This window comes from Pyrus communis, chromosome 1, assembly GCF_963583255.1.
Source record: "Pyrus communis chromosome 1, drPyrComm1.1, whole genome shotgun sequence".
In the NCBI taxonomy this organism is placed as follows: Eukaryota; Viridiplantae; Streptophyta; class Magnoliopsida; order Rosales; family Rosaceae; genus Pyrus; species Pyrus communis.
Genome location: NC_084803.1, coordinates 18,873,388 through 18,943,932, shown reverse-complemented (window position 1 = coordinate 18,943,932; position 70,545 = coordinate 18,873,388). Strand labels below are relative to the sequence as shown.

Below are 70,545 nucleotides of genomic sequence, written 5' to 3'. Positions count from 1 at the left end.
TGTGTACGTTTTTCAAAAACACTAAAAAAAAAAAAAAAAAAGATATTAGGCTTAATAACATAATTAAATTTCTTCCATTAAACTTGACAGTGATTCATTCTTAAGTTAATGAAATAGAATGTACCCATATAAGTTAAAAAAATGGATTAGAAAAAATTTGAGTGGATTTTATATATAAAAAAAAAAGGGTACATTTTATATTAAAAAAAAAGTTACATTTTACATTAACAAATTGGTATATTTAACAATGAGTACATGTAGCCACTTAATACTATGGTCTAGTGGTATTCCTCTTCACTTGTAAGTGAGAGGTCTTAGGTTCGATTATCGTCAAAGGTGAATTTGAACCACATTATTGCTAGCTAATTATGAGGCTAAACCTACCCCATCTTCCCCTTAATATGAATTGGGGTTTTTTTTTTTGGTGTGGGAGGGGGGGTACATTATGATATAAAAAAAAAGTTGAAAATCTTTTTTTTTTTTTTTTTAATGTTTTAAATTGAAAATTAATTAGGAGTTTAATAACTCTAAATTAATTGCTAATTTTTATTTGAAAAAATTATGAAACTAACATGTAAATTCATTAAATACTAGGGGACTTCGATCAAAATCTAAAAGATGATAAGATTGCAATCAATGAATATTAGTAACTAGAAAAAAAAACGCATATTAGAATCATACCCATTGGGAAACTTTACAGACGATACAAACTTTAAAAACTTTTTTTTGTCATTCGGTTTCATGAAAAAAAATGCAAGATCCCTTATGGCTTTATCATTGTCCCTATTCATCCATGAAACCCTCCGTATGCCCACTCTTTCCAAATCAAGATAAGCTTTGATCATGTCATTTGTCTTGCCCTCGATATCTAAAATGGTGCCCACCAATATGTCAAAGACATTTTTCTCAACATGCATAACATTGAGGTTGTGTCTCAATTTTAGTTTTGACCAATACAGGAGCTCAAAAAACATAAGCTTGTGCGCCCAGTTCATATGTGTAGAAGGTTCGGCCAAACTCACTGTTTTCCCGAACGGAGCAAAATTCAAACGGTTAAGCTGTTCCAAAATCTGATCATCGGACCATTCTTTAGGTCTGAGGCGATGCTCTGTGTTCCCGTCAAACTCTTTATCATTTTCATGCCACTCATGGTTCCATGGCAACCATCTCCGATGACCAAGGTAACAAACTTTTCCGGTGTGCCAACCATATGTTACATTATCCTTGCATACAGGGCATGCCATATAACCCTTAGTGCTTCACCCAGAAACTATAGCATATGCAGGAAAATCGTTCATAGTCCACATAACTGCTGCCTGCAAAGTGAACATTTTCCTAGTGGACTTATCGTACGTGCGCACACTGTTTGTCCATAAATCCCTTAGCTCATCAACCAATGACCTTAAGTAAACATCGATTGATCTGCCAGGATCCTCAGTTATGAAAAGATTCATCATCATGTATTCTTTTTTCATGCATTTCCAAGGCGGCAAATTATATGAGAATATGAAAATTGGCCAAAGTGTTGTGGTGTTGGTTTAGAACCCCGAACGGATTGAATCCGTCAGTGGCAAGTCCCAATCTAACATTTCAGGGATCAATAGAAAACTCGAGGAACGTTTGATCGAACTATTTCCATGCCTCCCCATCTGCAGGATGCCTCATCACTCCGTCGTCTACCCGTTTTTCCTCATGCCATCTCATATATGTGGCAGTATGTGTCGACATATACAATTACTGCAACCTAGGTTTCAGGGGCAGATAACGCATGACTTTTTGTGGGATCTTAGTCGTTCTATTATGAGATTATGAGATGTCATTTTGAACCTCAACTCATTGCATACATGGCATTTATCCAATGCTTTATTCTCTTTGTAGAATAAAATACAATTGTTTTTGCAAGCGTGAATTTTTTCATAACCCAATCTAAGACCATTCAACACCTTTTGCACATGTCTATAGTCTTTCGGCAAACAATTGTCCTTCGGAAGCATTCTCTTGAAAACCCCCAAAAAGTAATCGAAACATTGGTTTGACATACGATACTTTATTTTTTCCGTGCATTAGTTCCACAATGGCCTTGAGAATGGAAAAGCTCTCGCACCCCGGGTATAACTCTTGGTTGGCATTTTTTAATAGTTTTTCATATTGTTCGAACACTGCACTGTCCATTGGTGTAGGCACGTCATCTGCCCCTTCCTGATTGGTATTTGTCGATGCAAATGGAAAAGCATAATTTATAATATCCATGACTTGTTTATTAGGATCCACAATAGGTTCAACATTGTCTACTCTTGTGGCGTTTGAAGACGAAGCATTAATTGTCTAATTGTTCACCATGATGGTTCCAAGTATTATATATCTCAATCATTCCATTCCTTACTAAATGAAATCGAACATTTTCAATGGTCTCCCTTAACGTATCGTTACACATCTGACAAGGACATCGGATTCTAGTTGCAACAATGTTGTGTGTACATGCAAAGTCAATAAAATCCTCGATTCCATCCGAGTATTCATTCGCGCATCTATTCGGATTCTGTATCCACGTCCTGTCCATAATTCCTAGAACCACAATAAAAATACAACAATCACAACAACTTCATACAAATGATAATGTCACCTTATGCCTCTGATAAGAGCTTTATCCCATTCGGGAATGCATAGTCATGTCACGTAATTTACGGCTACATCATATTAGATTTTGACGTGGATGAACCGAAACCTAATCCTTCAACCATAAACTACGCACCATAATTGTGCATTCCCAAACTGTCCAAATAATGGGACAATTCAAGAATTAATTGGACCGTAGTCATGCTTTCGCATCCATGCGCGAAATCGAATCAATCATCGAACAGGAAACTAAGTTTTACTAAAAATAAAAAACAAGTACGAAGTTAATTTCAATTAACTCCGTACATCACTACACATATTTCTACGTCACGTACAAATTTAACAACATAATATAAATATAATTTCACCTAATCACACACAATATCCTTACAGACAACGAAATTAATGGCGTTAGTATGAATTTACATTAATACTTTTACCCTAACAAAAAAAAAAAAAACGCTTACCAAACATACCAAGATAGCTTGATCAACCTAGAGAATAAGATGGAGGGAATATTAGATGATAAAATTGAGAGAAAATGGAAATAACGGATGCCAGCTTGAGCAAAACCGAAGGGGATGAGTGCAAAGATTAAATCTGCAATTTTTGTGCAGTTTGCCTCTGCTTAACCTGAATCCAGATTATAAAGTTACTTTTGGATGAATGATTTTGCGTGACGAACAAGGTCTTCATTGCGCAAATGCCCTTTGCGCAACTAACATAGTCTTCGTTGTGCAAATAACATTTGCGCGACAAAAAAAAAAAAAAAAAGTATTCGTCGCTCAAGTTTACCATTTTTTAATTTTATTTCCTTTACATTATAATTTATTCTTTTCAACAAATTGCGCGACAAAAACAAGTATCATCGCGCAATGCATATATATATATATATATATATATATATTTTTTTTTTCCATTTTATTTGTATGTATTGTAAATTTTTCTTTTATTATAAATAAAAAATTTAAACCTAATTAAACATTAAATTAATTAACAAAATTAATTTACCATCCCAAATAAAAATTATAATTAATGTAAATATTAATAGTCATCCACATAACATAAATTTATTATTAAATTAAAAATAAAGTCCATAAAATCTTATTTTTAAAAAAAATAAAGTAACCCTACTCAACTTCATTCCTCTCTTGCCCGCAACACATCAAACTTCCACCGCCAGAAACTCTGCTTGAAAAGCCCATCCACATAAATCTGCTGCTTTTCCTCGGTTTTATCAACATCCTAATGAGCCTACATTAATGCCAATAACAATAAATTAGTAATTTAAAAATATTACATTTTAACAAAAATGATTGTTCATTGTTTACTACAAACTTACCGATAACTCCCCTAGCATGGAATTCTTCAACTCCTCAAGGACCTTTTTCCAAGACTCAAACTCGGTAGAACAATCCCTCCGCATCAAATTTCCTATGTCATACACAAATTTGGCGTACGCCTCAGCCATATTTTTGCCTCCAAAGTACGGCACTTGCTTCCGTCGATACCTCTCTGATTGCACTACAAGTTTCTTTTTGCCAGAACCTTCTCCAGAATCAACCATTCTTTTTGAAACAATTTTTTTTTTTTTTTTGAAAACCAGGGTTCTGAAATTGTGTTTATATAACACTAGGATACCTTTGCGCAACGAAATCATTTGTCGCACAAATCTCCACGTTCGTTGTGCAAAACGTGTCATATATGCGCAATAAATGGGAAGGTTTGAATGCAATCTGACCATGCTTTGCATGACAAACACCTAATATTCGTCGCACAAAGATATCTTATGTGACGAAAGTGGCGTCGCACAAAATATGTAGCGACGAATAGAATGATTGTAATTATTAAGTTTACGTAAATATATATATCTATGTTTAAGTAAATTTTATAATTACAAACAAATATTCAGTTAAAAATATTTAATACCTTAAATATTTATTCTAAAAATAATTAATACTTTAAATATTTATTCTATAAATAATTAATACCTAAGATATTTATTCTATAAATAATTTATACCTTAAATATTATTCTATAAATAATTAATGCCTTAATCCATACAATTATTTTGAGCATAAGTATGAAGATTAAAAACACATACAAACCGAGGATAAGGTGCTTATATTAGGCCTCAATAAAAAACCAAATAGGATTTAAAACCTAATTAAGTCCAAATACATAACTTATAAAAAAAACCTTAAATTTAAATATTGTCATACAAAACATAAATTTAAAACTACTATTTCGATGGTCCTGGTCCATTCCGCAGGACTTCATAACGCCACCGATTGTAACCTCCTTCCAATGCATCGTCCATCAACTTCATCAATTGTTCGTTCGTATCATCGTCAAGAGTATACTTACACTGTTACACATATATGCAAATAATTAATTCCAACATATAACTAAAAATTTCACAAACTTAATTATTGATCCATCAACAATATGCTTACTAATAGTTCATCCATCACAGCCTTCTTCACATTCCTAGGCACATCTTACCAAGAACGCCACTCAGCCGTAGGACAATTGTTCCCCATGGCTACATCAATCGCATGTGCGAACTGAAAATGCTACCTCAAATCATTTGGGTCGGCGTCGATCACGCTCTGGTCCTTGTTTTTATCCTCCATCTCACCACAAACAAAATTGTGATGAATAAGGAGAATAGAATTGTGAAGAATAAGGACAGCAGGAACGCATATTTATAGGAAGGTTAAGGCCTTTGCGCGACGAAGGCTTTGTCGCGCAAACATCTGTAATGAATGTGGTATTGATTCCTCTAATTCACCTAGATTGAATGGTCAAAGCTGATAGGAACTTGCGCGATGAATCCTTGGTCGAACAAATGTCCCCTTTTCGTCACTCAAGTTTTTTCGCTCCAAGAAAAATTACCTCGTGTTTTCTTGCTGACTTTACGAGATGACAACAAATATTCGTCGCGCAAATTTTTTTTCCTACCCTGTCTATTTTGCACGACGAAATATTTTTTCCGTCAAGCAAGTATGTCTTGTGCGACGAAATATTGTTCGTCGCGCAAGTTGTTTTTTCTACTAGTGTACCTACATCGTTGATTTATTTGTTAAATTTAGATGATTAAACGATATCTGATTTGAATGATTTTTTGTAGGGTGATCTTCAAATGAAGATTAAGAGATCGAATGGATTTGATTATAAAACTTCTACAGTGAAGATACATTATTTACAAATGGAGAAATGAATTCATCCCCTAAAGGGAAATGCAAGTATTATCCTTGCAATTTATTCTAAAAATAAACTACGTGATAAAAGGAGAAAGAGAAAGAGAAATAAAGGTTGGAAATATCATTGAAGAGTCCAAATTTTATTTTTTATAAAAAAAACATAAAAGCATATGAAAAATTGAAACGGTGGATTAGAGAAGTGAATGAAACGGCTGCGGTTTATAATTATATAAGTTTAAACATAGGAGGAATTGTTGAATATTTTAAGAATATATTCATATATTTGCTGGTTGAAAAGTTAGGTATTTGCCTAACCGTTGCTTCTTTTGGAGTGAAGTATTGCAGCATATATATATATATATATATATATATATATGTGCTGCATTGTGCAGCATGTGTAAGCGAAAATGATGGTACCAAAGGGTTGGATTTAATTCAACCTTGTATCTTTTGGTTGAACTACAACTTTTGGTTAAAAGACATGATACTTATTCAAGTTGTATGAGTAGAATTAAAAGATATAAATACTCAATATTTATTTTCTGAAAATTCTAATTAGAAGACATATCTTTTGGGTCAACACTATTAAGAAGGGTTGTATATCTTCAACTAAAATGAAAGGACCCGATGAACGGGTGCTTTAATGCCTATAAATATCTATTGCGGCATAATGTTTCACACACAATTTTTTAGAAATTTGTTTCTACATTCCTTGCTCTCTTTTCTCCATCACATTCATACAATTTCTTTCTAGTTATTTCTAAGGGAATACAATTCGGTTTTGCTAATCGAATATTCCATACTTTGTTGTATCTTGGAAGTGACTTTCTAAGAACCCTTTAGCAAACTCATTCAAGTGGGGGTAAATAACACTTTAAGGAAACGATTCAAGTCGTACCTCATAGTCATCATTCAGATTATTCTCTATATTTCTACATTTTACTTTAACAGGAATGGTTTCTTCTTCCTCACCAAATTGAACAGTGACTTCAGTAACGCTCTTTACAGAACACTCACTCACAAATCGGCGAGAGTGAAGATATTTAAACATTGGCTGCACACATCCATGGAGGTCTCCACCTCCACCTGCCAAATGGTTGGGGGGCCCACCCAATGTAAGAATTATTATGGGTATTAATAACTTGTTAATTACATCATTTGATTCAGGTGATCTTGCAGCTTTAGTATGGCTAGAATAATAGAGTCTGAAGTCTGATTGACCTATAACGTATTCTCTATTTGGTAAAACTTGTTATGGTGGAATATAAAATATGTAATTGTGATTATGAAAATGAATCTCTCATTTAAAAATAATGAGAGATATCCTAGCAACTATTTAAAGATTGGCCTTGCTCTCACAATACACACGTTCTATTATTTATTGGATCGATTCATTATATCGGTGATCGTAATGTCTTATTATTGTGCTTTTCAGAATATGTCTTATACTAGGTCCCTATGTGGATCTGCCTCTGGCTAGTCCACAACAAAAACCAGTCATGACTGAGAGGAAAGGTGACTATTTTGTCTATAAGGACATGGAAATCGAATTTTTTGGACAGAAACAACACGTAAAATTTTAGTATGGTATTTCGTTGAACAGTTAATGGGCTATAATCATTTGTCTAGTTATACTACGTGGTTATCGACGAATGCCAACAACTTCCAAATGAATTTGTCAACAGATGTCTATATACGCAAAAAATATGTTGATAAATGCTAACAACAATGTACAAAGGCGATACCAGGTCTCACTCAAGCATTTGTCGAACAATTTATACGTGTGAAGTGGCTACTACCCAAACAACCAAAAAGTCACCGAAGGCACTTCCCTACAATTTTTCAGACCGCCAGGGGTCAAGGGACCCCGTTGACCCCAATGTGAACCCGCCAGTGACATTAATAATTCTTGTTTTATCTGTTGTGTCCCGACTCCCAATGCCATATCTCACTTTAGTTTGAGAACTATATTGCCTTTTTATATTATTCTCAATTTGATTAATGGTTAACTAGATTGATAATAAGAGTTAAGACTATAAGAGAATATGACATGTAAGAATGTTTGATAAGAATTTACATATATATATATATATATATATGGACAAAGATTGTCCGCCCTCCCGTGCCCTACTGTTTTGTGTGGTCACGGTTAAGCCACATTAACATTTTATATTATTTTTTATAGAGATAATAAGACAAAAATGAATAAGAATATAAAATGTTGACATGACTTAACCGTGACCACACAAACAGGAGGGCACGGGAGGGCACCAGAAGTGAGAGGGCAGACAATCCTTGTCCTATATATATATATATGTATATGTATATGTATATTATAAAATTATAAATATCAATTGAGAACCCAAAAAATTATGAGCAGGAGTGTATCTTATTCTATATCAAGTTCCTACGACATGAGTTGGGATTTCAGCAAATCAAGTTTTCAATTCTCTCTCATATTAGTTCATGTGCTTGGCACCGTGACTTGATCTAACGATAATAAGGATGGCAACTGACTTAGGTGATAAATTTGCACTAAATATAAAGTTTAGGTGGCATATTGCCAAAATAAAAGGTTTGGGTATAATTGCGCATACACCTACTAATTCAGGTGGTATTTGTGCAAAATCTACTTATTGTAAGAGCGACCTTCTTACCTTTAGGGGTCCATTCTATTAAAAAATTCCGACTTCCGAGTAATTAATTTGTAAATTCCAACCTCCGAGTAATTAATTTATAGATAGTTAGAAGGGGTCCATTCCATTCAAAAATTCCTAAAACTGCAATGGTGTGAGATGCTGGTATTTGATGATTGCAATATGTAATGGAGCCAAGGAGGTGTAACATCCAATCTTTGGTAAAATTTCAGTTCATCCAATCTTTGAACTAATTAAGGTCATTCCCGATAAGTTACATCAAAAGTTGAGGGGTGGTTTTAATAATCATTTCGTTTTTTTTTTAAGTTTTTGGTTTTCACTTTTTATTTTTATTTTTAAAAATATTTGAAATCTTGCTTAGTAACCACTTTCAGTTTCCAATTATAAAAAATGAAAACCGAAAACTTAAAAGTGAAAACACAAGGCTAAAGTTTATAAACTCAAGAAAGTAGTTTTAAGTTTTCACTTTTGAAAGCAAAAAACTGAAAATAGTTGCTAAACAAGATTTCAGTTCTAAAAAAAGTGAAAAATGAAAACGAGATGGTTATCAAATTGCCCCTTAGTTAGTTGTAGTTCGTGACATTCATTTAATTCATTATCAGTAAATTTAATGACATCAAATGTCTTTAGGTCATGTTTCCTTACAAGGAATAGATTTGCAAGGAATGAGCATCATTCATATTCATGTGTTTAACAACCAATGATTTGAAAGGAGTGAGTATGATTTTCATTCGTATGTTTACTGGCAACCAAGGAATGAAAAAATAATAATTGAATCCATGTTTCCTATATTTTCTCATACCTAAAAAATTAAGGTACGAGTTTACTAATTGGAGTTGTTTATCTTCTACCAAATCCTTCATATCCTCATTCCTTCGTTCATGCCCTTAATTATGTTTTTAGATTTGTGAGAACATATTGCGTTTTAAGTACCTAATCCATCGTATCCTTATTCCTTCTCATGGTAAGTAAACATATTATTATTAAAGTAAACTTGGAGTAATGATATTAATTTTTGAGCTTATCACTCTATAATAAAGTAATTAAGAGCTAGCTAAACTTACATGTAGCACTTGAATAAAAGAGAATGCTTCTTTCATTGCACAACTAATTAATCTCTTTTGAAGATCACATCTAATTATCTATTCGATGTTGACATGTTGTTACCGTCGCAAACACAAAAAATGGATAAAATGGAAAAGTGAAAGACACCCATAATTGAAAATGACATCTAATTATCTTTTTCTTTTGGATGTTGGTGCCATTTAATCGATTTTTAATTTAATCCCAACATTGACAAGGACCAACTTTCATGGTACAATTTTATAAGATAAAGAACCAGGAAGGCAAGAGTATTTTACAGTTGACTGGGCGCTCCCACTCCTTGCATGCATCGATCATTGTATTAAATTTGGTTACTGTATATGAATAAAGCATAACTGTGGAAATCCTTTGAATCTATGGAATGAAGGAATTTTCAATGTTATCGTGGAGAGAGATAGAGGGGTGATGGAATGGATATTGGTAAATAGGAGAAATGCTAAGAAGATTCTAAAAAGTGAGGTTTTTCATGGACTCTTTAACACTTGATATTTTTAGTACAATATTTCATAATATTGCCACGAGAATTAACGTTAAACTGTGAAGTAACAGAGAATTTTTAGAAAGTTTCAGTTTGAGAGAGTCTCCTTAGCGTTTTTCGGGTAAGTAGATAGGTAGGGCAAAAGATTGGTTTACTGAATGTTTGAGGTTGGTTTGTTTAAATTAAGGGTAATGCTAGGAAGATCAAATTTGGAGACTAAATTTACAAACTAAATGATGTGTCAACAATAAGAATGAGTACATTTATCAATGTGTAAGTAATAAACCAATCATCAACTTTCATATTTTTTAGTTTTAAAAAATTTATTTACAAATTTAATCTTCCTAATATTACTCTTAAATTAAAGAGAAAATAAGTACCTAACATCGTGACCATTAAATCATAACAAGGGAAAAACATAAAGTAAGATTCCTTATCAAGTGAGAGAATAAAAAAGGGAAAAAATAATATAGACATTATAGACAAGGTCACATGGATTATGGTGAACAGTGAGCACTCAAAACTGGGACATATTTTGCCCTTCTACGCTTCTACTACCAAAATTAGGGCGCCAAATCATATACAGTGGCTCAGCGGCTCAGCCCCTCTATCCCTAAAACTAAGATTAATTGAACAAAATCAAACCCTAATTAAACGTAATTAAAGTGCTTTTTATAAAAGGTAAATGAATGATTCATTAGGCTCACCTCACCCTTGTTAATTTCCCTAGCTAATTAAACTCTTTTTGATTAATGTTCTTTTGTTGACAAAAGGTCTTTTGATTACTTGAGAGTATGAGTCTATGACAAAAGTTTCTCAATGCAAATTAATTCACATCTTTAGGGCTCTAGATAATCTTTCTTATTATACTCAGTCTAGTGTTTCATCAGTACAAAACTCCAACAACTTCCTCATTAAGTACATTTTCTTAGATTTGAATGCATGCTTACATGGGCTAAGTAATTTCCGGTATTTTTTATCTCTTAGTGTTTGAACCAAGGGTATCCTAGTTTACGGATCACGCCATTTGTAACCACGCAATAATTAATTTTTCATTTACTACTAATATTGGCATATATAACTAACTTGTAAGGTAATCACTAAGAATTATAACATAGTTAGGTTTAATGTTCGACTCCCTCTAATCAAATTAAACATTAACGAGTATTCAAAGATCATGACTCATCACACGTTGTGAATGGTTTTTCACGTACTCTTAATTATTTGGCCCTCACCATCATTACCAACATATGAATCATTGATGATAGTGAAGTTCAGGTTAAAACTTAAAACTAATTATATGGTTTGGTGGATCCGAGGAATAACTTTTAATTCTGCTGGGGCAGATAATTTTTCAAAAGAAAAGGCTGGAAAAGTGAGATATACAGAACTTCAAAATTCAAATTGTGACAGTGTGTGCATAGATCACGGTTACAAGCCAAAAGCCAAAAGCGATGAGTAGAGAACTTTAAGCAGTGTAAAGAATAATGACCAGTTTTGCTAAAAGAAATGGAATAGAAAGAGAAATAAAGAGAGCGAGAAAAAGAAGGAAAGCATAAAAGCAAATAATTATGATGAGGAATCTCAAGGTGTGTACAATTGATGTTAAATGCCGAAATGAAATGACGACATGCGAGCTTTCCAAGGGAAATCCATTCATGTCCGCAACATGTCGTTGCTGAGTTGATGGTGCTCAAATGCATGGTCCTTTCGTTTTCTAAGAGCATCTCTTTAATTTCCTTTCCCGAGTCAGGGTTACGGTACAAATTCTGCCATTAGGATCCTCTCCGGATCCTTTTGGTAAGGATCTTAGGAATTTATAATTTGTGTCTGTTTATCGTACATTCTGTGGTTAATTTTTATCCAGTACTATTTGTATTTAATTTTAAATAAAAATATTTAAAATAATTTCTAACCGTACGATGTACGATGAATGAATATGATTCCCTAATCCTCAAGATCCTCACAAAGAGGATCCGGCGAGAATCCGGATTCCAAATTCTGGACCCTCCCTCTCTGATCAGTCTGCTTTCAAAAGTGATGAGGATGATAAACTTTTGTGGCTTATGTCTTTTGTGTCTTCTTTTCAAAGTGACTTCGTGGCCAACGTATAATGGTGCTATCGGGGACGAAGCCAGAAATTTAACTAAGAGGGGGCATCTTAAAAATTTTGAGCTCCTCTTTTGGACAAATAAAGCTAGTTATTTTACAAATGCTGAAAAAATTAATTTCCAAATGCCTAATTTTATTACTCTATTGTCTAATTTTGTCTTTAATTGTTGACAATCTAATGCTCATTTGTACTAATTAACCCAATACATGCAACTCAACAATGTTTAGACATTAGTGCTTGAGAAAAATATACAGGACGAATGCGTATTTAAAAACTAAAGGAGGATTTTCACTATTTTAATATGATTAATTGAATAATCTGCAAAGCGAAAAAAATGGGAATGATTGATTGAATAATTTGTAATGCAAAAAAAATGGGATGAGAGGGGGCATGTGCCCCCACTGGGCCTTGCCTCCCTCCGTTCATGCCTAATATGTGTGTGTTATAATTTGAGTGAATTCGAGTAATAAATCAAATGTTAGTATGTCATGTGATATTAGACATGATATTGTCACACTAAGTAATTTTTGTTTGTGTCAGTGAATTGAGGGGCAAGTGCTTGGATTTACACTTAATTGGTATGAGCTAGGACTAGACAAAGTGCACCACACATTTTTTTTAACAACTGAAATAAATTACAAAGAAGATCTTGAACGGATCTTAAAACCACACATGTCAAAAATTAATCTAGGAATGATAAAACTAGGTAAACTGTCCGACTAGATACAAGACTAATTAAGGATAATAATGACGTAGCAAATTCGTTGGCTGCCATATTTGCTTCCCTATATATATGTGTGTGTAATAATCATATAAGTTCTATTAAGTTATGATATGAAAAATATTAGTTTCTATCATATGGTCATCTGTTAAAAAGAAGAACTTTAGTGTATTTATATTTGGTAACCCAAGGTCTAGGGTTTTTGAAGATAATGTTAGAAAAGTTTTCCCCCTCAAATTCAAACCTTACCAAATTCTGGCCAAAAGAACACATCATTAAACTTAGGCAATTTTAGATGCATAAAAAACTAGGGAATTGTTATTAGTACTTCAAAAAACTCATTCTACACTCCAAACTTTCTATATTAGGAAAGAAAAATGCACTTATGAAGAGTGTAGAATGATAATTTTGAAGTGACAATAACACTTCCAAAAAACTATGGGAATAAAAATTGGGAATAACAATGATTCAAGTTATCTTTTTAATAAAAAGAAACACACTTTCAATATCATCCGTTTGGGAGGCTCCATAAAACCTTAACCATTCAAACAAAATAGGATTTTGTGTCCTAGTGGTACCCATAAAAGGATCCCAGAGCTCAGTGCATATATGAAAAAGCTGAATGTGACTAAAGTATATGCAGTGGCATTTTATTATTACGTTGTGCATGCAAAAGGCCTTAGATCATCTCCAAGAGAAAATTTTATATTTCTGTTAAACTAACAAGTAAACATTGTTAAAAAATTATTTTAATTATTCAGAATTTTTCATCTTCGACAATACTTTCTATTTTAACAAATTTTGAATATTTTATTATTAACATTCAAACCCAACTCACTCATTTTCTAAGAGTTAGTTTAGGATTGTTGTGCTTTTTCAAAACTACTTCTCCTATGTTGTGAGAATAGACAATTGTGAAAGAAAAAACAAGGTAAGTGTTTGGTAAACTATAATGCTAAAAATGCATTTAGCAAAAAAAATGGGAGTTGTGAAAGAAAAAACAAGGTAAGTGTTTGGTAAACTATAATGCTAAAAATGCATTTAGCAAAAAAAATGGGAGTCGTAGGATTGGCAATATGAAAGTTCCAGCTGTTTTGGACCCATAATTTTTTTTTTTCCATTTATCAAACATAATTAAGGCCACCAACTTACATGGAACAGTCCACCATCACGTGGCGTCTCGTATCTAATAACACATTGTCATGTGCAAGTTTTTCTCCATATGACAATATATTATTAGGTTTGGATGTCACGTGGCGGTCAATTGATTCCAAGTAAGTTGCTCTTATTTTATAGTCTGTTAGATGTGCTTTTTTAAATTTGGCTCTTTAAAATAGAATATTGGTTGTTTACAGGATCTCTTAGAGATCGATGCTCTTAAGTTGCAACTAGTTAACTTTTACGATTGTTGTAAGTGAGATGCTAGTTCAATCAAGGTTAATTTCTATGCCTCAAGCGCCGAGAACTTTACATCTTTATTTGTTGTATGCTCAAACTAAAGAGAATAGAATTAAATATAATTTCATTGATAAGGGGTAGGCGTACAAATCTTAAAATAAAAGATAAAAGACTGAAATCTAATACAAATTTTTAATGAAAATAAGAAACGTACGTAAAGTTGAAATGAAAGGGTTAATTAAAAGAAAAAAAAGGCAAGATCAAGCCACATGAGGCTAACTCCACGAATTCTTACGCCATGACAATTGAGCGATGGTACAAGAACGCGTCGCACAAAGTACTCTTTTGGGGAGATCAAAGCACTTGTCTTTGCTTTGGCCGGGGCTAAAAATTTATATTTTTATTTCTATCACCTATACCATAACCAGTTTTTGTGCCATTTTTAAATCAGCCAAATTGCTCATTCAGATTCGACTTCAAGATCTTTTATGTTATCGTTTTGATAATGTTGGTAGTGTGTTATAGTTTAATTTCAATTTAATTAGTGTGAGTTTTTCGTCGACCAGTTACTTCACTATGAAATGAATTTTAAATCCGCTTCTCTGTACTAAAATCTCAAGTCACACTCTCCTTGCTCTCTCCGATGCCGATTTGTACTCAGAATATAGCTTTCATGAATTGGTGAACTATGCGAATCATTAGAGCTAGCTAATGTTCTCCGCAGAAAGTTAATAAATCAAGGTGGTGGATGTTGCTGCATATATTTTTCAAGTTTGTGTTTTGGTTTCACTTACAGATTTAGTTAAATCTTGTGACAATACAAGAACAAAAATTCATAATAATTCATTACCTTTTTAGGGTTAACTAACATGAGTTTATATACTTACAATTATCTTTAATTAGAAAACCAAAAAGAACACCAAGAGTAGGAGAAATTTTTCATTGTGATCGGAATATGAATGGTACACCACGTGTTTTTATATAAGTTGAATTACAAGAGGCTGCGACCACCATGGCCTATAAATATGTATACGATCGATAAGATGAGGAAACACGAAAACTCTAGGCCAGAAAAAATCCACAATATTGCAGCGTACGTGGGTTTGAGTGTTACAACTGCATGCATGCAATCCGAGCCCTTGATGCATACGAGGTTCCTGCCTCTACTCTAGCATTATCTTCAACCATTTTCTTTCACTTTCACTTCCGACGAATCGAGTTTTTATCCTTTTTATGAAATAATTAGTTACAGCCAAAGTTCATATGATATGTAGAGATAAACATTGCCTTATAAGGGTGCATGCTGAACCTCAATTCAACTACAATAAACATATTTTAATATTTGTTTTGTCAAAATGGTCGATTTTTAGTAATGACATTAAGCATATACTTATGACACAACTATGACATAGTAACACAATAATAATATAAAAACGATTTAAACACTAATTATTTCTGTAATTAAATGTCGAAATATATCCGTTGTAGCTAATTAACATATTTTTTCTTGTGATAATGTTTAGAAACTAAACACATATTTGTGCGAATCCTTCCAAAAGCTATAGGACGTAGGATAATGTTAGAGAGGTCAAATTTTTTTAACTAAATTTGTAAACCAAATTATATGGTTATTGATGATTAGAATACTTATTTTCTACTGGAATTTTGATCTTACTGACATTATCCTTTCTTTTAAATTGTCCTTTGTGCTCAATTACTGTCGATCAAATAAGCTGTTGCATTGACATTCATGCACGAGATGTGGAACGTTGGTTCTTCTTTCTCACTTCAACTGCTCTAGTGAGGCGTGCCCCACAATACGGGCCACTTTCAGATTGATTACTGACGCCAAAGTATCCATCCTTTTCCTTCCTCCGCAGTCCGCACTCACTCACAGCATCGGATTCTCATTGCTTTAGGGCTGATTTGGACGTAGTTTCAAAATTGCTGAAAGCGTTTTTAGAAAAAGTGTCTTTGGAATCCAAAAACACTTTAAGTGTTTTTTGCAAGAAGTACCAGTTATGTGCTTCTTCAGGAAGTATTTTAAGTACCTTTTTCAAGATTTACTTATATTTCTACTGATGATTGGTTCTAAAAATATTTTCACTAAAAACGTTTTCAGTCATTTTAAAAGAACGTCCAAACGAACTCTTAGACTTTAAAGAACCGATTAAGTGATTCATATTTTTGAAATTTCATTTAACGGTTCTCTTGTTTTGACTTCTTAAAAGTTATAATAATTTTTTGCCGTTTGATGAAATTTCAAAGGTCCAGATCATTTGATCATGTGGCCTTGGTGGAAGAGATCTGAAGAGGATCTCTTCTCCTTTTAGACTCCACATGGAGAGCAATTCAAACGTTTTACGTGAGACTAGATGCCACATGACCGTAAACTCATTTCAAGTAAATTCTTCTCCTTTACATATAGTGGCTCAGTTCATTTTTTGTTTTATTTACAATAATATTAGAGGAATAGTTGTACACTATCATTAAAGCAGAGGAAGCCCTTACTCAAACTAGAAGGAGAAGAAATTGAGTCACATGTTGATGTTGGCATGTACTGGTGAGCCTTTGATTTGAAGTGATGCTTTGGCAAGTACCTTATCATATTTTTGGCTTTTGTCTTATAGAATTGCACAAGAAAGAGGTCCACCAAACTCATTTGCTTGTGGCAGTTTGTGTTAAACGACAAAGCATACACATTTAGGAGAAAAATTTCAATGTACCTGAAAAATAGGGTAGTACACCACATGTCATTATACAAGTGAAGAGACACGTGAAAAAATAAAATTCTCTCCACTTATATAATAACATGTGGTGTGCCACTCCGTGTTCAGAGTACATTGAAAAATTTCTCCACGTTGATAGAGTCGTAATAAATATGAACAAATAGAAAAGAGGATTTTTTTTTTTTTTTTTTTTTTTTTTTTTTTTTTTTGGTGTTTTTAATGCTAATAGTCAAAGGGTTGTTTTATTGACACCGCATATTTTTTTTATTACACCTCATATATTTAATACACTCCACATTTACTTTTTAAACTAAAATTTATCTTAATACACCCCACATACTTTCCAATACTATCCCCACACTTTCTACATATACCCCACACTCTCCACTTAAAATCCAAATCAAATCATGTGTTCGTCTCACAAGTTCATCTTCTCCACCATTTTCAGAAACGAGTATTGTCGAATGATCATGGGTAGAAATTTCTAATAGGTGTAAAAAGAAAGTGCTTCATCTTCAAATCAATGGTTTAGGGTTTAGGGTTTATGAAGAAAAAGTTTGACCGGACTTCATTAGTATCATCTTGCTTCTTTCTTTGTGCATCTTTGAGGACTCCACTTTTTCCTCTAATCTGGAATTGTTGCACTTGAGATATGTCGAGTTAAGGGGTTTCTCAAATGGTTTATCATCTATTAAGAAACTCGAATCAAGTACGGAACGAAAATTTTCTCATAGTGTTTTTTTTTTTTTAATTATTCCATTTTGGAGTTTCTATCAATTAAGAATTTTAGGGTTTCTCTATTCAATTAACTACAAAGATCTTTGTCCATTTTGCGGGGTTAGTTTTTAATAAATCATTGATTTCTATCAATTAGGGATTTTAGATTTCACGTGTATATATATATATATATATATATATATCCATCTATACTCATCTTGTTTGATAGCTGTTAGAGTTTTGTTCTACAATGGATGATAGGAGTGAGTTTGAGAGTTTGAAGAAAAAAATATGAAAACAATTTGGGGTGTATTCAGAAAATAATTTTATTTTTTAAATTCAAATGTGCCTAAATTATCATTTCATAATAGGATATATAAGTTATTTAATAATATATTTTTATTTGGTGTGCATTAAAAAATATGTGGGGTGTTAATAAAAAAAATCATAGTCAAATAAAAGTGCTTATAGTCATCCTAAAAACAATCCTCCGCTTATTATGCATACATATATATATATATATATATATATATACACACACATATGTATACACACACATATACATATACATATACATACATACATATATATATTTATATATTACTAGTCGTGACTGTTTCAGATAGGGCATGACAGCCCAACCTAAACCAAACACCGGATAATAAGCTTCAACTGGGCTTTCATCTCAAAACGTAAAAGCCCACAACCTTACCATTTACACAGTTTCAATCCAATACCTTGTGGCCTTAACAAACAGCAAAAAGCAAGAAGCCGCCAACGCTGTATAGAAAAATGGTGACAGGCGCGGCACAATGCGTGCTGTGCAAGCCACAGTTCTGTCCTTTTGGGGCGACCGCTTCCTGCAGTCAGCGCAGGCTCCCCACCAACTCCTCGGCTTCCATCCAGGTTCTTACAATAGAATTTTACAGCTTAATTTTTATGTGTTGCATAATTGAGAATATAATACATACAATTCTTGTTCTTCAAGGTAAACTAAAAAAGGACATAGGAAATATCTTTCCTAATAAAGGACTCTAATATTTATACAATATTTACATTCCTATTAAAAACTAACTCACGCAACACTCTCCCTCATGTTGAAGCATAGATGTCACACATGCTCAACTTGACAAGTGAGTCACCAAAAACTCTACTACACACGACATGAGTGAGGATATCTGCAAACTACTCTTCTAAGTTCACAAATGGTACTGACACAATCTTCTTCTTGAGCTTTTCCTTAATGAAATGTCGATCAACCTCCAAATGCTTCGTTCTGTCATGTTGTACCAGATTCTTTGCAATTTCTAGTGTCAACTTATTGTCACAAGACAACTTTATAGCCTCCTTTGGTTTGAAACCAAGACCCCAAAGCAACTTACGTAACCAAAGAACTTCACACACTCCATGCGCCGTACCTTTGAATTCGGCCTCCGCAGTAGACCTAGACACCACATTTTGTTTCTTGCTTCTCCAAGTAACCAAATTTCCACCAACGAACGTAAAATATCCAGAAGTAGAACGCTTATTAGTCACATCACTTGCTCGATTAGCATCAGTGAACCCCTCAATTTTTAGATGACCAGAATTTCTATACAAAATTCCTTTACCTGGGGCTAACTTTAAATACACCAAGATACGCATAACAGCAGCCATATGATCCACACTTGGTGAGTGCATAAATTGACTCACCACACTCATTGCATAGGTTATATCTGGACGGTTATGAGCTAAATAAATTAGTCTTCCTACCAGCCTCTGATATCTGCCTTAATCGACTGGTTCTTGATTCGGATAAATCCCTAAGTGATGTTTCTCCACAATAGGCGTATCCATAGGTTTACACCAAAGCATACCTGTTTCCTTTAACAAATCAAGAACATACTTCATTTGAGACAAGAAAATACCTTTGGACGAACGAGTAACCTTAACTCCCAGAAAATACTTTAAGTCACCCAAACTCTTCATCTCGAACTCAGCCGCAAGGTTCTTCTCTAGTTTGACAATCTCATCTGAATCATCCCCTGTTATTATCATGTCATCCACATAAATAATTAAAGCTGTTACTTTACTGTTCCTCCGTTTCACAAATAGAGTATGATCATAATGACTTTGATAATACCCATTCTTTCTCATGGTCTGAATGAATGTTCCAAACCATGCACGCGGTGACTGCTTTAGCCCATAAAGAGACTTCCGCAATCGGCACACTCCCGTTTTTCCTTCATTATCATATCTTGGAGGAAAATCCATTTACACTTCCTCCTCTAAATGTCCATGAAGAAATGGATTTTTTTCATCAAACTGTTTCAATGGCTAATTCAAATTTGCAGCTAATGAGATAAGAACTCATACTGTATTCATCTTAGCTACTGGAGAAAAAGTTTCCTGGTAATCAACACTATACGTTTGAGTATATCCTTTTGCTACCAACCACGCCTTATACCTAATGAGTGAACCGTCAGCCTTGTATTTAACTGTAAAAACCCATCGGCACCCAACTGGATTCTTCCCTTTCGACAACTCCATTACTTTCCATGTATTCTTTTTTTGTAGTGCCTTTATCTCTTCATCCATTGCTTCCACCCATTCTCGACTCTTCAAAGCTTCCTCTACTCGAGTTGACACTTGAATTAAGTCCACATTATTCACCCAAACTTGACGTTTAGGTGAAAGGTTTTCACACGACACATAATTTGCTATGAGATACTTTACTTTTCCTTCTGGACAGAACTTGTCAGGAGGTACACCACGATTTTGCCTTGGTGGCAGTTTATATGTACTTATAACATCATTAGTTACATGAGCATCACTAGTACTTACCTCATGGATATTCAGAGAAAACGTATGAGACGATGGCATGATCGAGCTAAAGAGAGGGGGAAGCTTCAGCACAAATTTCATGGCTGTTAGCTTCGACAGATGCTTACAGTGAGGCTAGCTCGGCCTCGGTAGTAGTTGGTTGCCCATCTATACCATCTTCGACAGGAAGCAACTGAGACCTTGCTTCCTCCCTTGGCATGGTATTGTCATCTCCCCCTGAAGGACGCACGTCTTGGACATCCAACCACCCAAACACACCATCAAGATCACAAATAACACTCTCCTCCTTGGGATCAGAAGGTGAGAATATGGGAGTATAAAAATACTCGGATTCAGAGAAAGTCACATACATGGTGATATGCATGTGGCGGGTTTCAGGGTGATAGCATTTAAAACCTTTCTGTTGGGATGCAAAGCTAAGAAAAACACACCGAATAGCACAAGGATCCAATTTGCTACAATGAATCTTGTGGATATGAGCGTAAGCAACACAACTAAACACTAGAGAAGTAAGAGCATTGGTAGAGACAACAAGAACATATTTTGTTAGAACTTGGAGTGGAGTACGGAATTCTACAACCCGAGATGGCATGCGATTGATGACATACACGGCATACGTAACAGCGTTCGGCCAAAAACTCTTAGGTACGGATGCGCCAATAAGCAATGCACAAGAAGTTTCGAAAATATGACAGTTTTTCCTTTCAACCACCCCATTTTGTTACGGGGTATAAGGACAAGTGGTCTCATGGAGAATTCCTTGATCTCGAAAAAAAGAAGAAAGCTCAGAGTTAACATATTCACCCCCGTTATCAGAACGAAGAACCTTAATAACGGAGGAATATTGTGTACCCACCATCTGAGAGAAAGACTGAATAATCATACTAACATCACTTTTATGTTTCAACAGATAAACTCATGTCATACGAGTGCAATCATCAACAAATGCAATAAACCATTTAACTCTCGAAGTCGTACTAATAAGGGAAGACCCCCACACATCAGAGTGTACTAGCGCAAATGGAGAAGATGTTCTATTCATACTTGGAGGGAATGAAGCACGATGACTTTTGGCTAAAATACATACTTCACATTTCAATTCTAAGTCTTCAATAACACTGAACAAATCAGGTAATATATGTTTCAAATAACCAAACGATGCATGCCCCAAACGACGATGCAATAACAATACCTTTTGTAGATTACTATTACGTGACGCACCAACCAAATTAGCTCTTCCAGGAACCACGTCATCCACATAATATAGCCCCTCTCTTTGTGCCACGCCCAATGATCTCCTTTGTCTGAATATCTTGAAGCAAGCAAAATGAAGGATACTGTAGACATCGAAGTTTCGGTGAAATGAATGTTAACCAATAATTAAAATTTCAACGCTTACGTGTCACATAAATTTTACATGTAGCGTGTGACTCAACGAAAAATCGAAATAAATTGGAAAGGTCATCAAATAGGACACGTGTCAATATCTGGCAGAAATGATTTATTTCATCTGATTATTTAAATCCAAAAAATCAAGTTTTGGAATTCTATAAATAGGAGGCCAAGGCATTCATTTCAGGAGGAAGAAAGAAAGGAAGAAGAGAAAGAAAGAAGGGAATTTACATCACACCAAAACCTTGAAGCCTCGAAACTCTAAAGCTCTCAAGCAAATCCCGAAGGATCAAGAAAACACTCTTCGTTCTTCGTCAAATCCTCCTTCAAAGGTCAAGCCCCAACGGCCCTTGAAGAACTTCCACCGACTCAAGATCAAGCCCCGACGGCCCCTTGAAGAAAGTGTTCATCATCCGTTCATCCTAAGATCAAGCCCCAACGGCCCTTTGGATCAACAACCTCAACAAATCCACACATCCAATCGTTCTTCAAGATTAAGCCCAAAAGCCCTTGAAGATCCGCTCATCCATCAACCTTCAAGATCAAGCCCAAAAGCCCTTGAAGAAATCCATACATCCAGTCTTCAAGATCAAGCCCAAAAGCCCTCGAAGATCCGTTCATCAACTGTTCATCCCTAGATCAAGCCCCGACGGCCCTTTGGATCAACAGCTCATCCACAAACCTTCACCCTACGAAGATAGAATCAGAGGATCAAATTACAAAGAGATTGTAACCCCAAAATCAATACAAACAAAAAATATATTTTGTACACGTATTCTTGTCTCTTGTTTCAGGAATTTTTCGTGTTTACAAATTTGGCACGCCCAGTGGGACAATCTCTACCTCTCATCTCTGTCTCCGTTCAAGATATTCAAGCACAGTCCATGGCTTCAAACAAAGAACAAGTCATGACTATCGGCACTACCTCCATTGAAAAACAGCTGGTTCAGATGAAGGAAACAATTGCAAGGCTGATAAAGACTGCAGAGGAGAAAAACTTGCAAACCGCCGGACTCATCAACCGTCTGGAGGCGCAACATGGTGTCATGGTGAAACCAAGCTCTCTTCCAACTAAAAGGACCGAAGAAGGCTTCAACCCAAATGCCTACGAACTCATGTCAAAGGCTAGGCATGACTTTGCTTCCTCTTCAAATCTTGGAAAGAAGGTTTCAAACACCGTCAACGACAAAGATCGCGACCTCACCAAAACTCAAAAGAAGTTGAAGGAGCATGGTTACGGAGTTGACAACAACCAAAGCACACCTCCAAAATCAATGGCATCAAGCAAGGGACAAGCCGTTCTTGCAACCACCAAGGGAAGAAGCATAAGCACTTCCGCCACGAATGGAGCATCTATTGGCACCACAACCACTCATCAACATGCCGCTTCAAAATTGGTACCGCTAAGCGAGCAAAGGGAACATCAAAGGCGCGAGTCTATCATCAACCTAACCTTGCTGGGGGCACCAAAGCATGCTACTAAGGCGCATAAGATGACATCCCAAAATGGCCAATGGGTTTCTTCATCAGCACCCTGGATGTCTGAAGGAAAGTCATGCCTATTGGTTGCACAAGTCATGACCATCGGCGTCACCTCTGTTGAAGAACAGCTAGCTCAGATGAATGAAGCAATCGCAAAGCTCACACAGACTGTGGAAGAGAAGGACTTGCAGATTGCCGCACTTGTCAACCAACTAGATGCGCTGCCCGACGTAAAAGTCGACCCAAATATTGGCCTATTAAAGAAAGAAGGTGACGAAGAAGAGGAGCCACCAGTGGAGAAAGTTGAAGAGAAGCCGAAGCCAGACCAAGCAATGACATCCATGGGATCTCTCTCTATCCAGCAGCTACAGGAGATGATTGCAAGCACTATCAAGACACAGTACGAAGGAAGCTCGCACGACTCCGTACTGTACTCAAAGCCTTACTCCAAGAGGATTGATGCTTTGAAGATGCCAAGGGGTTATCAGCCCCCAAAATTCATGCAGTTCGATGGAAAAGGCAACCCGAAACAACATGTCGCCCATTTCGTTGAAACTTGCAACAATGCTGGGACAGAGGGAGACTACCTCGTCAAACAGTTCGTGCGTTCGCTGAAAAGTAATGCTTTTGACTGGTACACTGACCTCGAACCTGAGTCTATCAACAGTTGGGACCAGCTAGAAAGGGAATTCCTCAACCGTTTCTACAGCACTCGTCGTACTGTAAGCATGCTAGAGCTGACCAGTACGAAACAGTGGAGAGATGAGCCTGTCATCGACTACATAAATAGATGGCGTTCATTAAGCCTGGATTGCAAAGATCGGCTTTCTGAAACCTCCGCCATCGAGATGTGCGTTCAAGGCATGCAGTGGGGACTACACTACATCCTTCAAGGCATCAAACCACGAACATTTGAGGAGTTAGCCACCCGCGCCCATGATATGGAGTTAAGCATCACCCGTCATGGGAAGAAAGAACAGATCGCCGACTACAAGAATGACAAAGTTTTGGGGCCCAAGGTGGATAAGGCTGCGTGGAAACCCACCAAGGAAGTAATGACGCTCAACACAACTCCAGTCAAAACCCATACACGAGGCAAGGCGATTCAAACCGAAGCTTTTCGTGATCAAGAGGTACGTAGACGCACTTTGAAGGAGCTTGAGGAGAAGACTTATCCATTCCCCGACTCTGACGTGGTTGCCATGTTAGATGACTTGCTGGAAAAAAAAGTGATCAACCTACCTGAGTGTAGACGGCCGGAAGAGATGAACCGTACTGACAGTCCAAGGTACTGTAAATTCCACCGCTTCATTGGTCATCCGACGGAAAAGTGCTTTGTGCTAAAAGATCTCATCATGAAGTTGGCTCAGAAAGGAATCATCGAGCTAGATCTTAATGATGTGGTGAAGTCAAACTACATCACCGCCACTTCTGGCTCTTTGAACTCAAAATCTTCACCTCAACCGCTGGGGGCATGCTCCAAAACCATGCCAGTCAAGTCAAGTGAAGTTAAAGGATGGACTTATGTCACTCCAAAGAAAATGCACAAGAAACATAGGTCTCCTCCACAAGTTCACCAATCGGAAAGGGGGCAAAGCAGCTACCGTCAACCTTCAAAGCTACATGAAAATGTTGAGGATGATGAAATTATGACACAAAGATCGTCCGTTGCCATCACGATGCGCGATTTCTTCCCAAAAGACTTCTTCAATCACTCAGTCAAGACTCCTTGCTATGAAGATTGCAAGGAATGCCTCTCTAAGATCGCTTGACAACAACGATCAAAAGCTCCTCGTTCGCACGAGCCTAAAAGGTGACACCAAAAGCTCCTTGTCTGCATGAGCTGAAACTGCAAACGGCACCAAAAGCTCATTGTCTGCACGAGTTAAAACTGCAAACGACACCATAAGCTCCTCGTCCGCACGAGCCTAAAAGGTGACAACAAACGCTCCTGGCCCGCAAGAGCATAAACTGTGTACGGCAAAATCATCATAAAAACCATCACTCATTTGAACTACGTCATGACTTGATCTCTTCTTTGGAAGAGTACGTAGGCAACTTGAAACTTCAAAACTTCAAGTACAGTCACAACAAAATAAATAAATAAATGTTTCATTAAAGAAAGTCAATTTTATTACAAAAGAAAAAAAAATACATATGTTACTATGTATTAGAAAAAAAAATATATTCTCTATTCAAAAAAAAAAAAAAAAAAAAAAAGGGGAATGCATGTATATGTGTTCTCCCAAAATCAGCAAAAAAAAAAATAAATAAAAAAAAATCAAGTCCTTAAAGTCCAAGCCCAGCGGCCGAATCGGCCCAAGTCACCATCTTCTTCTCTCCTTCACTAGCTCCGAATCCAGCTTCAAAGTCAACTCATCCAACAGCAGCCGCATTATCAGCCATGGACCTCTCTCCGACGAGGAAGCCCTCTACATCAAGCACCGCCAGCTCCTCTACTACCGCGACGAGTTCGGTGACCGCGGCGAGCATGTGACGGTCGACCCCTCGCTGGTCTTCAAGAACGACCGGCTCCGGAACGCTTACATAGCTCTGCAGGCGTTGAAGCAGGCCATTCTCTCCGACCCGTTCAACATCACGGGCAATTGGGTCGGATCTAATGTCTGCAAGTACACCGCTGTTTTCTGCACCAAGGCGCTCGACAATAGAACGATCCGGACTGTGGCGGGGATCGACCTCAACCACGGCGACATTGCCGGGTACTTGCCGGAGGAGCTCGGGCTGCTCACGGATCTCGTATTGCTCCACATCAACTCCAACAGGTTCTGTGGAACTGTACCTCACAAGTTCAACCGCCTGAAGCTGCTGTTCGAGCTCGATTTGAGCAATAATCGGTTCGCCAGAAAGTTCCCTCGGGTGGTTCTCCGGCTGCCGAAGCTGAAATTCTTGGATCTGAGGTTCAACGAGTTCGAAGGGACGGTGCCGAAGGAGCTGTTCGACAAGGACTTGGACGCCACTTTCATCAACCACAACCGGTTCCGGTTCAATCTGCCTGATAACTTCGGGAACTCGCCGGTCTCCGTCATCGTCCTCGCCAACAACAAGTTCCACGGCTGCGTTCCGGCTAGTTTGGGGAACATGTCAAACCTCAACGAGATTATCCTGATGAACAATGGATTCCGGTCTTGCTTGCCGTCAGAGATTGGGATGCTGAAGAACTTGACGGTGTTTGACGTCAGCTTCAACCAGTTTCTGGGGTTGCTACCGGAGACGATTGGAAGGATGGTGAGCTTGGAGCAGCTCAATGTGGCCCACAACTTTCTGTCGCTGGAACTGTTCTCTATGTATTGTCCTTTTCATTTGGCGCTGGCCCTGTGCCTGCTCTTCTTCTACCAGAGATTTTTGCTTCAAGAATCAGAGCAAAAGCAGTTTCTTTGTCATTGGGCATGCACTGGATTTCAAACTTAGTCATAGGCCTCTACTTCTTGAGCCTTGTAACTAAGTTCGGGATCGGCACAGTGTATTTTGGATTCGCTGGCGTCTGCCTTCTGGCTGTATTGTACATAGCTGGTAATGTGGTTGAAACGAAAGGTCGTTCGTTGGAGGAAATAGAGCGTGCTCTTAGTGTTGTCACTTGATTACGATATGATTCAAACTACGAGCAAAAATCTCCAGCAGCTTCGGATTTTGGCCTTAAGCACTGACAGCATCACCTCCTTTTCTTGCTATGCGGACTAGTTCATTCCTCACTGTTTCAGGAGAGGTAGACACCAAGGCCATTGAGAAGAGCGCCAAGATTGGGTTGGCTCTTGCTCTCAAGCCATGAGCGGGTTGATTGCTCACTGCGGCAGGGAGCAGAGTCCATATGGTAGGGGAAATCGTTCTGTTTTGATGGCATTGATTATGGTGGCAGCATTGGGTTGAATCGCAATGGTGATGGTGGAGCTTTTTCCTCTGTCTCCTCACGGCTGTGCTCCATCTTTAGCTCTCCAAACTCCATAGTCGCAGCAACAACATCCACTAACTACCTCAAGCTTCTCACTCTGGCCACCGTGGTCAAAATCGGCGAAGAACTTCAGTGACCGCTGTCAAACGACTAGCCGATCATGAAGCTCGACGCCTTACACTCTGCTTCAAGCTCTGGCTGCTTCTGCACTTCCGCCATGGCTGCTGCCTGTGAATGTGATTAACAAAAACAAAGTTTGTCAACTCACATCTGCTTGCCTCTGCTGCTGCCTGTGAATGTGATTAACAAAAACAAAGTTTGTCGACTCACATCTGCTTGCCTCTGCTGCTGCCTGTGAATGTGATTAACAAAAACAAAGTTTGTCAACTCACATCTGCTCGCCTCTGCTGCTGCCTGTGAATGTGATTAACAAAAACAAAGTTTGTCAACTCACATCTTCTTGCCTCTGCTGCTGCCTTTGAATGTGATTGACAAAATCAAAGTTTGTCAACTCACACCCAAAGATCTCCTCCGTCTTCTCTCAGACTCGGCCTGGGTTTTCACCCACAAACTCAGCCTTGCAGATCACCATATAAAGAAAAAAAAAATGATGGAATCTGGATGGACAGCACCATCCCAAAAAAAAAAAAAAAAAAAAAACATATATATATATATATATATATATATAAAATAAAAACAATGATGGTGCTTCTGGAACCATGTGCAAAAAGAAAAAAAAAAAAATATATATATATATATATATATAATAAAAAGAAAGAAAAAAAAAAAAACAATAATTGTGCTTCTGGCACCATCTGAAATATATATATATATATATATAAATGAATGGTGGATTAGTGCCACCGAAAGCAAAGAAAAGTAAAAGAAAAATAAAATAGAATAAAATAAAATAATAATAATAATAAAATAAAATAAAAATGAATGATGATGGATGGTGATGTATATGTTTTATTTGTATTTAGCACAATACACTGAATAAAATAAAGCATGTCCATTAATCTCCAAGAAATTACAAGTGTGTACAAAAAAAAAAAAAAAAAAAAAAAAAAAAGATGGAGCTTTCACAAAGGATGTTCACGTGAAGCCCCATTACTTGGCAAAACTCTAGAAGCAGAAGGCATCGGAGCAGAAGGCATCGGAGCAGAAGGCATCGGAGCGGGAGGCATTGAAGCTAGAGCATTCCAGGCCTCAATACTTGGCCAAACGCTGGAAGACCCAGGAAAAAGGTGCCTCTGGAGGAAAGACGAAAACCTTTGACGGTCACTTTGAATCCGACCTTCAGACTCTTGCAGCTCATCAAGCTTCCTCTTCATGCCCGTTGAATAGTTGTTTGCAAGCACGTGCAAACTTCTATTCTCATACTTCAGCTGCTTGATCTCTTGCTTGAGACTTTCCACCTCTGCCATCAACGATTCAACCTGACGGGAGCGAGCAAGTAGGCGTTGGCCCATGTTGGACACAGAGCCTGCACACTGAACGCTGAGAGCGAGGGACTCTTGAACGGCCAACTCATCGGACCGTCCTGACAGCAGCCTACTATCTTTTGGAGTGAGGAGGTTCCTAGCTACTATTGTAGCTGTTGTGGCGTCCTGCATCACGGAGTCTTCACCTGTAAGAGGACCGTTAGAAGATAAGAAAGAAGGGCGCCATACGTTACCTTGACGCGGCACGCCCGTATCACTGCTGAGACTCAAGTCTAAGCTAAGGTTCGATGGGTTTGCCATTTTTCAAAAGTGTTCAAAGAGAAGGGGTGGATGGAGATAATTCTCAAAAGGCCGGAGACGATTTTCAAGAATGGGCAATTTTCAGAGTGTGTAGGTTGGAGTGATCGATACCTCTGTAAAAAGCCAAGCGACACGACCACCGATTCAAAAATCCGGATTTTCCTGCGTGAAGTTCGGCGACGCGTTCGCGGCTTTTCAGAAAACGCGTTCAACTTTGTCAAAAGATATCTGACAAAGTCGAGAACACGTGGAGGCCATCATCGCAACTACACGTCTTTAGCCGACAAGCGCAAAGTTCGGCGACGCTTTCTCTGCTTTTCAGAAAACGCGTGCAACTTTGTCAAAAGTGGCGCTCGTTCAGAAATCGAAGAGGCGTCGTTCAGAAATCGAAGAGGCGCCGTTCAGATATCGAAGAGACGTTTGTCGACAAGGGTAAAAGAACGGTACCACCACTTGCTATTAAGAAATCCCTATATGTGTCGACCTTCGTCTCTTATGGCAAGGCAGACCTGAAGAAAATGCCCAACTCTTCCTCACCTCTGAGGGCGCACTCCCAGCAAAGCCTCTCGAAATACTCAATTCTTCTTCTTCCCTTGAGAAAACCTATTCAACCTTTGAAGATACCAGATGCCTGGGGTACAGATGACCCAGGAGGAAACGATAGATTGAAGCATGTGCTGATTCATTCACCGCTTCTTCAAAAGCAAAGGTATCTCATATCATCAAGGGCGAAAGCATAGGTATCTCATATCATGCTTTTTCCCTATCTTTTCCTTTGCCCTTGTTCTCACCTGCCAAGACAAGGACAGAGGAAGCAATATGTCGGAACCTCCACTCAAACCAGTTGCCACCAAGGAGTGAAGCACCATTTAAATGCAAAGGTTGCATTCAACTCCTGCATCGGAGGACAAATACTACAAGAGAAGATGCTAAACCTGCATAAGGAAATACCACTTCTGCAAAGGGGAGCAAGTAAGGCAAGCAAAAATGATACATCGAAGCATGTGGAGACAAGCACAACAAATATATGTGCTGATTCATTCGCTGCTTCTTCGAAAGCAAAGGTATCTCATATCATGCTTTTTCCCTGTCTTTTTCTTTGTCCTTGTTCTTACTCGCATGGCAAAGTGAAAGAAGCAATCAGCCGGCACTTGGAGTCAGTCTTCCGAACTGGAACCGACTACCTGGAATCTATTCCTGATTGCTTACCTAGTATTGCTCTCGAGTAGTCATCTTCAACGGTTGATACACTGTCAGAGAAGGGACAAGGAAACTTCAATCTTTCTGATTCGTATTCAATACAAATTGGAAAGATTGAACAAAGAAACAGGTCAGCACCTCCACCTCGTACTTGCCTGCCATATCCTGAAACCGCTCGTAGACCTTCGGGGGGAGACCAAAAGAATCCTGCTGCCCAGTTCAAGAGTAGCACAAAGGAAAATCAACGAGCGGAGGAGACCAGAAGAATCCTCCAGCCCAGTTCAAGATCAAGCCTCAATGGCCCTTGAAGAAATCACAAGTCCGATTCAAAATCAAGTGTTCACCACCCTTGAATCAAATTCAACTCCAGATAAAAGGAGTAAGTTCAGACCTTCGGAGGAGACCAAAATAATCTTCCAGCCCAGTTCAAGATTAAGCTTGTGGAAAATCAACGATTGGAGGAAACCAGAAAATCTTCCAGTCGAACTCAAGATCAAGCCTCGATGGCCCTTGAAGAAATTTCCAGCTCAATTCAAGATCAAGCCCCGACGGCCCTTGGGTTGACATCTACATTAAGGGACTTCAAAACGCATCTTCTACACGTGACAAGCACATGTCAACGACGCGCCTTGAAGTGGGGGCATTTGTAGACATCGAAGTTTCGGTGAAATGAATGTTAACCAATAATTAAAATTTCAACGCTTACGTGTCACATAAATTTTACATGTAGCGTGTGACTCAACGAAAAATCGAAATAAATTGGAAAGGTCATCAAATAGGACACGTGTCAATATCTGGCAGAAATGATTTATTTCATCTGATTATTTAAATCCAAAAAATCAAGTTTTGGAATTCTATAAATAGGAGGCCAAGGCATTCATTTCAGGAGGAAAAAAGAAAGGAAGAAGAGAAAGAAAGAAGGGAATTTACATCACACCAAAACCTTGAAGCCTCGAAACTCTAAAGCTCTCAAGCAAATCCCGAAGGATCAAGAAAACACTCTTCGTTCTTCGTCAAATCCTCCTTCAAAGGTCAAGCCCCAACGGCCCTTGAAGAACTTCCACCGACTCAAGATCAAGCCCCGACGGCCCCTTGAAGAAAGTGTTCATCATCCGTTCATCCTAAGATCAAGCCCCAACGGCCCTTTGGATCAACAACCTCAACAAATCCACACATCCAATCGTTCTTCAAGATTAAGCCCAAAAGCCCTTGAAGATCCGCTCATCCATCAACCTTCAAGATCAAGCCCAAAAGCCCTTGAAGAAATCCATACATCCAGTCTTCAAGATCAAGCCCAAAAGCCCTCGAAGATCCGTTCATCAACTGTTCATCCCTAGATCAAGCCCCGACGGCCCTTTGGATCAACAGCTCATCCACAAACCTTCACCCTACGAAGATAGAATCAGAGGATCAAATTACAAAGAGATTGTAACCCCAAAATCAATACAAACAAAAAATATATTTTGTACACGTATTCTTGTCTCTTGTTTCAGGAATTTTTCGTGTTTACAGATACATTAATACAACACAATTCAATTGTTTAGTGACTTTAGGTACAGACAATAAGTGATGGGACAATGACGGAACCAATAAACAATTATATAAGGGAAGAGATGGTGTAAGAGACACTATTCCCGCTCCAACAACAGCAGCAGTAGAACCATTGGCAGTTGCCACATACTTTCTATGAGGACGTGTCATAGATTGAAATAAGGTTTTATTATACATCATATGATCTGTTGCACCGAAATCCAAAATCCAACCTATATTCACCATTATAATAACTCACGAGACATTAATACACAGCAGTCACAACAATATACGGTAATTGAAGCACGCTCCACGAACAAAACTTGCAGTAAAATACTCCTACACGATATTGCAATTGCTTAAGCACAGCAATTCTACACAAGACTGCGATTGGAATGGTATACTGCCAACACTTTTGACTCATGCATGAATTTTGTATTAGGAGAATTTTCATGATGAGCTTTTTTTGTTTGTGCCGCACCACAATTACCAAATCTTTTGCACAGTTGCAAACCACACGGCAAAAGCAAAAATAATATTACGCTGCATTCCAGGCAGCAGCACACCTAATCACCCACGCTGCACTGAAATTCACACGGTATAGCCGCTAGACACGTTCCAATGTGCTGACACACATCAGTATAGCCACCATAACAAATAAAAAACCAACAGCTTCCTGCAATCTGTACTGCAGCAGTTCAAACCGACAATAACTATGATTTGAGAACACACCATCAATACCGTAGCAGCCCCAAGTCTTTGTAAGGTTACAGACAAGCAGTAGACAAGCACACACTGCACGTCAATACACGGTACAATTGCATAACACAACTCTTGACACGGTTTACTGTTTAGAATTCCGATCGAAACCAAGATCTTGATGCCAAATGGAATTTTACGGTTTAATTTTCATGCGTCGCATAATTGGGAATATAATACATACAATCCTTGTTCTTCAAGGTAAACTAAAAAAGGACATAAGAAATATCCTTTCTTATTCTCTAATATTTACACAATATTTACATTATTATTCTAAATCAACTAACGCAACACATACTCCTTTCCTTTTCTTCTTTTTCTTGCTTTTGAATTTTTAAGCTAAAAGTTCAAACATTTCCGACTCAGCTTCAGTTTCAATCGAGTCTGCTCTTTTGGGTTTGTTTGAGTCCGATAGTGATTGTATTTGTTTGAAAAATGAACGTTTAGCTTGCGAAATCGAGGTTTTGTGGTTTTCAGTGAGCTTGGGTTATTGGATGTTTGGGGCTGGTTTTTTTATTGCTATACGAACTGTTGTATTCTGCATAGGATTACCGTAGTGCAGTGATGGTTATTTCCTCAAGTTTATTGATCTATCTTCTGACCTCCTCATGGCACTTTTTCTGAGTTTTTATTTGATGAATGATGTTTCTGGATTGGAATTATGAACCCCTGCATGATTTTCAATTGCACAGTTTATTCTAGGAGAACATACATATGCAGACAATTTTTTGTGAACTCTTTAACTCTTAACTGACAACTATTGTATTGAAATTAGAAATGTAGATACAGTGCTAAACAAGTGCAAACGTCTAAGACCTGGAAAAATTTCACCCAAGCGCTGTGTTGCAGATCATATATCAAGGCCTCCTTACGTAAAATCTAAAAAACCACCACCTGAAGTGCATGATGAGAAGGGGATGGAGTGCATGAGAGCCTCTGGAAGGCTCGCAGCACAGGTTCTTGAATCTGCTGGAACTTTGGTCGAGGTGACTTCTGCTTCTGGCTAGTTAGTCATCTATTCTTGCACTTGCTCTGCAAAATAAATTTATGGCCCTCTGTTTTCCTTTTGGTCCTCTGTTTGGTATCCTTCGTGGATCAAGTTTTTTGTTTTTGAAACTAACGAGTATTAAGTGATTTAGCTACATTTATCATTTTGCAAAACAAAAAATGGGATCCGAGAATTCTTGAAAGCCCAAGGTTGTGATTTGGTGGCTTTACAGTAGTGCAGATTCAGCCTGCTTATTTCCCAGAATTCCCAGCTCAACCCAACCCAAGGTTTCTTCGATTTGAGATTACAGATTTAAATTTGGAAAAAGTTGGGAGTGTTCAATCTCTATAATAGTTTCTGAGCAGGTCTTTTCGTTTTTCTTTTAGTCGTTGTTATTAACTTTTACAGTTGTTAAGCTCAGGCTACTTACATGATGCATTTAAGATATTGCTACAAAATCATATCCTTCTAAGTGATCAATAATTTCCGATGACTTTCACTTTTTTTTTGTTTTTTGGCAGGATTGTGATATAGTTGACACTGATGTTACCGTCTATTTAAATGTGAGTATGATTAATCCAAAGCAATTTGAATGAAATCACATGAGATATACATTCCTAGACTTGATTTTTGACATTGTAATCTACATTAAATGGTTGGCACACTCAGCTTTTTTTTGTATAATAAACCCACTCTAACAGCGAGACCTTTCATATTAAAACTCCATATCCGACGGATTGAGCAGGTGGCCAAGTGGGGACAATATCCGTGTTGTTGGAGTGGGCCCATGGCCCGTCTACCTGAAATTTAACATGGTATCAGAGCCAGGGGACGAGCCCATACTGCCACGTGAACAAGTGGGTCCCCTTTGACCCCGCACGAATGGGTGAGCCCCGACTTGGCTCCACGTAGGCTAAGAAATGCCACGTGAATGGGTCGGTCTCCATTGGCCCTGTGCGAATGGGTGAGCCCCGGCTTGGCTCCATGTGGTTGCCGATGTGTGGAACTTCACGTGTGACCCATAAAATGGGGTCTTGCGTGCGGGAGAGTGTTAGAATTCATCTGTTCCACATCGGCCAGAAAGCTTGAGAACAAGCCCTTTAAATAGCCCACTCTAACTATCACCGAGGCATTTTGTATTAAAACTCCATACCTTACGGATTGAGCAGGTGGTCAAGTGGGGACAATATCGGTGTTGTTGGAGTGGACCCATAACCCGTCTACCTGAAATTTAACACTTATATTACTTGCTACGAACCTACGTTTCTGATAGTATGCGTGTTTTATGTGAACTAGAAAAACTAGAAAAAGAAAGCCAAACATGAGCGAAGATCAATATTGCATAATTGGTGGCACTGTCTCTCGGTGGCTGTGACTTTTTCTTGCATTTCAATAATGATTGGCTTCAGTTTGTTAGCTATACGCCTATTACAAGGTTCATCACCTTTTTTCATTTGTATACAATATTCAAAACAGATTTGTTATGAGAATTACCAAAGCAAATTAAATAATCAAATCATGCATTAGTTATGTCTTAGAGGAATATTGTTTTGTTTGGTTTGTTAACCTTTTAATGCTCTAGGGTTGTAATGGGTTCATATTACAGTTTTTTGTTTCCGATTGCAAAAATTGTGGATTATCTGTGTACCTTGCGCGACCAGCCTCTTGCTCCTTTATAGGCTGGGTTCCAAACTTATGATATTTTCTTGCTGGAATTGTTTGCATGATTGTCATTCTTTGATCTGGATAAGTACATGTTTTTACGTGTTTGACCATGCCCAATTGTTCGATCTCATGCATCTTCAACGACTTTCCAAGTTCAAGCTTTAGTATCTATATCCATTGATGGGTTTGTATTTTACAGGGGTATCATGGTGATACATCAACAACTTTCTTTTGAGGAGATGGTGATAATGGGGCCAGAAAGTTCTGGTGGCAATACCTTTCTTTTAAATTTGGGGACTTCTATTGTTTTTTCTACATATTTGTCACCGTGAGCAATAAATGTGATAAAAATATTTCACTTTTTATTTGCAAAATGTAATTCTCCTTACAAATTAGTAGCCCATGTGTGAAACTTTGCTTACCTTGTGTTGCCAATATCTTCTTGAATGCCATCTCTTAAAATCTGTTGCTCATTTAGAAATGTTATTCACTGTAAAACATATTCTGAAATCACAACAATAAGACATTAGGATCACGAATAAATCAAATCAGTATAAAATAGAGATTAACTAATTATATTAAACTTATCTGTAGAATACAGAAGACATTGCAAAGTTCTAGGTCGTCTTCTACTTCCAGTACTACAAAATATCTCTCTGTTGTGAATAGGGTTTAGCATATTTTGAGAGATTAAGCGTATGGAAGCAGGGACTTAACCATAGTATTTATATCATTAGGGTTTAATCACAGCCGGCCTATTATTGGTTGTGAAAATCAAACCCTATCACTTGTTTAAGTCCCACCATGATACTATATCTTTGTAGCGAAATCCATCAGATTTCTTTAGGTCAATTGCAAGGGATAAGACTCCATAATCTTTATTTTATTAGGACTATCAGATTACTTAAGTTGTTAACAACTCACTAAACAAGTGGCCTACAACATAAGTAATCCAATACATCATTCATTGTCATTCACAACCTTACACTGACTAGATGACAAACTTAAAAAAAGATGTTTCAGCTACCCCTGTTTTCGCGCTTTTGGATTTCCTTTGTTTCTTCTTGTACGTATGATTTCAACTTATACATTGTTACTTATTGTTGGCGTGAAAGTTTACGAATCTTGGTAATTCTATCTCCCATTGCTAAAGCTATAAATCTGTAGTGAGACATCTTGTATAAGAACCTTTTCAGGCAAATTGTCAGTTGTATGACAGTGAAGAATAACTTTTTAAACTTCTTGAGATGTTCTTCTATTATAGCTACGCTTACAAGATTTATTTTTAAAGTATTGCTTTAGGTAACTAAAGAATGTCTCGACAAGGCCATCTCAGTATGTGCACCGGGATTAGAGTATAAGAAAATTGGCAACACAATCCAGTAAGGCATTTTTTTCCCCACCTCCTTCCCCTTATGCTGCAGTTCTCTGTTTCTTATATTTAGGGCTCAGCAGTAGCATTGGTGCAGTAAATTTTAAATGTCTCTTGTTTGGAGGCTCTAACTTGTCACTTGCTTGCATACATAAGTCACATATGGATTGCTAATTAGCTTTTTTCTAATAATCACCGGTTTTCTCCCTCAATTAGGGACCATGCAGATAAAAATCGCTATGGTGTTGTTCGACAGTTTGTTGATCATGGGGTTGGACGCATCTTTCATGCTGATCCAGTTATTCTACACTTCAGTAATCATTCTGAACTTTCTGCTGCTCTTTAAGCAAGTCATGCAAATTATTTATTGGGAACTTACGGTCTAGCAATATTATTTAGACTAATTATAGTGACAATTGAAATTACTGTGCCCTTAGACCTACAACTAATTAGCTCTACTGTCATAGAATTATCTACAATGTATACTTATCTACCAGGTCATGGAAGGACCCCCTGGATTTGTAAAAAGTTCTTGCTTATTTATCATGCACTTGGTGCACAGAACCGATGCTGACAATGGGCAGCTGTAATGCTGTAATGTGGGACGATAACTGGACGGTGGTCACAGAAGATGGAAGCTTGTCAGTGCAGTTCGAACATACAATTATAATAACCGAGAATGGGGCTGAGATACTAACTAGGTTTTAGCGGTGGTGCTCGACCTCATCCGAGAGAACCTATAGATTCCCAGTTCTGGGAATTATACTCGATTGGATCTGCATCTTCCAAGTAAATTTTTTCTATTTTGGAAGTGCAAATATATTTCGCTTTTACCACCATGTTAGGTGATTCCTATTACTACACATACCAAATATATTAACATTATTTCTCACAGCTGTAGTATATTATACTAGAAGGATCTTTACATGCTGTTTATGCATTTGATTGTTTCTTTCATATAGTAACATGATAATTTATCGAAATTGTTTTACTCAGCGTATTAAACTTCTGTCTGTTAGGGATAATTTTTCAATGTCGTGACTCGTGAAAGCGATACTTCACCAATTTATGCCTACTTCACCAATTTATGCCTACAAAGCCTTCACCAATTTTGGTGGTGAGATGGTATTTCTTTTCCAACAGATTAAGATGTATCTGCAACTTCGGGGGCATGTCCAAACGTACGCTTTAATGTCTGTTCGAGTTTTCTCTTCTGCGTGTGATGGTGGACAGAAGTTGGTTCAACTGCAGCAACAAACATTCCATCCAAAAAGACCCGCTGGAATTCACATTGAATAGTAAGTTTTCCAAACATACATTGTGAGGATCATCTTGAAAGTTTGGAAGTTCTTCCTGGCATAACGTGTGGCCCAAGTAATTTTCTATTTCTCGTAAAGATTGTATACCCAACGCAATCACAATGTTGAACAAATGATCTACAACATCTTAATTACAAGGGTATTGGCTAGACAATTGGCATACACTTTATACCATGATGCTTGTACTGTAGGGGTAACTTGGCATCAATTACTTTAATTTCATTTTCACTTTACTCCCATAGGTCTCATTTGGTGGCCAGATTACATCAGACTTCAAGCCGGCCACCAAACAGGACCATACATACTATCATACGATCACAAGAGAATTTTAGAGTGTGAAAAGAAGTCAATGAAGTAGAGAGGAGACTATTTTTGTTTCAAAGGCATGGCCTAGGTTGGCTCATATTAACATCAATCTCTTCTCTCTCTCGTACTGTTATACTGTTCTTAACGTGTAAGTAATTGGATCTACTGAAATGGAAAATTAGTTGGGCTTTGATTTGCCAATTTGGGCAATTAGTATAATATGGATAATTTATTTGTAGTTTTGGAGAAAACTTGTGTGGTGCTTGGTTTGTCGTTGGATTTTATTGAAGGGCACTATAATTCATTCAAAACATGCCACGTAGAAAATCTTCAATATCATTTATTATTTTGGGTTATTCTCAATTTACTACTCTGAAATTTCTTGGTTTTCAACATTTAATACATGAAATTTTTTTTCACCCCAGAGCGGTACATAAAGTCATAATTTTGGGACAATTTCATACATCTGTTAAGTTTGCTGTTAAATCAACCGTTAACTGGTGACATGACGCTCAGGTGGACATTGATTAGACACCACCTGTCATAGAGGCCCACATAAGTATTAAAAAAATTAAAAAAAAAAAGTTTTTGGGATGTCCCCTACCTTAACCCCCGACCCCCTCCCTCCCATCTCTCCTCTTCACACCTTTTCCGCACACCCACCCTCAATTCCCTCTCCCAAAACCCATCGTCTTCACCGGCCCTTATCCCCCCTAACCCTCCCTCCATTCTCTCATCTGCGCTCACCCAACCCTCATTTTGTAAAACGTGCAGGATCTAGAACCCTCTGGACCGACGAAGATGAACAAGATCGTGATGAGATCAGTGGTCGGCGGTCTGCACGGTGCCCGAAATTACACCGCTGCATTTCCATGGCGGTTGTTGCTAGGCTGTTGGACAACATTGAGTTCCTGAACCGCCGGAGCAAAGATGATCTTAGCAAATCTAGGGCTGGCTTCGAAATTTCTGGGTTTTGTCTTCTTAAAACCAAAGTTTGAAGGTTTGAGCTTCAATTGGAGCTCTGTCAGTGGCATGGCTAGGTTTTGTATCAGAGAAATTAGAGGTTTGGTTTGTTGATTAAGGGATGTGTGGCTATGATTCTCACGAGGGGAGGGGGTAAGGTAGGAGAGAATGAAAAAAGGTTGGCTGGGATTGGGGTGGAAGGTGGGGGAAAGAGGTAAGAGATGATGGTTTTTTTTTTTTTTTTTTTTTTTTTTTTAAAATTCTCACATGGGCCTATTTTGACACGTGGTGCCCAATCATCGTCCACGTCAATGCCATGTCACCAGTTAATGACTGATTTAACAATAAACTTAACGGATGTATGAAAGTGTTCCAAAATTATGACTTTATGTACCACTCTGGGATGAAAAAAAACTTTATGTATTAAATGTTGAAAACCAAGAAACTTCAGGGTAATAAACTGAGATTAACCCTATTATTTTTTATATTTAAAATTCTCATAATTACTTTTACTACTAATTAATATACACCATGAGATCAATCTAATGGTTGTTCATTTTTTTTCTTCTTCTCCTCTTTCTCATTTTTCTTCTCAAAAACACAAAAGAAGTTCTGATCAGCATCTCCACGTACTCACACACGATTTCAATTTTTATTTTTCGAAAATTGTTTTATGTTTTCATGAAATAATTGGTGGTACTTCCTGTGTGCTCATTTGTTATTTTAGATTGTTTGTTCGCATCAGTGGGATAAAGACTTTGTTGTTGTTATTTGTTCACATCAATGTAGTTGAATTGATATCAGTTGGAAATTTAAAAAAAAATTATTATTAGTAACGGAGGAGAAGAGTTCGAAACTATTACAATAATTTAGGAAGGGGAAGCTTGAACCAGGGTGCATGAGTAGAAACTCAACACCTTATCAGCTAGAATATTAGACCACATACAGATATCAATTGGAAAACTCTTTTACACGAATTCTAATTTTCTAAAGCATTGAATTTGACACGATGATGTTGAAGCAGTGACCATTATCCCATTGAGCTAAGGATATTCAGAGTGTCCTATTTTTTAAGGGTGATGCATAGGTGTTGTTGGGGAGGTTGTACATGATATTTATCAAGATGCTTGATGAAAGAATACCAAACTTGGATTGTTTTGAGATAAAAGAAGCAAATTCGGCAGCAACCTATCTATGAGTAAAAAATAGACTAACATATTAATTGTTGAGTAAAAAATAGACTAACATATTAATTAAAGACTAATAATAAAGAACGAAAAAAAAAAAACTATTGCATAAATATGTTGGTTATTCATATTAACATATTAAACCTAATATTAGACTAATGTATTAACTAACAAAAAATCAAATAGTAGACTAACATGTTAACCCTAATATGCGCTATATATATGTGGGTTATTCATGTCAAATTCACATGATCAAATCAACTTTTGCATAGATAATGAAAAAAAAAAAAAAAACTTACCTTGATTGCATCCCATGATAAAAGCTGGAGAAGGTTTTAATGTACAATTTGTATATTTTTTATTTTAAAAGAAAAGCAAGAGAAGGAAGTGAGAGAGAGAAGAAAGAGTCTGGCAAAACATATTGTAGGGAGTGTTTGGGAAGGAAAAAGAGTGGCAAAAGAAGTAAAAAATGAACTATTAGATTGATCTCATAGTAGTGTATGATAATTTGTAGGAATTATAATTATGAGATTTTTTTTTTTTTTTTGAAAAATGATATTATCTACACTAAGAAGGTGGGGGAATGGGCTAAGCCTCATAATGAACTAGCAATAATGTGATTCAAATTAATGATTGTTTAAGATTTGCCACATGGTGAATTTGAATGGATTTGTAGTGCTATTTAACATAGTCTAGTGGCAAGCCAAATCACACACAAGTTTTTCTTGTAGTCTTGGGAATGAGACCTTTAATTGGATTTTAATAATTATTTATGTTTATGGATATAAAGTTATAACACACCCTTAAGCCTTGGAGAAAATTTTTAGTGTGTTGAAGTATCATAATGCAAGTAGTTGGATATTTGAATAAAAAAAATTCCAACCACTTGTATTATGATACTTAGTGTATCGGGCCGTGTTCCTAGCACATTGAAAAATCCCTCTAAGCCTTGACCATAAAACTTTAGATTTTGACCATAATCTCTATGTTTATCGTGACGCTTAATTTGAGTACGTAGAATACGATTTGGTTCTTTTTCTTTAAGGATTTACTGTGCAAAACTGCAAATCACACTTAGACAAATATATGCAAAAATAATTCATTAGAAGCACAAAGAAAAAGAGTATATGCACATGTAACCAGATGTGATTTGCCTGTGTAAGGAGAAATGCCTTCCTCCTCCGAGTAAGTAACCAAGTATTTTGCATTAACTTTTACTATTTTTTTCTTGATACAAACGATATCTAAGAAGGCCATTTGAACACAAAACCTCAAGTGCATAGATAAGGTTCAATTCAATGCACTTGTTTTGTGTGTACAATTGTCCAAGCAGATTGTAGACCATATACGCATATACTTTAAAGACATGTTATGTATTACTCAACGTTTGAGGAAATGTACATTTATGATTGTTTGGCAAGTCCAAACCTCTTGACCTAACGTCTAATCCTCTTTAAAAGTATAAAGCATGGGGGTTTGGGTTGAAAGATTGAAACTTAACCTATTTATATCGTCCTCCATAATCCATTGTTGGGTATAAAATTCAACAAATAATGATGAGGCAGGAACATTCTCTTCGTTATGAAATAAACCCATCAAGCTATGGTGATACGATCACTGTTCTAAGCATTGATTGTGGAGGAATTAGAGGCATTCTACCTACAACTGTATTAACTTTCCTTGAATCCAAACTACAAGTACGTATACAAATACTTCATGCCATGCATGACTCTCAGTCTCTATGTTGCTCTCTATGCACAACTCTGAGCAGTAGTGGTAGTAGTAGTAAAATTTTATTGTTCATTTTAGGAGCTGGATGGAGAAGAAGTCTGAATTGTAGGTTACTTCGACGTGATTGTAGGAACTAGCACAAGAGGCCTTATAACAGCCATGATGACAGCACCTGATCAAAACAAGCGACCTCTTTTTAAGGCCAAAGATATTGTTCCATTCTATCTCAAACATTGTCCCAAAATATTCCCTCAATCCAGGTTATTTATATATACAGTTGATATTAATGCATACTTGACAGTTTTTATTCTGGCTAATTTACTGTCTCGCAAGAGAACATATTTCCATTTAACATAGATGGGCACTTAATATAGAGGAATTATCATGAGAATGAATGCCTTAAGGGGACCAAAATATAATGGCAAGTATCTCAGAAAGTTACTTAGAAAGATACTTGGATATCGAAGACTGCATGAAACTGTGACACGAATTGTTGTACCAACATTTAACATCAAATTGCTACAACCCCATGTCTTCTCAATCTTTGAGATACATAGTTCATTTGATAATTAAGTATATATGTATGATTAAAAATGTTCATTTTTTAATATAAAATTATGATCTTCTGAGGATGCATTGCTATCAGATGTTTACATCGGTATTTCCTCAGCTCCAACTTATCTTCTAGCTCATTATTTCAAAACTAAAGATTCAGGAGGAAACGATAGAGAATTTCACCTTGTTGATGGTGGGGTGGTAGCAAACAATCCTATAAGAAATAAATTAATATTAAACTTGCCCTCTTTGTTGCCCGCATACTACCTTTGGCTTCTAAAACAAATTTTATAGGAGTAACTTATGTTGTCTCTCATCATACATGTGAGAATCTCTCATCATAGATGTGTGATGCTCGAGATATATACATGGTCAACAATAGGATAGTAAATATGGTACAAATAGTTTAACGCCGAAGTTGTACGTATGCATGATTGCATGCATACAATATTATATATATATATATAGCTTACAAAATGCAAAAAGTATTATAATCATTTGGAATATTGTGGTGTAGGCATTGCTAGCAATGAAGCCAATAGGGACAGTGTTCCCGGGGTGTCCAGATGCTCTTGCAACACCACAAAGTCTAGATTATCATAAATACATCATGCTTTCACTAGGCAATGAGACTTCACAGATAAAGAAGAAGTACGATGCTAAAGTGGCCTCAAAGTGGGAGATTTTGGGCTGGCTTTACAAGGATGGTCATTCCCCTTTGGTTGATGCTTTTACATTTGCTAGTGGAGACATGGTAGATCTCCATATGTCCATGATTTTCAGGTCCATTAAATCTGAGCAGAACTACCTTCGTATTCAGATAGATATATATATATATATATATATACACATTTATATATACATATATATATATATATATTTGCTTAAACCCTAGGTAGAGATATCTTTACTATATGTCACTTATTTACTCACATCTGTAATCAAAACATAAATTCATCAACTTTAATAAGAAAGATGTAGGTGTCTCAATAGGACATGTGATCAATAATGTAATATAAATAAAATCACGAAACAAAAGCTACGGACCCCATTTTTTTATTTTCCAACTCTATTGTACTTTATGCAAATTAATGAGTTGGACCAAAATTGGAAGAAAAAAAAATTGGGTTCCTGTGTAGGACGATACATTAAGTGGGCACACATCATCAATAGACAAGGCAACAAAGAAGAACATAAAGGAGCTTGTGAGGATTGGTGAGAGACTCTTGCATAAACCTGTTTCCAGGATGAATCTTGATACAGGGATTTTTGAACTAGCGCAACATCAAGGCACCAATGAGCAAGCCCTCACTAGGTATATTAGTATTATTTAATTTCTTATAATCCTTAGCAATTAGACCTTAATTTTTCCTAGGCAACATTCCTTACTTGGCATGGCAAATTTACAAACTTACTATCAGAAGAGCGAAGACTGCGCAAGGAAAGATTACAACGGTGGTCCTCCAATTGATTAAAACAGATATTAATTATTTGTGTTTATGTCAAACAACTTGTTATATTAGAACTCCACTGCTCAATATTTAAAGCCCAAATCCAAGCAGAATCATATATATTGTGACTTTATACTTCTGGTGTAAGTTTATTAACCTAATTCTTTTATCCTCCATTTGTTCTTACTCATCAAATCTCCATTTTATTTGAAAATGTTGTGAGTTCACGTTCAACTACCCTTCTTTCACTAGCTAATAAAGATAAACAAATCTCCATTTTATTTGAGGATGCATGTCATACAGAGGAAGATATTTGAAAGCGAGCGATTACTTTCAGTAAGAAAAAGTCATTATGTGTTGATCATTAGTGGATAAATAAAAGAGAAATGAGAGTCAAATGACTATTTTAGAGTGTTAGTAATAGTTCTCTTTTGTAGAAGATATTGAGAATAATAGAATTTTATGTCTAGGGTGTCGTTTTTATTGAAATATATTGAAAACATGTTGGTATATTTTGTTGGCAACAATAATATCAACACATTATCAATAATATATTAATAACCATTGTTGTATAAAGAATGAAAGGGTCGAATGACTATTTTAAAGTGTTAGTAATAGTTCTCTTTTGTAGAAGATATTGAGAATAATAGAATTTAATGTTTAGGGTGTCGTTTTTATTGAAATATGTTGAAAACATGTTGGTATATTTTGTTGGCAACAATAATATCAACACATTATCAATAATATATTAATAACCATTGTTGTATAAAGAATGAACGTCTCTCTTGTAGCCGGACTAATAGATTAATCTATGTAAGTTTATAGATATGACACTTTTAATTACTCTTAATTGTTGTAAAACTAACTTTGAGAGAAGTGTGAAAGAGAGAGGGTCGACAAACAGAGAGAGAAGGCTTTTAAGTGTATGAGAATTGTGTCTTTGCCCATGACCTTGTACCTTTATTATACTATTCGTGATGAGCTTTCTTGCCTTACAAGTAATACAAAGTCTAAGAGGATGTGATCACCAAATTCTATTGGGATTGTACTTTAAGTTTACACAATCACATCCCTAACTAAACACATGGTTTACAAAACTCCTCCTTAAGTGTGTATAACTTAAGAAGTCGTCGCATCAAGTCTTTTATGATTAAGAGATGACGGTTGTTGTCGTCAATTTTCGGCAGATACAATAATTGCTTATCACGAGTCTCTTTGTGGTGTGCATATCAAAATAATCTCACTAAGACCTAGCTATGGTAAACCCAATAGAACAAACCCATAGTCTAAGGAGAAAATGTGAATTAATGCAGTATGTCGATGTTTCACATCTTCATGATGATCATTAACACACACAAGGGTACGACCAACTCAGAATAGATGCCTCGTTAAAACCTCATCAAGTTAGCAAAAACCCAATAGGAAAAATTGCTCATGATCGTAGGAAAAAGAGTACATTAAGGCCATTCAAACATGCTTCAATATACTTCCCCTAAGTTCGACAAAACTCCCTATGAGAACTATCAGTGATGCAAATCTAAAATTTTACGCATTTCAAAAATTTGAACAAGCTTCTGAAAGGTAAACTTTGATAATAACTTTGTAGAAAGGTTAGCAAGAGTGTCTTGAGATCAGATATGCGTGACTTCAATGTTTTAATGCTTTTGTTGCTGATATTGGATATATGCCTAAAAGCAATAAAGATTAGTGGATTGCTTAAGGTAATACAAGGATTAGTCCATGATCTAATCATGGGGCAAGATCACTATAGGTAAATTACCAATTTAATCTCATTAATGAGTCCATAGATAACGGTTATATACATATGTAAGAGGTAACTTATAAGGTAAAGTTAAACAAACCCTCTTTGAATGTGTGTATCCTAAATATTGTTCATGTTCGTTCAATTGTGCGAGCACTTGCTCAGTTGGATTGTTGATAGACTCGAACTGAGTTGCACGTAGACTTCAGGTGAGAGATTTACGAGTAGAACCTTGCGAGGTGGCATTGGTCCATGTGGAGCCAAACATGTCTTTACTTTCTAGCTTGAAGCTCTTTGTGAACTAGGTCCAGGTTTGGTGAATTCGCTTAGATACACTTTTCCATGAATCTTAGGATCATCTCATTGTCAGAGTTACTGGCTTAACCAGAGATGCTCTTGTCATGTAAACCTTGATCGGTTATGTTGTCTCTTGGAGCTCCGCGAACATGTCGGAACTTCTTGGCAAATAACTCCCACTGTCTAGATGGGTTGTTTCATGTCTTCTCTTTTTGCGGTCCCACATATGATTAATGGGCATGTTGTCCATGTGAATCTTCATTGTAACTTTTCTTTCCTTTAAGTATTCTCACTAGTCTTGCTACCTCCCACCACAAAGAATTAAAAAAGAAGGAAGAAAACAACTTTCGTCTTTCCATTCACTGCCAGCTTTCCATTTACTCTTCATTCTTTTTGTTTTTGCTACTGTTGTAAATCTTATCTTCTAGCGGATATAAAGGGCATATCCTTCAAATTTGCAACCTTTTTTGACATAACAATATTTGTTGGTTACTGATATTTTATTATAATGTAGGCATGTAGTGTTGTGATAGTGCAAAATGAATTGAAGAGAAGGATTAAATTGGAATCATGGGTTGGATAAATAGTGTAGGTCTAGCGAGTTTGTTGCAGGGATGTACCCATATACTTCGAGTCACAACTAATGGATGATGGAATGAGTCATGTTGGTTTAGAATCTATGGATCGAGAAGTGGAATTACTTCGATGCGAGTTGGGTTCATCGTCTCAGCTTGCGCGACACTTGCTGCTCAAAGTTGCTATGTCTGAATTACAGTTGCTTCTTATTTTGTACAGATCGCGGCCTTCCTATGAGTTTTCCCAGCTTTGATTTTCTAATTGTCCTAGTTGCCATTAAGAGACCGTTGGCTGTCTCTTGAATCAAATTCATGTACAATTTTCTGCTAAGGACGCGATTAAATTGCTAGAGAAGAACAAATCAACTCATCTGAGTGTGATAATTAATATCATGCGTATTTGCAATGTATTAATCATGAGATAGTTGCCGTGCACAGAGATTGCTTCAGTTTAGCGTAGACGTCCATTTCAATTCCCTTCGTTTGTACATGGTAGAGTGATTTGGTTGGGGGAATATGAGTTCTCTTAATGAAAGCACCAATTGTTGGAACCAAATTCGTGCACATCCACCATTTGACGAAATTTAGTCGAACTGGCCCATGATCTCTGATGAGGGGAGAATGGGGTTTATTGGAGGGTGTAGTTGAATATGAATAAGATTGCTTACATATCTCCGGGAAGGAGAGTCAAACCATGCTTGTAGTTCTATGAAATAATGAAAGGAACTATCCTGACGAATAGCTTATGGCAGGGCGTTACGGAAATGAGTTCTCCATCGACGCATCTGCGTGTACACGGCGACGTAAGAGCCTCTGCTAGGCATTGAGAGAATATGTGTGTTGTAGAGAATATCAGACTTGGGGAAAAGTAGATTTCCCCTGATAAATACCTAGGCTAGTGTCTTAATAGGGATCTTAAGAGTTCTTGCAGAGAAAGTAATCTTCATCAAATCTACAGACTATCCAGGGGGAAATCTAGGACAAGATACCCAATCTTCTTAGAATTATGATCATGTTACCTAATCCTCAAGATATCCTAATTTGACCATAATTAGGATTGTCCTTACTTGAGGGACAAGTAATATTTTTAATAGGTTTTTAACCCTAACTTGTCGGACTACGCTTGATGGGCTTTGTGTATTCCGATCCTTTTTGCCATCAATCATGGGTCCAGAAAATGATGGTCCCACAACAGCTCTCAGCCAAACTGCCATTCCATCATCAGCTTTAACAACGGGTATTGATATGGATAGAAATTGAGAGAGCTCTCAAATGGGTACACATCGCCTACGTTGGCTACAGTGATTGCTGGTTTGCCTCCAGCAACGACGACAGTGTGCTACTGAGCTACTTGTAAGGATGATGGCGGGTGCCTTGTGATTAGCAACTGCTGGTGCTACTGGTGATAAAGATGGCGATTGGGTCCGAATTTGGAGGGAGTGTGGGTTGCATAAGGATTGGGAGAAAAGGGAAGACAGAAGGAGGGGGAGAAGCTTTGATGAGAAGGAAAAAGTAAAAAGATAAAAAGATAAAAGCAAGAAAAAGATAAAAATAATATCAAACTAATATTACAGTTTTATTAATTTTTTAATCACAAATATCTGAACAATTTATTTTAGGGTTTGTGAATGCATTTGGACGGCTCACGATCGTAATAATTACCTATTACCTGATTATCTGGGCAATTATCGGGTAAAGGGTGGATTGGCTCTCATAGGTAACACCAGCATTTCCGAACCCTCTGTCCTCTAATTAGCATCCACGTGGCAAAACCATGAAGAAAGACCTCCGGTTCATCCACATTTTTTCTACATCGTGTCCTCCCTAATTTCAGAGAATATTTTCCCCTCCGCGCCTCCACCACACCTCTCTCTCTGTCTCTCTCTCTACCCTTTGTCTCTCTAGACATTTTCCTTCGAACCAAACGGCCCAAAATTTTCCCGGAAAATTCCAAAAATGGACTCGACGCCAATTAACTGGGAAGCCCTAGACGCTCTCATCATCGATTTCGCCAAATCGGAGAAGCTAGTCGAAGACTCCTCCACTTTTACGACGTCGTCTTCCCCGCCCTCTTCCCCTCCGTCTTCCTCTTCCCCCTCCTCTATCTCCTCCTCGTCGTACCACTCGAGATTGATCATTCGTCAGATCAGACGGTCGCTAGAGGCCGGTCACATTGACGCCGCCATCAGTCTCCTCCGCTCCCACGCCCCTTTCATTCTCGACGATCACAGGCTCCTCTTCCTCTTGCAGAAACAGGTACTCCAGCTGTTTGGCTGCCAATAAAACGCTGGAAAGTGTTGTCAATTGCAATTTCTAGGGTTTAATTTGTGGAATTATTAACATTTGGCTATTTCTTTTGAAGAGGTTTATTGAGCTATTGAGGAGAGGGACCGCAGAGGATCGTGATTCTGCAATCAATTGCTTGAGGAATGCCCTTGCTCCGTGTGCCCTCGACGCTTATCCGGTATTTAAAAACTTAGTTCTTTCTTCTTTGTATTGAGCCTTGTATAGTTTGTTGCTTTCATTAAGCTTGTATTGGAATTTATTACTAGGAGACTAGAGGGGTTAGATATAGCTCTATATAACGTTTATCTCAAAATTGAGCAAATATAGAAACTGGGCTTGTGCTGTTTTACTAAATGTTTGACGCCCGTTGCTTCTGTTGGTTTGATTATGGATTCTGATGGATTGTTTTATTGCATTTTAAGGAAGCTTATGGGGAATTCAAGCATGTACTGCTTGCTTTTATATATGACAAAGAAGACCACTCTTCTCCGGTAGCGACTGAGGTGGGATACTATTTGTAATGTATATGCAGCTACGAGCAAAGATTATTTTTTAATTTACTCCCATACCATACATTTAGACTAAGGTAAAAGGGGTGTTTGCATTATGCTTTTCAGTGGTCTGAAAAGAGGAGGTTTGACATTGCCGGATTAGTTTCCACTGTCTTGAGAGCTTATTTACATGCTTATGATCCGGTCTTCTCGATGACCTTGAGATATTTGATAAGGTGTTGCCTCTTTGACTTTGGTTTAGTTACTTGCAATAAATATTATTATGTTCATTGGGTGTGAGTGATTGAGTGCCTGTGTGTGGGGATGCAGCACAGGCATTAAATTCATTGTTGTTGTCTTTTAAAGTTATTCCTGTCTTATGCAGCATCCACAAAGGATTTTGTTTCCGTCAAGGAATTTCGTCGCCTATTTCAGATCTTACACATAGATTACTTCTTGAGGAACGTGACCCCCCTGCAACGCCCCAGGAGAGCTTGTTTGAAGCACCTCCTTTTGATGAGGTGAGATTATCTAAAATGCAACCATTTTTCATAGACATTACAGGAGGTAAAAATTGAATTATCATATAGGTCAGCATCTTGCGGGTGATACATGTATCCACATATTTTTTTCTTATCTTCATGTGTTTGACAATTAAGTACTAAAACCATCAATTACACTACTAATCATGTCTTTATATAATCATGTTTGTATTGGAAAACCAGGTGGACATACAAGCCCTTGCACATGCTGTAGAGCTCACGAGACAGGGAGCTGTAGATAGTTTGAGATTTGCCAAGGGTGATTTATTTCAGGCGTTTCAGGTTAATAATTACTTACGATGTACTTATTATTATAATTACCTCAAATTTGTTTTTAATTTTTAATTTTATTACATCATTTATTCACAATTCATGGGAAAGTGGCCATGCATGCAGGCTTTTTCTTTTGCCACCCAGATTCATAGCTCTTAATTTTGATGCAAGACATACTTTCATACATACGAGTAAAAGAACAAGAAGCATACTGTTAGTTGTTTGGATGAATGAAAAATGCATATTTAAAGAGTAGGGACTGATCTGATTTTAAAATATAGAAGTTATAGTACTGTTACTCGACTACTTTTTACCCAACCCTAGAAACATGATTTTGGCCTTGTTATGCTTGCATGCTAGTGCTTCCCTGGGAGAATGCACCTAATGATGCCAATGCACATTATCTTCCTCTCATATATCATGTAACTTGTTTAAGAGGTTCATTGAAATGTTATAAATGGTTGGCTTAGATATTTTTGAGTCCACTAACATTAAAACTTGTGCTTATATACTGCAGAATGAATTATGCAGAATGAGATTTGATGTTGCCATGCTTGACGAGCTGGTTCGTGAGTATTGCGTTTACAGGGGCATTGTGGATTCTGGTTTTGCAACTTCTTCTGGTGAAACTTGTGAACTTTTTCTTTCATCCTTATTTTCTAATGTTTTGTTAAGTGAGCGTATGAGCTTGTTTTTTTTTTTTTTTTTTATAATTATTATTATTTTTTATATTTTAACTTGTCAGACTCTGACTACTACTGATCTACTTATCCAATGCAGTGTCTGGGGTGCAAAGCCTTTCCAAATCTTTGAAAGTTGATCAACCGGTGATTGGGCATTCTCTGTCAAGAGACTCTTCTCATGAGGTCGATTATGGAGCCAGCAAACATTCTGATGGTGAGATTTCTGTTAGTAATGATAATCTAGGTGGTTCCCCTGGAAAGAGTTCTGATGTGACGAGCATGCAAGGAATGGATATTGAAATGCGTTACGTTTGTGAGCCATCGAGCACTAATGAAGATTGTAGCACCAGTGGATCACATCAGCCTGATAAACTCAGAGTTTTACAAAGAAGACCCAGTGCACCTGCAGAAAGAAGTAAACGCAAGCGATGGAGGGGAAGACAAGATGATCTTGATTTTACTCCTGGCATTTCCTGTAAGGAGATGAGTAAAGACTCTAAAGAGCTTAGCACAATTGACCTGGTTTCCGATACGTATTCATCAAGGGAACAGCAGGTTCTGTGTTGTTCGAATTATTTGTCATGTAGTAGTGGTAGCATTGGTTGTTATTTGACAATGGTGTTGCTCTGCAGGCTTCAGAATGCTTAAGTTTAGGCCTTGACAATGTGGAGGACAAGTATGAGATTGTGATTGGGATGAAGGAACTAGCTAGCAAAGGAATGGCTGCGGAGGTTGTGGAAGAAGTTAATTCTATGGACCCAAATTTTTTTGTACAAAATCCTGTTTTGCTCTTCCAACTTAAGCAGGTACTTAGCTCATGCATTGTAAATAGCTTGAAGTAATTGTTTTTAAATCATACTATAATATACAAAACTTTACATTCTGATAATTTCACACACTGTAGGTTGAATTCCTTAAGCTTGTCAGCTCAGGTGATCATTCTACTGCTCTGAGGGTTGCATGCTCTCATTTAGGTCCTTTAGCTGCAAGTGATCCAGCTTTACTGAAGCCCTTGAAGGAGACTTTGTTAGCGCTGCTCCAACCTAATGAAGATGCACTTGGGAAAGGCTTGCCCTTACATGCTCTTGCAACTTCACTCCAGGTATGCCATGACTTGCTGTCATGCTAAAATTAATAGGAACTGCCGATGCTTTACAGAACCACCATTAAATCGTTTTTCTATCTGGATATGAGTCTGAAATGTGATTTATACAATGTAACATGGTATAAGTGCGAACTAAACATTTGCTTCTGTCTGTGATAGGTTGCGATTGGTAGGAGGCTTGGCATTGACGAGCCCCAGCTTATGAAAATAATAAGAGCAACCCTTCACACCCATAATGAGTGGTTTAAACTTCAAATGTGTAAAGACCACTTTGAAAGCCTATTAAAGATTGATTCCTTGAAAGAAGTTAATACTCCTTCGCTTGCTGCTGCCGCTGCTTCTAAGTCAAATGCAGATAGTTCCTCTAATGGGTCTTCCCAAGTTACAGTATCTTCAAGCACGAGGATGGTGGAAGATGGTAGCAGCCTGACTCAAGTGTCGTCTAGAGATGTTGTGTGTGATGAAAATGCCATACTAAAAGTAATGGTGAGTTTTATGAACTGAACTTGCATATCTTTATCTTTCTAAATTGTTCCATGTGGAAGCATATTCAATTTTTAGTAGTGAATTTTCCCTTTTGACGAACGCGACAGTTTCACTTCCTTGGCCTCGTCAAAAATAAACATGTGCACTTTATTGTCATTAGCATGTTCAGTCAGCCGTACGGCATAAGATTTCTTATAATCCCAATTCGACTATTTGCACTTGTATAAATAAAATTTGACTGTTTTAATATAAACCACATCTTCTAAGTTCAAACACTGGTTCGTTCACTTCAACTAATCTCACTGTGTGGGTGGTCGCAGGAATTTCTAGCTTTGCCCAGGGCTGATGCTATCCATCTTCTTGCACAATACAACGGAAATGCCGAGACAGTCATTCAACAGATATTCGCATAGTTTGTATTGTAGCCGGTTTTGCAGCTACGTATAATTAATTTTTGCTTATTATTTGATTCAATTTGTGCATAGAGTTTCTAATTTAGGTAGACAGACATACGCGTAGTTGTTGAAACAGAGGTACAGTACGGTAGCATTTATTGTTAACACTTACACAGGCTGTTCTTGTACATTGTCATATGGGGATAATCGTCTGAGAAGAGCAGCCATTAATAAAACACTTGGTTGATATAAAGACGAAGAGGTGCTTGTTGGATAGTTGGATTGATTTTATTTCATGGATTTTTTTCTCTATTTTTTTGTTTGTAAGTTTTGAGGTGCGTCGATGCGCAGGAATGGGAAAGGTCTTGTTTTCAGAATTTTCTATGATGCTTTGTTGTGTTGGGTGTTCTGGATGTTTTAATCGTCACATCTTTGGTTAAAATCATAAAACTAATATCTAACGGTGAAAATGTCCGGAATATTTTATACTCGAGCACAATAAAATTTTCGCTTGTTTTTTATTTTTTGTCACGCTGGGAAAAAGATTAGTATTATGAAATTTCACTAAAACAAATATCTAAAATACAATTATCTTCCATCCAGCTTGAAGACACAATTGGAACCTCACACCTTGTTTATGTGATATAGGCTGCTGTGGTTATTATATAATTATTATTCTGAATTACCAAATATTTTTTTCAGGAAATATAATTCCAATTGGAATATACAATTTACTTTGGTGATTTTGACTTGGGAAGTTTCTTTATGATGATGAATCCATGACTTAAAAATTAAGTAAAAATATTGGATTCCGCATTAGCTGACAACAAATAAAGTCGGTAAGAAACACTTAAAGAATCAAATTATAGAAAAGACATTACCAAGGTTTTTTATTTTTCATTTTTGAAACGGGGCTAATATTTTCAATTGCGAAATAGAATTTTAAGGTGCTTATTTGCGAAATTTTGGTTCACAGGAAAGTTTGATCATAAAGCCTCCCAAGAAATCTCCTTTGTTATCGAGGATGGCAGTCCTAGTGTTTGCGAGGGTATTCGGCGTTATAACTGCTCGATATGTGTAAACTCTAAAGCATATAAGTATCCGAACCATGACTATATTTCAAAGCATCAAAGTCATCGAAAGGCCTTTGCACGACATCAAACTACTAGAAATGCCCAAAACTTTTAGCAGGTAATTGAAATCTATTACCCTTTAGATTTGAATTCGGGCAGCGTTGTTCCTTTGGATAAGAGCATCTTCAGGAATGCCCAAGAAATCTCCTCTGTTGAGCATCTGTTTTGGTCTATTTGTAGGGCCGAATGTGCACGCAATCCTGTAATATTCTTTGCAATCTTGTCCATGCAGAGATCGGGGAGTGGATGGTTTGAGAGCTTGTTAAATAGTCTTAAAAATGTTAGCTCTAACGAGGAGATATTCTCGGTTAGGCACAGGAGGGAAAATATATCTTCAATTGTACAGACTCTGAATAAAGTTTACAGTTTGGACTGGTACAGTAGTGCTTCGAAGAATGAGTGCTTTGCCGCAGCTGGCTTCAAGTGGATGCTTAATCACGTATATGTCTATTACTCCATGCCGATAGGTGTATTCTATTATGAAGTAATCTGTTCTGTGATTAGCAGAAAGCTTTTTCTTTTAGTGATAATTATTAGCAAATGTGAAGCAGTGTGAACCACCATATTGCTACCTAAGGGTTTGTCCATTGTGACCCTAAAAAACTGGAAATTTAGATTATCATTGCTCCAAACATTAGTATTGTGGGACCATGAATTTTTCTCAGCCCAAGTAGGCGGATCAGAATATACGTGCCTCCATAGTCTAGTCATGGACTAGACGATTCTGATTGGGTCGAGCTGCATAAACGGGTGAACAATGCCACCACACCCTGTCTGATTTCAGAATGGTAGGCAAGGCTGACATGCCATGTCGAGGACGATCATGCTTGTTCCACAAGATACTGAAACTTAATCCAATTGGGATCATATTGGTTTCCTATATCTTTGGAGATTCCTATAATCTAAGGATTGTCTCGAGTCACAAGGTAATCATACTCCTGAAAGAAAATAATATCTTATGCTAGATATTATTTAGGATTCTTTCGGCTTTTTACGGATTCACTATCCTAAAAGGGTTCTCTCTCGATTAGTATAGAACACCCATCTGGAATTCATAAAGGTATTTTGATATTGTGCTCTCTGCATTGCATGTCTCTCTCTCGCTCTCTAGCCCACTGCTTGATTTCTAAAACTTTTATTGACTTGACCTTGGGAGACCATTTGGCCGATACCACACTGGTGCCTAGGACTTCACGGTTATATGTTCTCTTTTGTAGGTAGTCGTTCTTGCACTCGTCCATCCACGATGGTGCGTAAATTTGGTTCCAACATCTACTATTATAAATTTCTGTTTCAATCAAGGAGGATAAATTGACCATTATATTATAGAATCATCAGAGATGCGGGCCAATGTTCCACTTCTAACAACACCAATACTATCCCCAACTTAGTAATTACCAGGTGTGGGTTTTATCATAAAAAACATTAGTATTAGTTGGAGTATGATTAAGATATTTAAACCATTATACTATAGAACCAATTAGTGGGTCACACGTGAGAGATCCACAAATCAGCACTCACGTGGAACCAAGGGGACTCACCCTACACGCGGGGTCAAGGGACCTACCATCATCGCGTGGGGCCAAGGGAACCCACCCATCACGTGGCAGTACAGTACGGGCCTGCTCCCTATCTCTGATATCATGTAGAATTATTAGAGAGGCGGGTCAAGGGCCCACTTCCAACAACATTGATATTGTCCCCAACTTGGTAATTACTACATGCACAATCCGAAATGTGTGAGGTTTTACCAAAAAAGATCTCAGTATTAGTTGGAGGGGAGTTAAGATATTTAAACTATTATTTCTTTTTTTTTCTATGGCCAATGTGGGACTCAACATATACCACTTTTAGTTAAATGAGTTTAATAATAATTTTCATGCAAGTGGCCTTTTATCATAGTGATAGAAAAATGTTGAGTCATTGCACAACGACGTGGGTTCAAACCCTGTCATTAACCATTTAACAGCTAATCTAACGAAATCTATCATTCGACAAAAAAAAAAAAAAAAAACAAAAAAAAAATCCATAACTAAGAGTGAAACAATAATTTTTCACTGACCTACTTTCCCTCGCACCCAAAATTTTCACTTACCCACTATTACAACAATAACTTTCTTTTGCACATACAAAACATATATATGTGGAAGTTACTAGTTACGTAGACTTAATAAGGGATTTGGTTCATAGCCAAATTAGTTTAACAATGTGTTTTGCACATGGACTCAATATGGAGTATAATGCACTACGGAATCTATACAAACTCACTTAAATATTAAACCAAATACCAACCCTAAGAATCTTTGGATTTCATACTTGCACATGGACTCAATATGGGGTATAATGCACTCCGGAATCTATACAGACTCACTTAAATATTAAACCAAATACCAACCCTAAGAATCTTTGGATTTCATACTTGTTTAATTCCCCCGAGACTTTGCAATTCCAAATATAAACTTAACTCATGATGGCAGAGTACTGTAACTTGTCATGTTTCCTGTGAGAAAATGAGATGTATAAGCACAATCGTTGTACGACGGCTTGTGCAAGATACTTCATCATGGTAGGCATGCGGAGGTCGGCTTTTTCGAAATGTGAAGGGATGTACTTTTTATAACACATGGGAGGGGCCGACTGTAAAAGTAATAAGAAACTTTTGGCAGCGTGCATGGTTAAAGCTAGCCGCTAAAACTTGGAGTAGAATTCTTTCTACTTTTATTCTCATTTTTTTTCTTCTCGTCTCATATATATTTTTTTTTTATAAAAAAATTAATATAAATTGTTAATGTAACTTAATAATTTCTGTTCAAATAAGAAGATAAAGAAAAAAAAAAAAAGATTAAAAAAGAAAAGAATCCTCCACTAAAACTTTCACTCCTCCGCAAACAAATGAAACCAGATGGCTGCAGGTAAGATACGAATAATATATATAGTAGTTTTTTTCCAGCAATGTCGGGGGTTTCGGTTGGAAAGCTGATGAGCTTGTCTCGCTGAAAAGATTTAATATTTTGTGTTGGTGAAGTACAAAATGTATTTAAGAGTAAAATTATAGACAAAGTTCTATAAATTAAATAACATGAAAGTTGATGATTTGATTATTATTTAAGTGCTGATTAATATGTTTACTTCTTATTGATGACACATCATTCAGTTTGTAAATTTAATATACAAATTTAATCTACGTAGAATTACTCTATATTTAAAAAAAAGAATTGTAATGTGAAAAAAATTATTTTCCAGAACGTGAATGGTGGAGAATTAGAGCAAATTGTTCTTAGCGTATCTCTCGGTTGCTTGATGTATATAGTATTTTGCTTCAACTTGTTATATTATATCATTCGAGAAACGTACTATGAATCCATGATGCTTTCCGGCCGTGGTTTAATGATCACGAATTAGAAAACAATGGATGGTTCCCAAAATTAGCTCGTGCCATATACTTAATTTTGGTTGTATATTGCACCATTGTGACCAAATAAATGCAGTAGATTAAATTTGCAAACCAAATAATGTGTCATCAATAAAAAATAAGCACGTTAATAAATATTTAAGTAATAATCCGATCATCAATAAACACATCATTTAATTTACAAATTTTAATTTAAACTTTTAGTTTCTTCCTAGCATTATCCATCTTCTATTATTAAAGAGTAGCTATAAAGGAGAAAACATGCAAATGAACGGTTTGCATGGGACATGCATACTGTTCACCTGCCATCATACGACGACCCTGATGTGTATAGAAACTATGGTGAAGTAAGTTGTTTCAATAAGTTACCAAATATATGTATATCGACTTGCCATAGTATTTGTGCCAGTATAATTTAAGTTAAACAGGAGAGAGTGAAAGTACAGTACTGATGGTAACACTAGCTAAGTGGCTATCAAAGTTGTAGTATTAATTCAGTGAAATTATTAGGTGTGTCGAGTTTAGAATTTACAAAATTTAGAGCATTTACCTTATATTTGGGGTAGTTTAAAAGAATTTGGTGGAGTTTGAAAATTTATGCGCGTTCAATGTAGATTTTTAAACAGTCTATAAAAGCAGTGTGGTGTTTAATTAGGATAAATTCTAATGACTTCTAAACATTCCATGAAGTTCTTAAGGTATTAATCATGACTTAATAGAGTTCATGAAAGTCATGTACTATTCACAAGTTATTGCATTTCGATGATTTCATTGAGGCCTAATTGGATTATTAGTTCCCGTGGCGACATGGGCTTAAATCCTAGTTTTTTTTTAATTTTTTTACCATATGGGCTATCTTCCAACTATCCTATCACCACGAGGACTATTAATCCAATTAAGCCTTTCATAAAGGATTTTTATTGCATTTCGAAGATCTTTAGCTAAACAAAATAAAGAAAATGAAAGAGGTGAAGTGCATGACAGATGATGCTTTATTTTAGTGGCGAAAAACAATAATATTTATGCATCTCGGTGCGGATTTGATTCCCACCGATCTCCCTCTCCCTATATATTTAACATTTTAACCCATTAACACTATCATTTGTAAAGCAAAACGAGTGTTTGTAACATTTTGATGGACTTAATTGACTTTGAACAGAAAATATGTCTACCAAAACTTTAGTCATCTGATTTCTATGGAGTTTTGGTACACGTTGCACTTTCCATAACTTAAATCCTTTTACGAAAAATTTTCAAGTTATTCTCATATGCAAAGATTTCCTCTGTGGATACATAGTATTTTTAATTGTTATTTTTGCATCAATTACTACTATGATTTAGTAATATTTATTTTCATTTAAAAGTGAGAGGTTTCAGATTCTACTCATGTGAATAGCGATGATCTATAATATTTGTGTGAGTTTGATAAATACCATAATTACGTTTAACCTATTCTGCAACTTAGCCAATGCTTCTTACCCTTAAATAGAATATCGTTATGTAGAATATGGTTAGCCTATTGTTGAATATTCTCACTTTATTCTTTACCGGATTTTTTTACATGGCACCAAAAATATTTGAATACAATTTATTTTAACAAAAGAAAAAATATTTAAAGCAAATAAAATAAAATAAAAATTAACATAGAATATGGTTCAACATTCAAGCACACACCTGCCAATTTTCAAACCTTCAAGTTTGCTTACTAATTAAACCACTAAACCAAACAAAGATGAAAAACACATGTATTAGAAGCATGAAGAACATGAAGTCATCACCGCTCACACATTGCGTTTTTCCTTAAACAACATCGCAGCATTCACCTTGGCTTTTTTCTCATAAACGAAACTTTTTAAGCATATAAATATGGAATATATACGAAGAATAAGTAAGAAGACTCTTTTTTATTTTTACCAAAAAAAAAAAAAAAAAAAGGAACATCAAAGAACAATCATTTTAATTATAGATTTATGAATAAGGTCTGTTAAATTCTCAAACTCTTTGGAATTATACTAAACTCTATAAGTAAAACTTTGTAAAACTCTGAAAAACTTACCATTTAGTTATGTGGAGTCTACAAAAGGCAATAAAAATTCATAAACTCTACAAAAGTATTTGAGATTCCATAACACATCCCCCTCTGTAAATATGAGACTTTGTTCCTCACATTATGGAAATCAACATATTGTTGTACCTTTACAGGGGGGGGGGGGGGGATATATATATATATATATATATATATATATATATATATGTATATATACACATCTTTTGAACTCGAGAGATTCTCATTGGTTGGCACATGCACCTCACTTGTGCCCTCCCCTCTATATATTTCCACGCAGAGGGAAGTGCCTAAGCAACGAGCTTGTACACTTAGTTTACTTGATTATCCAAGGAAGGCTTGCTCGAATTGATTCACTACCATGGCCTTGAACAAGTTAACCCTTTTTGCTTGCTCATTCCTAGTTTCCCTACTCATCTTAACCTGGGAAATTCAGTCCATTGATGCAAGGCCCTTGAAATCAAGGAGTAAAAATGAACTCCAAAACCTCCCAATTCACACCAAAACCCACAAAAACAAATCGGAGGATAATGCAGGTCACAAAAGGGACTTGCATGGTAAGAGCACAACTGAAGCGTCATCAGTTGTTGTATCTCCACCCCCACCACAAAGTGATCAGGTTGATGGTGCAGCACAGCTGCCACCACCATCAACGCATGCCGTAGATGACTTCAGGCCCACAGCTCCAGGTCACAGCCCCGGTGTTGGACATTCTCTACAGAACTAGGGCATCTGTAATCTATCCCCCCCTGTATATGTGTTTGCGCTCATGAAGATGCCTATTTGTTATGTGTGGGTAATCTTGCATGCACATGTTTTCATTTGTAATTTATGATCAGTATTTGGCCATTAGTTTTCTAGTAGCTAGTGAACTCATTTATGTAGAAGAAGTAAAAAGGCCTACTAAAGTGTGTAGATTTGTATGGAGAGGGAGAGCTCAAGGGAAGTTGGCCTAGAGTTTGATCTCAACCAATAGCCCTACTCTTGCAAAATGCAATAGTGCTGATTTATGTAATTTGTAGTTGACTACCTGTTTAATTCTGAATGAAATTTCTGGTTTAATTTTCAAACTTTTTTTCTGGTTTATTAACACGAAGGAATTGAGGTAATTTTTTTTTGGTTACATTAGAGGGTTTTGAACAACGATTTTAGCCAATTTTTACTCATCATCCTACACTCACCCTCTCTAGTTTACTAACGCAAGTAGCTCAAAATACTAGATTATTACAAGGATACCATGTTCCTTTTTTGTTCAGCCTGACAAAGATACCATATTCCATGTCCTTTATGTTTGGAGGTAGTAGGAACTAGGAAGGAACAATATTGACTGTCAGATTTTAATTAAATATACTGCCCTAAAAAAACAAAAAGCATATTTGTTATGACATAAAATTACCATACACATTCTTATCGGATAAGAAATTACCATGCACATGCCTATAAAGAGAATAAATCACAATGGGCAAGGAAACTGAATTATGTCGGGGATTGATCATTACCTTTATATATTTCCTATTTTTCATTAATCAAATTGAAGATTGGACAATATTATTAACTTCTGAAGGTAGAATAATCTAGGAACCCCACCATTAAAATTCTACAAGTTTTGATATTTTTGATTGAATGTTTTGGTATTTTTCATTGAACTACATGTGTGGTATATATATGCATGCAAACTTAATTTGTTGATATTCTGTCATTCCATGTGTCTCACGTCATTTTGGGTTACATCCTTTAACTTGCACAAGCAGCCGAGCATCAGAACATGCAATTAATCAACATGTTGGGTCTAATCCTCCACATCACCAAATATTCATTGGTACGTGCCCTAAAAATAGTGATCGTGTTGAGAACTTAAGTTGTTGGTAGTCGCTAACCAAGCCTGTTCTCACCAGAATTACGACAGACAAGAAAGACAAGAGAAACTTAATCCAACTAGGTCAAATCTATATTTGTGGAGGGTGGAAACACTCCGGGAGGTTGAATGATCTATTGATCCATGAGCCAATTGGACGATACTTATTGTTTCATTTAACCAAGAAATATCGCTCCTTCAACTACCATTCCCAACAAATAAAAAATAAGACCTTAAGAAAACTGTAATGTAATGTTCGAGCTGGGGTTTGCCAAAGAAGGAACGTGCCGGATATTAATAGACCCTTTGTGGACGTATAAAGGTTCAGTTCAATGATTCTTGAAAATAAAATCGTGCCATAAAAAATTATATATGCGGGAAACCATGGACACATATATGTATACTCACTCAAGAACTAATGTAGTAATTAGTAAATGGGTAAAAACAATCAAGCTCAACCTTGCCAATTATGGAAAATTATTTAATCCACGAACTTGATTGAAAATAATTAAGTAACTTTGGTGCAAGTGGTGGATTACACTAGCATAGGTCATTTTTTCTTCATTTCACTGTATTTCTAGTTCAAATTCTCCCCGCCCCTTAAGTGTAGTTTAAGACATAAATATTTCTTTTATTAAAAAAACGACAGTCAATGAACCTAGTAGGCTGGTGTATTAGAGCAACTCCACCCCTTAAGGCGAATTAACCAGGTAAATGGGCAATGGACAATTATTGCCTTAATGAACAGTATTTTCAGCTCCTAAAATGGAGAAAAACTTGTATGGGGCTTGGCTTGCCACTGGACTTCGCTGAGTGCAATCTACTCAAAATTTGCCATTTGGCAAGTCTTAAATATAATCTTTTATCATTCTTTTATATTTAAAATTTTTATAATTATTTTTTTAACTAATTAATTATATATATTAATGTTATGTTTCGTTTTTTATTTATTTCCACGTAGCTAGTTCTGAGTTGATTGTAGTGCCACTCAGCGAAGTCCAATGACAAGCCAAGTCCCACACAAGTTTTGAATGGATTGTAATGTCACACTGAGACGCCACTCAGGCCATTCTGGCTAGACTGCCTAGTCAAGGAGTGTTGGGTCCACCTATAGCCTGACTTGTTTGAGATTGCGGTGGAGAGAATTTTGTGGGTTATTGGGGATTCAGTCACCCAAGTGCTTGGACAGATAGGACATGCAACCTAAACCAATTGAAATTGGGCAGATGCAATGAGGGATTCATATCTCGCCGTACTTCATTATCAGTGACAGGTTCTTGACGCATGATAACTTTCTCGATCTAACCAAAAACCCACCATATTTATACTGTAGGACAGATTCCAGGGTTTAAATTTATATTCTCAACTTGGTACCCATCTAAGCCAAAACTGCAAGGGGGCGTTTGTTGCGCGGGACTATTTCGGACTGGATTAGCTTCAAGGACTAAGCTGGACTGGCTTAGACTAGACTAAACTGGACTAACTTAGTGAAGCGTTTGGTGCAGTATTGGACTAAGAAGCTGGATAATAACAAATTATAATATTATATTATTTAATATATAAATTATTAATATTTTATTATGATCTTATCTTTTTCTTCATTTGTTCCTACCATTTCCTCATTAAATCGGATGAAGTTAGCACCGCCAAAAAATTCATCACCATCCCTGGACTGAGATCTTAGCTTTGAATGCTCGAATTTGTCATGAATTTGAAGAAGCCCAAACAGGCTGAGACTTCTAGGCCATTTTCCAGCCACATTCGACCACATTTTGGCCTCGATTTAGGTAAAATCGTAATCTTGTCACTCCCAGCTTCAATTTGGTATATTTTGTATGAAAGTTGGTTGTGAAATGGATCTGAAAGAGAGTCGGAAAGTTAATGATTGATCTAGGTGACCGGAGATGACAAGGAGTTTGTCAAGAGTGGTCGTTGAGCATGACGAGGACGAGAAAGAGAGGATAGTCTTAGCTAGTCCCATGGTTATTGGGGGGTCTCGCTAAGACCTCTTAGTGAAGGGTTTTGTCCATGCTAGTCCCCTTTAGTCTCATTAATGTTAGTCCTAGCATGGAACAAACACAGTATTGGACTAATAGCTAGTCCAGTCCAGTCCAGTCCAACTTAGTGAGGGCAAACAAACGCCCCCCAAAAGAACAGAGAAAATATACTTGCTCTTTATTTTTTATACCATTGTTTACATTCATGCCCTTAATTAAGGCATGCTCAAACTCACAAATTAACCCCAACTTTCTAGACTTGGTCTATCGAGTGGTTACATGCATTGTTTTTGTCCAAATTTATTTTTCCAATGTGCTCGCATATTGGTTCGTGCAATTCATTCTCCCCCTCACATTCATCTTCTAATTCTACCAGATTAAACCAACCAGAGCATACATATGCTTGATACTGATATAAATACTCTGTGTATTTAAAAGAATACCATTGATGTTTGATTAACTACATGCATGTGACGGTTCACTAACAAATTATGATTAACAAAAAATATCCTTCTCTCTTAAACAATACGCATCACACATTGCATTTTTTTTATTATGTATTAGAATTAATAAAATAATGTATTCGTGCAACACCAGCTAGCACAACAGACACGCACATATATATGCAATCAAGTGCGGTTTGATCTGTGCTATATTTGGTACAATTTAGTAATCTTACTATTATACTTACTAAGGAAAAATAATAAACTTATTAGTTGAGTGGAAGAGAAAGGCGGGGTAGGGCTTCCTCAGACCGTGGAACGAATCACAGCTAAACCCTTACAAGAACATTCTACATTTTTATTAATTAATTCCATCCTCAGTGGAGGGGTGGAGGCAATAGGCATGGCACTTGTAGGAGCTCTCATCATTTGCTTCATTTTTTATCCTGTTAGGCAAAATGGCAAGTAAAAATGACTTTCGCCTTTCGGGACAAACTAAGGTGGTCCGGACCCTCCACAGTCTTTGGGGTTTGGCTAGTGCATTTGACCATAAGTCTTCTTTAACTTTATTTTCATGGCAACTAAATAATAAAAAAATGGGATTAATAATACAAAATCGAAAGACAACTATTTGTTAACATAACATTTTGTTTTTGGCCAGATGCTATATGAAAGGACAAAATTAAAAAGCAACCGACAAAATATCATAAGACAGCAAACAATCATATATAGAATCGGAAGGCAAGGTTTCCACTAGCATGCCATGGCAAAAGTTGGAATGTATGATGCCCAATTTGAACTTTCAACCGCAAGCAACCAATTTGGTTCAATCAAACTTACATAAGAAACGTTGAATCTTCGTTGATCGATATTTCCTATACATTTGTCATGGTTGATTGTTATATTTAAATTAAGAGAAAATTGTAGCATTGGTCCCTCAACTTTAACTAAATTAGAGCAAAGTTCTCCCAAGTAAAATTTCATGACCATTGGTCCCTTAATTCATCAAAACATGCAACTATATTCCTTTTCGTTAACTCCGTCAGAATTCCATCAAAATGAGTTATGTTGGATGGACCATTGCTACAATTGGATTAGAGTTGAGGGACCATTGTTACAATTGGGTTAAAGTTGAGGGACTATTTCTCCAGTTGGGTTAAAGTTGAGGGACCATTACTACAATTTTTCTCATTTGGTTTTCCATATTTGTCTCTTGATTCAGCTTCATGTGCGTGGCATATCACTCATTTTGATGGAAGTTCTAACAGAATTGAAGAAAAGGACCATAGTTACACGTTTTAAGGAGTTAAGGGACCAATGACCATGAATTTTTAATTAAGCGACCATTGCTCCAATTGAATTAAAGTTGAGGAACCATTGCTACAATTTCCTCTTAAATTAAGCAAAAGAAAATATTGTAAGACCAAATACCATCTTAAAATCGATATTAAGTTAATACAACTTACAAATATACAAGCTATAACAAGATTAAAGCATATACAGTACATGTAAGCCATGATCGATCTCAATTATACAAGCTATAACAAGATTAAGGCAAAGATTAAGCATTTTTTTTTTTGAAAGAGCATAGGTCACTGTTTATATAAGTTCATTCTATGTTGTCCTCATATTAGAATCAACATAGGCAACTGAAATTGATAATCCTTGTCCAATTTCGAGTGTAAGATGCCGTATTCGTATTGAGTTTCAGTCCTAAACAAAATAGGACAACTCATCCTCTTTTCTAGTAGACGTTTCCATACCAATTTGAACATTATAACCAGTTTTAACTCTTATTCTCATATAACAAGTTTTAACTCTTATTCTCATACTCACATACTAACATATATACCCAACAAATCATCACACAAAATACTGTACCCATACATATCTTCTGAAATGAATTGTGGTAGATACAAAATCTCTCACGTTCAACTATTACTTATGTGATGGGTGATTGTGAGAAATGAGCATAGATGCTCTGCAACACCACTAAAGAATTTCTTTAAGAGGAGGTATACAAGCTCAAATATCTCACTATATATTCAATGTCGTAATCAACAAAACTTAAGCAAAATGTACATAATTATATCTTCTATGGTTAAGTCAAACTCTAATAAGAAATTATCATAACTCCAAGAAAATTATAACAAAATCACCGTATAAAAAATTAAGTGGATGGTAATGTTCGAAGGGTTAGCCATATATATTAAGTTAGAGCAAACTTTTGAAAGTCAAACTAATATATATAATAATCATGGGCCAGCGTCAAATGGTGCATATAAAAATTGAAAACCTCAATAGCCAACATTCATATCAATGTATGATTAGTCCGGGCTACTTGACTTGAGTCAAATTTCAGCTCTTACTAACTGAAACCATCCATTTACTAACCAAAAATAGCTTTTGTGAGTTAGTGGCAGCTAGAAATTATTTTCTTTAATGCACGAATGCAACAACAGATTCTAGTGCTTTTAATCACCATCACGCGCATGGACTACTAATTATTGTTATATTAGATTCGCAGTTTGGAAAGGCAAACGATATTGGGATGACAGTTCAAAATCTTATGCATGGGATTTTTTTTTATTTTATAATTTTTTATGGTTAATGAGAACATGGGGATGAAAGTTCAAAATCTCAGGTTATAGTGCTTTTATTGCATGTTTTAGAACTGTTGATGTCAAATATTAGACGAGGTAAATTAAAAAAAAAAAAAAAAAAAAAAAAAAAACAACGAGAATACATAATGTATCATGATTTGCTTGAAGTTTGGTTAAATCTACTAACTCATGATGTGGGAATTGGGATGGATTGACTTAATTGCTTTTTTTTGTAATACTATCATTTTTAGAGAGAAAATACTCTGTTTTGACTTGCTAAAAAAATGAAAAGACCACACCTCTCAATGTATGTAAATAATTTAACTGGCCATAGGTAATATATGTTAATTTTTGAGATGTTCTAAAGATCAACCAAAATCAAACAGAAGTATGGGCTGAGTGATGATCAGTGCTGATCTGTGTTGCTGTTGTGAATTGTGGGATAGCTGAAGCTATGCGCTCGTGGCTGAGCTTCATTTGCTATGTTTTCAGTAATATGGCTAATCATTACAAAAATTAAATTCTGATATTGCTCAGATAAAATGGAATTTATTTATGGTTGTCTACGACCCTCGGGGAATCTTCACCAGACACAGTATATTTATGCACGGCTGTATCTAATCATTGAACCCTTTTGAAAGTTTTGCACACATTACCATAAACACAAAATTTCAAACCTGATTAGAGCAAGGACATATGTGCTTCAGTTGAATTTTGTGGACAAAAGAGTTGTAGTTAGGCTTGTACAAGTAGCTATAGCCATCTGCATATTATTATAACAGGTGGGATAGTACACAAGAATCTCTAAATCTTGGTGCATTTCGGTGGTGGAGGGGGAGGCCAACTTAGCTTGTTTTATTCATCCTAAACTAATCACCTTAGCTCTTTAAGTACGCTATTAACTTTCCTAAGCAAAATTTGATTGATTATTAGATAACCGTCCCTGCAATGTTCAAACAATAAGGCAACACTTCAGAACAATGAAAGGTCAAGCAAGGACGACTCTAGCATTCATAAAATGAAAACTACATGTGAAAAATATATCTTAAGAGATAAAGCTTGGTGTTGGTAGACACTTCCATGTCACTAGGAAACTTTAGTAGTAGACATTGTCCAGTTAACACGTTAAATGCATCATAATTTATACTTAAAATTCAAACATGTGATACATTCAAACTAAACGGTACCGAACACTCAATTTGCCATATATCAGAGAAGTTTATCTCAATTTTCCACCTCTTTAAGCAAGTCAAATTATGATAATATTGTTTTACGTATCAAGAAGAGATGTAAGCTTAGAAAAGAAAGAAGTAGCAATAGTGGACTAGCAAAAATTTTGGAGATGAGAAGACCTTTGAAAAATGCCAAAATATGCACTAATCTCCTAATCAGGGGAGGGCCCCAGAAAACTCATGACATAGAACTGCAAACCATCCAAATTGAATTTTTTTGTTCTCTTTTCTTTCAATTAAAGTAGAGGTTAGGATCTAAACAGGGCATACTTTGCCAAGATTATAAATACCCACCAAGACGTGAACTTTAATATCAAGTGTTTGCTGAGTAAAAAAAAAATCTGAAGTGTTTGCTTCTGCATCTTCCATTCCTTCCAGCTCTCTCTTGTAATTTGAGTACTTGCCCTGAGCCGTGTAATTTCAAAGTTTTCAGAAAAAACCATCTAGTTTATTAATATCCTTTTCATAGTTCAAGTGATTAAAGAGCATTTACTTTTGCAACCGATATCTTGAATTCAGTTTCCCTCCTCCACACTATCACTTGTATTAATATCTTTTCCATTAGTTATGGAAGCTAAATGTGCTATTCTTCTTGCCTTTATTGCATGCATTGAAATTGTCTGCATCGAGGGTAGGCCATTTTTGCCAAAGAACAAGGAGTCGATCAACACAGTCGAAGCCAACCCTAAAAGAGAATTGGGCGAGCAAGTCAGGCAACCCGCTTCCCATCACCTCATTGCTAGTCCCAAGACACTTCACAGTACTGCTCATAATTTTGGTGATATTTCAGGTACTCATGCAGCATATAAAGATGATTTTAGACCTACAACACTAGGCAACAGCCCTGGGGTTGGTCATAAATTCACAAAAAGCAGAGAATACATGGGAACAAAGGCTGATGATTTTGTTGGTGCAGGAAGGCCCACAGGACCTGGGCACAGCCCCGGGGTTGGCCATGTTCTTCAAGTACAAAAAGGCAAACGAATTCCATAGATCACATGTACGGACACATTTAGGGTTTGCCAATTATGGGTTCTATGTAAATGACCATTAATCTAGATTCTGAAAAGAGGCATGCGCATTATCAGCATCATGTTCGTCCTTAATTTCATGTTTTAGTTAGTTCTACTCTCTTTTGAAGCAGTGCATATATATCTATGTATCTACGTTTCATCTACAATTTCTTCTTTAAAATAAAGAGTCATGTAATATTCAGGGCCGACCTCTAGTCGAAGTAAGCGGGCCGCCAAGGGTTTCCATTCCAAAGGGGACCCCCAATTTTATTTTATTTTGTATATATACATAAATTAATTAATATTACACATTTTGTGTCTTTTTAAATAAGAAGTTTACTATGAGTATTTGTCAAAATATAATAGCCCATTCGGCTGAGTGGTTGTGGCCAATATTTGTAAGATTTAATTGTTTTATATAAATTAATTGGATGGTTGTTGAGCCCAACATTTGTAAGACTTGTTTCTAAAGCTAAGAATCTTGAGAGAAACTTTACTGAAGGAAATTTTGGGCAATGGAAGTGTTGAATTGTCTAAGACAGATGGATGGTTTTTCTCAAATGCATGGGTTGCTTATAGAATTTTGTTAACTATACCAGTTAAAGTTGTCTACAGAAAGAAGTTTTCCAAATTAAAATTGATCTAATCTTATATTTGATCAACTATATCGCAAGAAAGATTGAATAAGTTAGCTATTTTATTAATTAAAAAAAGAATTGATTGAAAAATTAGATTATGTAAACTTAATTAGTACATTTGTGTCTAAACACGTAAGATGTGTAATATTTAGCTAATGTTTGTATATTTTTCTTCTTTGGATATTTAATTTTTAGTGATATTGATGTAGACGTAGATTTTTTTTTAATTTTTTTTTATGTATTTAACGAATACTTTTAATACATATCATTGTTCAAAGAGTCGGAGGTTAGAAAACTCTGAGAGCTCACTTTGAAGGCTCTCCTAGGGCTCCAAATTTTCAGAGTTGGCCTTAATTACAATGGATAAATTGCCGTTTGACCCCCCTGAACTATTGCTCCAGTTGAAATTGACCTTCTGAACTATTTGAAATAAGCCAATTAATCCCTTGTCATTATATTCTGTCCACTATTCTGTCAAATTCAAGGGCAAATTATTATTTTTATCATCAATTTTTACATGGCACTTATAACCACCAATAAAATTATGACATGTGGACACATGATAATGTGTAATGACAACGTGAAATAGTTTGTTATGTAAATGTTTGTTTTCTTTATATTTCTTATTATGCTATAAGTTTTTGAATTATTTAGTGTTCATGTGTCATAATTTTATTGATGGTTATTATGATGGAAAGACTATTTTGCCCTTGAATTTGACAGAATAATGGACGGAATATAACAAGGGGTTAATTGATCAATTTTAAATAGTTCAGGGGGTTAATTTACCAAAAATTAGTTTAGGGAGTCAATTTCAACTGGAGTAATAGTTTAAGGGGTCAAACTGCAATTTACCAATTACAAGTGGCTACTTGTACCTATTTTGCGGTTGAGTATGAAGGATGAAGGTGTCAAACGATATTGTTAACAAATTTTTTAACATAACACTAGCTTAAACTCAACCAGGTATCTTTGTCGAGTCATCAATTATCTCATCCCATGAAGAGGAGTTTTGTTGATGTGGCAAGACAAAGTGAGTTTGCCTAGCAAAATGCGTCATTCTTGGAAATGCTCTAGTGCTGAAATAAATAAGTACTTAATAAAAAGAGGGAAAAAATTTAAAGTAAAATGTTCATCAATTGAAA

General features: G+C 36.5%; 4 protein-coding genes and 2 pseudogenes across 4 annotated transcripts; all 6 read left to right on the top strand.

Moving 5' to 3' along the window:
• Positions 1-24,791: 24,791 nt before the first annotated feature.
• LOC137719213 (leucine-rich repeat extensin-like protein 4) lies at positions 24,792-26,865 on the top strand. The gene is made up of 2 exons (XM_068458411.1): positions 24,792-24,934; positions 25,800-26,865. The coding sequence occupies exons 1-2, from the start codon at positions 24,792-24,794 to the stop codon at positions 26,863-26,865; spliced, it is 1,209 nt and encodes a 402-aa protein (XP_068314512.1).
• A 259-nt stretch (positions 26,866-27,124) lies between these two features.
• On the top strand, positions 27,125-37,310 carry LOC137719052 (methionine aminopeptidase 1D, chloroplastic/mitochondrial-like; annotated as a pseudogene).
• A 4,599-nt stretch (positions 37,311-41,909) lies between these two features.
• Positions 41,910-44,134, top strand: LOC137718894 (patatin-like protein 1; annotated as a pseudogene).
• Positions 44,135-48,612: 4,478 nt separating this feature from the next.
• LOC137743668 (uncharacterized) lies at positions 48,613-53,262 on the top strand. The gene is made up of 12 exons (XM_068483603.1): positions 48,613-49,004; positions 49,111-49,212; positions 49,457-49,537; positions 49,652-49,761; positions 49,911-50,046; positions 50,251-50,349; positions 50,858-50,963; positions 51,121-51,578; positions 51,656-51,829; positions 51,928-52,125; positions 52,288-52,614; positions 52,935-53,262. Exons 1-12 carry the CDS (start codon positions 48,705-48,707, stop codon positions 53,025-53,027), a joined length of 2,184 nt encoding a protein of 727 aa, XP_068339704.1. The 5' UTR covers positions 48,613-48,704; the 3' UTR covers positions 53,028-53,262.
• A 100-nt stretch (positions 53,263-53,362) lies between these two features.
• Positions 53,363-54,698, top strand: LOC137718775 (uncharacterized). The gene is made up of 3 exons (XM_068458345.1): positions 53,363-53,371; positions 53,986-54,086; positions 54,323-54,698. The coding sequence occupies exons 1-3, from the start codon at positions 53,363-53,365 to the stop codon at positions 54,696-54,698; spliced, it is 486 nt and encodes a 161-aa protein (XP_068314446.1).
• Positions 54,699-59,980: 5,282 nt separating this feature from the next.
• On the top strand, positions 59,981-60,346 carry LOC137718664 (precursor of CEP5-like). Its single transcript, XM_068458248.1, has one exon. The coding sequence runs from the start codon at positions 59,981-59,983 to the stop codon at positions 60,344-60,346; it is 366 nt and encodes a 121-aa protein (XP_068314349.1).
• The last annotated feature ends 10,199 nt before the right edge of the window (positions 60,347-70,545 follow it).

Coding starts and splice junctions, on each gene's coding strand:
- LOC137719213 (XM_068458411.1), top strand. CDS start 24,792: ATGAAGTTGGCTCAGAAAGGAATCATCGAGCTAGATCTTAATGATGTG. Junction 24,935..25,799: donor TCCAAAACCATGCCAGTCAA/GTCAAGTGAAGT, acceptor CTCCGAATCCAG/CTTCAAAGTCAACTCATCCA.
- LOC137718775 (XM_068458345.1), top strand. Junction 54,087..54,322: donor GTTATAACTGCTCGATATGT/GTAAACTCTAAA, acceptor GTCTATTTGTAG/GGCCGAATGTGCACGCAATC.
- LOC137718664 (XM_068458248.1), top strand. CDS start 59,981: ATGGCCTTGAACAAGTTAACCCTTTTTGCTTGCTCATTCCTAGTTTCC.
- LOC137743668 (XM_068483603.1), top strand. CDS start 48,705: ATGGACTCGACGCCAATTAACTGGGAAGCCCTAGACGCTCTCATCATC. Junction 49,005..49,110: donor TCTTCCTCTTGCAGAAACAG/GTACTCCAGCTG, acceptor TTTCTTTTGAAG/AGGTTTATTGAGCTATTGAG. Junction 49,762..49,910: donor ACCTTGAGATATTTGATAAG/GTGTTGCCTCTT, acceptor TGTCTTATGCAG/CATCCACAAAGGATTTTGTT.